The 71,510-nt window shown below is 29.6% G+C and overlaps 1 protein-coding gene and 2 pseudogenes across 14 annotated transcripts; 1 reads left to right on the top strand and 2 right to left on the bottom strand.

Moving 5' to 3' along the window:
- The window catches only part of LOC124898893, an 8,117-nt pseudogene extending 5,340 nt beyond the window's left edge, over positions 1 to 2,777 (bottom strand).
- Positions 2,778 to 11,163: 8,386 nt separating this feature from the next.
- Positions 11,164 to 40,896, bottom strand: LOC107840829. 14 transcript variants are annotated; one of them, XR_007053731.1, is made up of 10 exons: positions 40,758 to 40,896; positions 39,935 to 40,067; positions 37,598 to 37,696; positions 37,133 to 37,495; positions 36,907 to 37,006; positions 36,683 to 36,776; positions 36,125 to 36,194; positions 35,974 to 36,020; positions 35,401 to 35,726; positions 11,164 to 14,118 (listed from the first exon to the last, which is right to left on the bottom strand). XR_007053731.1 is itself a non-coding variant. In XM_016684764.2 (7 exons), exons 2-6 carry the CDS (start codon positions 39,998 to 40,000, stop codon positions 35,983 to 35,985), a joined length of 327 nt encoding a protein of 108 aa, XP_016540250.1. In that variant the 5' UTR covers positions 40,001 to 40,067; positions 40,758 to 40,896; the 3' UTR covers positions 35,197 to 35,726; positions 35,974 to 35,982. The 14 variants fall into 14 exon arrangements, 3 of the variants coding, with proteins under 3 accessions (XP_016540250.1, XP_016540251.1, XP_047265526.1); XR_007053727.1 differs by having other exon boundaries at positions 36,732 to 36,776; XR_007053728.1 differs by having other exon boundaries at positions 36,687 to 36,776; positions 39,972 to 40,067.
- Positions 40,897 to 54,605: 13,709 nt separating this feature from the next.
- Positions 54,606 to 61,331, top strand: LOC124898892 (annotated as a pseudogene).
- The last annotated feature ends 10,179 nt before the right edge of the window (positions 61,332 to 71,510 follow it).

Genomic DNA, 71,510 nt, shown 5'->3' with positions numbered 1-71,510 from the left:
AAAAATAACTTACATGAGAATTCAAAAAAAAAAAAAGTAAAAGACATATATATAAAACAGAATATGATTAAGTAGAGGAAAGGATTGACCAATTAATTATCAATGATTAAGTATCATAGAAAAATTGATTGTACGTGAGGCAAAGAATGATTAATTAAAAAAATTATTGCAACATTATGTACTTAGCCGTTTCACAGTCTCTTTAAAGAAATAAATAAATGTAATAAAGACGAATAATAAAGAAAGAGATTTTTAAAAAGATTTTAAAATAGTAAATGAGGAAAAAGTTTAAAATTATGAGAAAATGGATGAAAATGTGTTATGACTTTGAATACAATGGAAAATAAATTGTCTTTTGAAGTCCACAATGCAAATAATATATGAGTGCTTGGTATCGTAACTATTTCATTAGCTAAGATTTAATGAAACTATTTAGGGCAATTTTAATTGATACATTGTTGCAATTTTTAGTTATTCACATACAAGCGAATCCAAACGATTTTTCTCTACATAATGAAAACAAACAATAACCTCTTATTAACACTTTTATATATATATATATATATATATATATATATATATATATATATATACACACACACATATATCATCGTTTAAAAAAAAATTAATTAAACTTGAGTATCATCATCATCTTTTGTTAAAAGATAAACAAATTTCCACCATATATATATCATCTTTTAAAAAAAAAAATCAAAATAAGAAAATTAGCTAAATTTGAGTATCATCATCATCTTTTGTTAAAAGATAAAAAAATTTCCACCATTTATTTAGTAACCTTCTAAGAACTGAACTAAAGGAAAATAAATTCATTAGATTTGTACACAAATACGAAGTCTAAAACTTAACTTACTAGTACATCTTCAAAAATATATCTTAATTGAAATTAATTATAATATTTTTCAAACGTCAAAATCACATCAAGAACATATTCTATGTGAAGGGAATATATTTTCAAACTCTTAAATGTTACGGGGATAAAGTGGAATTGACTCTTCACTTACACATACTCTTTTTCTTTTATCTCTTTTTTTAATATATATCAATAAAAAATAATGTTCATTTAATATCAATATCTAATGATTTAATAAACTATATACAAAAAATAGTTAACATATGAATGTACCACTAAAATTTTATTTATTTTATTTCTGAATAATTTAAAATTATTAATATGATAAAAATCACGCGAAACACGGTCTATTTCTCTAATATTAAAAAATAACATACATACATACATAAACTATGCCTAGCAGATAATAACAAAATCATTACATAGCATTTAGTTAAACTTAGCTGTATTTACTCTTAATAATAAAGGAGGATAAGCAGGCAACTGTTTGACATGCCTACTTGTGCTGCCTGCCTGATTCAGCTGTTTCAATCGTAATTTTATTATTTCATTTCTAATTAATTATTATAAGTCATTTAAGTATTAAAAAGTTAATAATATTTAATGAATTACTCTTAATAATAAAGAGATATAATCGGCCAGCTGTTCAACATGCCTGCCTGCTTCAACGTAATTTGACTATTTCATCCCTAATTAATTATTATAAGTCATTTAAGTATTAAAAAATTAATAATATTTAATAAAAAAATAAAAATAAAAATAATAAATTAAAAAAAGATAAAATAAAAATAAAATAATAAATTAACTCTTTATGTTTTATGCTACCTTTTTCAGCTACTCCAATCGTAATTTTACTATATCACCCATAATTAATTATTATAAGTCAGTTAAGTATTAATAAAATAATAAATTAGACATAAAATGATAAATTAACTCTTGATTTTTTAGATTAATTTGATGTCTTATATGAAACTCATTTAAAGTTTATTCACACTTTGACATAAAATGATAAATTAACTCTTGATATTTTAAATTAATTTGATGTCTTATATGAGGCTCATTTAAATTTTATTCACATTTTGACATAAAATGATAAATTAACTCTTGATGTTTTGAATTAATTTTGTGTCTTATATGAGACTCATTTAAATTTTATTCATAAGTAGTTTTATAATAATTTTATCTTATCACTTTTAATTAATTGTTATAAGTTATTTAAGATATGTTTGCTTTGTTGTTTCAATCGTAATTTTATTATATCGCCCTAATTAATTTTTATCGTCTTCGAAGCATTAAAAAAACTAATAACATTTCATAAAAAAAAAAAAAATACACACAAAATGATATGTCAACATAAAATATTTATTTGATTATCAAAATTATATTAGTGCCACAGAAATTAAGATGGAACAGAAGAATACATAAAGTAACATATATTATTTAAAAATGAGAACACACGCAAATTAGGATTGAGAGAGTATTAATATTGTATTGAAAAATTATGCTAAAAGCATTATCAATCACATATTTAACAACTTAAAAATGTCAAAGATATAAAATATTCAATTAACACTCAAGCTTATATTAGTGTCACTTGAATTGAAATAGAAGAAAAAGAATTGTAAATCATAATAATTAAAATTTTAAATTATTTTAATGATTGATTATCTAAATTATATTTGTGTCACATAAATTAAGATAAATAATTAATATATATTGGGCACGGGCCTTCAATATCTAGTATGTAGATAAAATACAAAAATAATAAGTAAATGTGACAAGAACTAAAAATTGAATTAGAAGACTACCTGGATTAAACTTGGGATCGTTACTAATATCCCAGTGAAAGGAAGTTGGTTTCTATTTTTGCACTGGATCCAAATGAGTATTCTTCCTCACGAGACATTGGCTAACACGTTGGCACCATCCATCCAACGTTTACAAATAAATTTAATTAATAAGTTGCTATCTAAGATAGAGGAAACTCACAAGAATAAATGTTACAATCTAAAGTGAAATTTTATTAACAAATTTCAAGGATGGACATTTGGTTTTGAAAATTAAACTTCAACGTTCTTTTATTATTAATGAAATAAATCCCATATATATAAACAAAATTTTATAACAAATCTAACCTCAAATGATATCAACCAATTGTTCACTCCTGTATCTGATCTTCTATCTAGATGGTATGCTGGTGGAGTTTCATCCAAGCAAACTAAAAACAACATAAACAATAGATAAATATATAAATAAACATATACATATATACAAATGAGGTTCAATAAATAATTAATAATTGGAACAGATCGATCTATAAATATAACAAATTACTATTTGTGTTTGTGTATATACTATATACACATGTACACATATGCATACACAAATCAAGAAACATTCTGAAGTGTTAGAAAAGCATTAAAAAGGGAAAAAAAGAATAAGAAAAATTAAAAGAGAAAAGAAGAAGAAAATAACCAGCTCCTTTTGCTACGGTACTTTGAAGTATAATGATACTATTAACAAATTGACTTTCTGTTGTAATAAAATTCAGCAAAGAATACTTGCTATTTAATTTTTCCTATAATAATACTTGCTAATGGTGGGGAGAAGAAATACATATATATTGATTTTTTTCAACAAAGAAACAGGTTCTATATCATGAAGTGTGAGCTAAAGCCATAAATGGAGTATTTGTTAATAGCGGTGAAATAAGTGGAACTTAATTGAATACCCCTAAATACAGATTTAGGTAATCGTGTATTGAATATGAATACTCCTCAAGAGTCAATTTAAATAATTTCTAAAAATAAATCATATTAGATTTTCAAATATTGATCAAACTTCATATTGCTTTGACTTTCAAATAGGAACCCTCCAGCTTTCTCATAGTTTTCTCTATCCAGTAGGCAATAAATTCACCCAGATTCTCTTCTCCAACAATCCGTGCAGCAGACAAATTAAAATCCACCACATATATTGTAGCTTGATTTTTCTTCTTGTGATTCTTATTCCAACGACTAATTAAGTGTTTTCTTTATAAGAGTCATTTGAATGCTCAATTTGACAATAGTAACTTCTTTCGATTTGTTAATATCAACAAGTAGAAGATAAATTACTTTTAGTATAAGAGACACATAAAGGTGCATACACAAACACTTCAGGTAATTAGTTAATGATATGGATATGTAATAGGGTATGTTATATAAATTTCTATATGTTTATCTCTAATTAAATTGTATTCCAATATTTAACAAAATTTCATAAAATTCTGGATTTCTGTTTCTTCGATACATCCATTAACAAGATATACATCTCATCTGAGACATCAGTTAAAACTACAATGACGCACTAAAAAAGGAAAATAACGAAAATTTACTTAATTAATAAGAAAATTATGCTTCATAACTTAAAAATTACTATCAAAATCTCCAAAATATCGTAATTAATTACAATGTTAATATTCAAAAAAAGGGCTCTCATTCATCTTGCTGAAACATTTTTCTCCTCTCTTTGAAATTCAGAAAAGTATCACCCCTCGTCTAACAGAACAACTCTCCACCCCTTCATATTTCAAAATTTCTTTAAAATCTTCTAGAATTTTAGCGTTGCAAGAATTGTCAAACCTTAACAAATGTGGTGGAACTTCTTTGATAATGTAATGCGTATCCTACATTGAGATACATAAAATATTAAGCAGTTAGTAATCAGCTTAATTAGTAGTCATATTGACTGAGACACATCCATTTTTTGAAGTTACTAGGTAGAGATACATAATTTTGTTCAGTATTAAAGAGAGATACATAATTAATATTATGTCTCATGCATGAAATTAATGTTAATTATGTATCTCACCTGAACAACATATACGAATCTCCTCTGCCACTTTTTTCATTGCTAATAGAATATCCTTCACTATTTTACTGCAAATGGTACATTAAAATTTATTACTAAGATACATTCATTTTTAATTTATTTGATCAACATACATAATACAGTAATTAGACTGAAGAACGATACATAGTTAAAATTATATCTCATGCATGAAAACAATGTCATTTATATCTCAACAACAAAAATTATGTATTTGACAAATTTTTAATCCGATTCATACGTATAATACCTTTTGGATTGTGTCTCTTTGAATTTTTCAACAACTTTGTGTTTTGAAGGACCAACTATTCCTTTCAATGAAGCAGAATCCTCTTCCATGGCGAATAATCATTTTTGTTGTTGTTTCTCTCTGGTTCAATTTCTTTGTGAGATAATAATAAATACATGATGGAATTAATAGGAACAACAATTGAAGATTTCTTAATTGAATTCATGATTTCTAAAGAAAGAAATGTGAGCTATGGAGGAGGGGGGGGGGGGATTTGCGTGAGAATTGGAGTAGTAATTGCAAAGTTTATTTTCTGAAAAATAGTTAAAAGGAGGAGAAGGTTAGATGTAAATAGTAATAAATTTGGCTGAGAGAAGATCTTCAGGCAAACTTTTAGGAAAAAATTAATATATCTGAATTTTTAAGGTGGAAGTGATGTATCTGCAAATTTAAAGAGAGAGAGAATGTAAATTAAAAAATTTAGTGATTAATCAAAAGGGTAAGAATTTTAAATAATTTAGGTAAGTTAAGTTGTGGTATTCGATAATTTATCCTATATAATATCGGTAATTATATCTCCCTAGCTAAGATCATCCCTTGCAAAGCTAAAATTAAATCAGTTGTTTGTTTATACTGATATTTATTACTACTAGCTATCAGCATTACTATTGAGCCTAGTGACGTGGTAGTTAGTTAGGAGGTTACAAATAACTTAATGTACGATTAGTTAGACAACTTTATTACTAGTTAGTTAGTCGTAAGATGAATTAGGGTAGTGGATTACATCTAGGATATTTTTCGACAAGACAACTGTATGAGAAGTTAATTAGTTCATTTTTATGTATTCAATCAGATTTTTTTTTCATGTGAATGGAAGAACTTTCATTTCTTCTTTGTTTGAACTCCAAGCTTATTCAGCTCTAAATTCATGACTTTTCTCATGGTTGCTCAACTTTACATGATATCAAAGTCAGTGATCTAGTGTTCTTCTTCTTCATCATTTTTTATTTTTATTTTACAAATCTGAATTCAATGTTTTTTTTAAAAGCTGCAGTGGGATATATGACGGCTAACCGCAATGCTCTAGAAATAGATCATAATTATCCCCTGTATTTACAACCTATAGATACATTAGGCATAACACTGATTGCAATTCAGTTGATCGAAGCAGAAAATTATGTGTTGTGGAGCAGGTTTATGAAAATTACATTGTGAGAGAAGAACAAGATTGATTTAATAGATGGCAGTTGCATAAAATCTACATACATTGGAGCATTATTGAAGCGATAGGAAAAATGCAATGCAACTATTATGTCCTGAATTATGAACGTTGTGTCAAAAGAGTTAATGATTAAGATTCCATATACAATAGATTCACGGAGAGTTAGGGAGAATTTAAGGGAGAAATTTGACAAAGAGAACAGTATGAGAACATTTCATTTCACAAGCAGATTGCCTTTGTTACTTAAGGTACCAACACAGTTTTAATTTATTTCTCTAAACTCGGTGACCTTAGGATGAATTTGGTGCATTGATTCCCCCTCCAACTTGTGATTGTGGGACATCTCAAGCCTTTACTGAGCATATTAAGAGGCATATAATCTTTGAGTTTCTTACAAGATTGAATGACTCATATGCTAGGTCTATGAATCAGATCCTCGTGATATAGCCATTACTTGGTTTAAATCAAATCTATGCCCTAATCATCCAAGAGGAGAGTCAAAGGTCATTATCTAAGACTATGCAAGAAGTCGATATTAATGAATCTACTGTGTTAGTGTTAAATAGAGCAGGTCAAGGTTTTAAACCTAATAAAACTAATTAGTACCATGATTACTGTGAAAATCCTGATCAAACTAAAGTGTATGTGTTCAGTTGCATGGTTATTCAAATGAGAGAGAAGATCAAACTAGTAAACCTTAAATTGAGAGAGGTTATCAGAATACATAGAGCTATCACAATACTAGATGATTTTAGAATGATAGATATTCTAATGACATGAGGTATAATAATGAGAAGAGAAGTCATAAAAAATATCATCAGCACGATAAGAATTCCTTTGATCAGAGACGAAAGGTATGTGAATGAGGAAACACTGAGTGGGAATTCAACTCAATCTACTCATGATCAATTGGCACCAATTTTTTCACCTGAGAAATGCCAACAGATTTAGCATATGATCAATAGTAGAAATAAAAGTGATGCTAAGTTAATATAGCTAGCACTTCAGGTTCAAACACAGATTCTATGTCTCTGTTGTCTAGATTGATGGAAACACAATGGGTAGTAGACACTGAAGCATCTAATCATGTGTTCTCAAGATTAAATCTATTGCAAGACTCTAATTTATTAGCTAAATTTGGCTCAGTATATTTTTCAAATGATGAAAAATCTAACATTACTCACATAGGTTCTGTAAACATATTAAAGGATCATCAAATCAACAATGTTCTTTATGTACCTAACTTCAAGTTTAACTTGCTTTCAGTATTTAAGTTTACTAAAGAATTGAGATGTATAGTGGAATTTTAACCTGAAATATGTATTTTTCAGGATCTCTACAATGGCAGGGTATTGAAAATTAGTAGAGAATCGAATGAATTGTACTTGTTTGGAGATATATCTTAGAAGAACATGACCACAACTTTTACTTCTAATAAAATGATTTTGTCATCAGAACTAGCTGCTAAGAATTCTATTCCACTGAATATTGGGCACAAAAGGCTTGATCACACATCCTTGTCAGCTCTGCAGAAAATTAAGAGATTCAAGCATAGTAAAATCAATAATTTATGTGATTTCTGTCGTGTATGTCGCTTAGCCAGATATAATAAACTTTCTTTTCCAAAATGTGCTAGTAATCTAGTGCAGTATTTGATTTATTATATGCAAATGTTTGGGTACCACATTAAGTTACCATTAATGGTGGCAAGAGATTATTACTTATTGTAGTAGATGATTTTTCTAAACTTACTTAGTTCTTCTTAATGAATTTCAAGGAAGAACTTGTTGGATATTGCAAATTCTTTTTTCTATGATTCAGACTCAATATAATTCTGTTATTAAAATACTTAGAACTAACAATAGCACAGATTTTACAAATCATTCAGTGATGAATTTTCTGACTTTTCAAGGCACCATCCATCAGACTACATATGTGTACACACCTCAACAAAATAATATTATGAGAAGAAGACATAAATACATCGTAGAAGTAGCTAGAGAATTGAGGTTTAAAGTTGTTATACCTCTGTATTTATGGGTTGAATATGTACTTACTGCAGTTCACATCATAAATAGATTATTTTTTACTTTGTTATGGGATAAATCTTCTTTTGAGATATTCTTCAAGACTGCTCCTTCTCTTGATCATTTAAGAGTATTTGGCTGCTTAGTTTATGCAGTAAATGTCAAGAGACAGATAAGTTTGCATTTAGAGCTTTACGCACTGTTTTCATGAGATATTCAGCCATCAAGAAAGGTTACAAATTATTCAATCCTCATTCCAGAAAGTTCTTATTCAGTAGAGATGTAGTCTTTTATGAATCAATTATCCTTTTTAAACATCTAAAGATTAACCATGGATATTTATTCCCTAATTTGGATATTGTTGATGATGCTCCACTTGATTTATCCTTTTTTTCTCTTTCTTCATTTTCAGTTGTTCATAATGATGATCTTTTATCGATACATGTAATTGATATTCTTGCAGAGTAACCTGCTACATATATTGATGATTTACCACTTATTGTTGTTGAACCTGATCCTCGTCTTCCTTTTTTGAGGCATTTTCATAGAGTCAGAACTATTCTTTCTTGGTTCAAGGACTATGTAGTGATTGTTTGTGCCTGTACCATGACTCATTATTTGAGCTATAGCTTTGTGAATCCCACTTATACTAAGTGTCTAGATGCTCAAAAAATGAATTAGAGCCTCAACATTACTTTGTTGCAGCCAGAGATTCCAGATGAGTTCATGCCATAAAGATAGAATAACTGTTCTAGAAGAAAGTGGTATTTAGAACATTGTTGATTTACCTCTTGGTAAAACTACTATTGGATGCAAATGGGTGTTTAAATTAAGTATAAAGCTAAAGAGGATGTAGAGAGGTTTAATGCTATGCTTGTTGCAAAAGGTTTTAGCCAAAAAGATGGTTTTAACTACACAGACACATTCTCACATGTGTCTAAGATAATGACAGTCAGATCTATTATTTTTGTTGCATATTCTCAGCTTTGTCATATCTATTAGGTAGAGGTGAATAATTCTTTCCTTCAAGGTGATCTCCTTGAAGAAGTGTATATGCAATTACCTTCTAGTCTTGCTTCCTCATCCTCATCTTCATCTTTTCATAGAGTCTGCAGGTTAAAGAAATCTTTGTATAGCCTAAAATGTGCTTCAAGACAACATAACTTGAAGCTCACTACTACCTTGATTGATTTGGGCTTTGTCCAAAGTCATTTTGACTACTCTATTTTTACTCAACCACATGGTTCTAATGTTGTTGTGGTTTTTTGTATATGTGGATGATCTTTTGATCACAGGGTCTAATCCTAACCTACTTAAATTTACTAGAATTAAATTGCTCCAAAAATTTAAGATGTGCAGGATTAAAGACCTTTGAATTTTTTTTTTGTGGAATTGAGTTTACTAGAAATGAGTCTGGTCTATTGATGAACCAGCGAAAGTATGCCCTTGAGCTGATTGCAGACTCAGGGCAATGAGGAGCTAATTCTGCATCCATCCTTCTGAATTTTAATCATCATATTACCTCTTATGAATTTGATATAGCCACAAAGATGATAAGTTGTTGATTGATATTGAGAGAAATCAGAGCCTGGTAGGAAGGTTGTTGTACCTCACCATGACCAGGCCAGATATAACATATACTGTCTAAGTTTTAAGTCAGTTCATGCATAAGCCTAAAAAGTCACATATGCTAGCTGCCCTTAGAGTGATAAGATACATTAAAAATGCACCCAGTCTTGGCTTGTTTATGTCAACAACCAAAGCTTAATGTTTGACAGCACACTGTGATTCAGATTGGGTTACATATCACAAACAAGGAAGTCAGTCATAGGATACATGGTGAAGTTTGGTAATTCTCTTATATCTAGAAAATAAAAAAATAGAATATCATTTCAAGGAGTTCAACAGAATCAGAATTTAGGAGCATGACATCTACTGTTGCAGAGCTGACTTGGTTGACAGGTCACTGTAAAAAACTAGGCATCACAATTATTCAATCCATTGATCTATATTATGACAGTAAGGTTGTTATTCAAATAGCTGCCAATCCTATATTTTGTGAACGAAAAAAGCATATTGACATTTATTTTCACTTCATAAGGGAAAAATTGCAGCAAGAATTGATCAAAACTCATCACATAAGCACACAGGAGCAACTTGTCCATCTGTTCACTAAAGGGCTAAAAAACATTTAGCACCATCATCTGATTGCCAAGCTGGGTGTTAAAAATATCTTCTTACCCTTCATTTTGAGGGGCGGGTATTGCACCTAGTAATGTGGCAGTTAGTTAGGAGGTTATAACTAACCCAATGTATGATTAATTGATAGCTTAATTACTAATTAGTTAGTCGTAATATAAAGTAGAGTGGTGGATTACAACAAGGATATTTTTTCTTTATATATTTATGAACTCCATCTTATTCATCTCTAACTCCACGCCTTCTCTCATGGCTGTTGAACTTTAAAATTACATAGAGCGGCCTTTTTGGGACATACAGTTCATAATATGATTTCTAAAAACATCAATGTCTAATATAGAGTAGTAGTACATAGGAAGTCCTTTTTAAAAGAATTTCGATGAGCCATTTACTTAAATGATTGATAAAAGACTAACCAATTTAATTATAAGTTGTTTAAAGGAGATGTCTTATTTCTACATTACTTGAAGAGTGTTTCAACATCAATTTTTTTAAGTCTAAAAAAAAGTAGCCCATGGTGCATTAAAATTTTCATTTTGCTCAAGGTTTGGGAAAGGATCAAACCACAAGGGCCAATTGTATGCTGTCACGATCCAAAATAAAGGGTCATGATGATACTTATCTCGGCGTACCTTGAAAAGTAAACCTATCACCCAAACTGATACAAAAAATGAAAAAGACAGAAATACCCTTAAGGTAAGGCTTTTAAAACGAAGTCGAACCATATAATATAATAAATGTGGACAAGTACAAAATCAACAGTACAACCACAATTCTCAAAACCTGATTTCAATATTATAAGAACGTATCTAGTACAACTTGAATACAAGAGAAATATATAAAATATCCAAATACAAGAGAAACTCTGACTCGAAAATGAAAGTAAAGACATAGTCTATAAGAAAGGTAGTAGAGTGCATCCGGACGCCTAAAAGTTAACCAATACCTTGAAAGCACCAAATATCACTCGAATCAACCAAGTTGGTGCGCACTCGAACTAGGAACTGCACCGAAAGGGCGCAGTAGGCGTGAGTATGGTCCACTTGTACTCAGTAAGAATTATAGGTCGACCGAGCAAAGTAGAAAATAAAGCATATACAATACTTACTAAGGGCACGTTACCTGCAATCAAAAAATGTCCCACAACAATAACCCACACTGATTATACTAACAGTTCTATAATATCCACATATAATCAACACACCAGATAGGGACACAACTATACACAATATCACATACAATTAGAACAAAGGGGAAACATGTATAATCAAGATCATCAAGTACAAATAAAGGAAGATAGAACAATTAGACATTAACAAGTCAAGATTTAAACAAATAGATAGATGACAAGTCAATATGGCAATACAAGCATAACATAAACACAATAAAGAAAGTGTAATGTATATGATGATGATAATGCACGAGATCGTCGCACAATCCCCGTATACATCCACGGAGGTAAGCCTCCCAACGTGGGATCCATGAGGGGTTCGTCAACCCATATACAATTCATAATCCATATCCATATCTCCTTTCCAACACATCCCTCGGGAAGGGTTTTATAAGGTGTTGCAATATCTTCTCCTCGGCATATCCCTCGGGGAGGGTTTTATAAAAGGTGTTGCTATTATTTCTCAGGTGTTGCCAGGGTGGTACGATTTGTTTCATGAATGAATATGATATGAGGATGTAATGCTCACAACCAATCACAATGAGTATTTTCATAACTAACAACAATGATATATTTCCACAACCACGTGAGCCAATATCCACTCATATTTTTGTTCATCCATGAATTTTCACATGTTTCATATGCCAACAAGTATGAATATATCACAATACGCTAACGGTACCACAAAAGGCATTTTCAACAACATAATAAAATTATTCAAATGTATTTTAAGCTATCAAAATCATATAGGACCTCACACAATCACACATATCATACAATATTTCAATTTCAATAATTATATCACACATAGACCCCTACATGGGCACAACACATAAATAGATAATTTGTAATAATTAGTTCCCACCCTTAATATGTATGTTGTACCAATATTTACTACCCAACCCAGTCTGAAAGAATTAAAGTCCTAACCTACCTTGAAGGCCGAAACTAGTCCGTAATACTTCAACCATAAACCCCTACTTCTTACGAATGATTCCGAAATGAACTAAAATCAAGAAATATAAAATCTATGCATCAAAATAAGGCTAACGATACCCATATTGCCCACTTTTGGTTCAAGATCAAAATGAACCCCTGAAATAGGTTTTCAAAAAAGAAGGGGAAAATTATAACTTTACTTTAAAAACGTGTTCTTCATACCTTAGGAATCTACAGATGAAAATCCAAATGGAGTAAAAAATGAGATTCAAATTGAAAAAAACTCATTTTTGAGCTTTATCGAATAAAATCTTTGAAATTCATTTTGAAATCAAGAATTAAAGTTGTTTTGAAGATAAGAGCAATTATAGGATTAAGAACACTATTCAAGTGAAAAAGTTTGGAATTTGAGGCTAAATCAAGTACTAAGATTTTGAAAGTTCTGAATAATTAATCAAGAAATTTGATAAAAATAAAGGGTGAATCCGTAAGAAAATCAAGAAATAGATATATAGCTTTCCGAACACCCACAAGCTTCACTTTTAAGCTCTCACACTATTTTATGGTCTATCTCTCAAGAGGCAAGATGAAAAATGAGCAAAAATGGTTAAAAAGGGCTATTTGTACTCATACCAGATTACCAGGTGCATAAGGCAAAAAACGCATGCCTCAAATACGTTTTACCCTTTATGATCCAGGTTGCACTAGCAACCTGGTGCACCGAATTTTCTAAGTCTAAAATGGACTTTGACGGGGTGTCCGAGATTTGTTCGAAATCCAATATACGTAAATAAACTATATAACCACATTAAATTTGATGCTCTGGACTAAATAGTGATATTAGAATTTCAAAAAACATCATTTTCACCAGCTATATAAAGCATAACTCTGTCTCAACAATATCAACAGTAACAGTCTCCAAATGATCAGAAGAACACAACGCTATTATACTAAAGAAAGTCAGATAAAACCAACTTAACAATAACGTTAATGCTCTAGCCGTAAATGAATATGTCAATAGTAAATCCAGATAAAAAACAGAAGTAAGACAACATAAAAAGAAACACAAAGAGAAGGCATGATGAAAAATATGTCAAAATCCTTAGTTTTTTGTTCTAACACAAATGACATGGCAGAGACAAGCATGCAATCACCTGGACTAGCGCAACCGCCTCCATACGAATTGTATGATGGAAGAGCTTGTTAGATATACCTGAGACATAAACTTCCATACCTTTTTTTTCATTTGAGGGTGGATTGGGGGTAGAAATAAAGGGAATAAAATAACTAACTATGAATAAAAGAAATCATAAACCTCCTTTCAATTTTCTTTTCTTTTTTTCTCCTAAAAACTTGACTATATATAGTTCTGAAATTAGCCCCATACTACGAGAACAATCAATTCCTAACACTATCAAATTTTCGTCATAATGTAGTCTTAACATGCAAAAGAAAATTTTGCATTTAGAAGAAATCTTATGCATTTGGTTGCCCAGACAGGTGCCGGGGGAGGGTGGAAAGGAGAGGAACTTGAATAACCATCATGTGTAATCACCTCCAGGGTCATGTGCATTTGAATCAGCTACAATCCTGCAGACATATCAAATAAGAAGAATCTAATGTAACGTTGTTTTGTCATACAAATAGTGGGATCCTGCATAAATATAGTTGTGACAACCTAAATAAGCAAATAAATAAAAAAGGAGTCATCAAATCACGATTATATCTGAGGAGCTAAAAGATTAACAAATTATGAAATCTTAAAAACTCGCAAACATTGAAATAAAAATTAATACAAATCAGAAAAAGACATAAAGCTGCAGAGTTGAGGAAGTCATCAAAGTTAACTTGATTTATAGTACTTATTTTTGAAAGAACATCACTGAAGTGCCCCAAACTGAAGTGCCCCAAAGTATTTTCCTCTTTGTTCATCTTCATAAATAGACAAAAACAAAGGAATCTTTCACTCAGTTTAAGCATATACGACTTAAACGGTCAATTCATCTTCTTCCACCCTAAAAATTAAAATCAATCTGAAAAAATAACTTTTAAAATTTAGATGAAAGATAATAATACATATTAAGGGAAAAGGGATATAAAATAACAAAATGAAAAATAAAAATAACAGATACAGAGAAGAGAAAAAAAAATTGGGCACAATTGAGAAGAGCAAACCTTGAAATTACAACAACCAAGCTGAGAAAGTAGAAGAAACTCAGAAGAGGAAAAGAATTGAAACTGGAAAAAAAACATTTAGCTGAAGTGAAAGGAAATACTCAAAACCCATTTGTTGGATATTTTGGATAAAAACACGTGGAGAAGAACACAATTCTAGATCCTGAAAGAACGAAGGTAAGATGTCAAAAATGCCATCATTTTGCATTCTAATTACAAATAAGCACACATATTGAAATCAAATTTTAACTCACGCTTCTATAATTGTAGAAATACCAAGTGCAAGAATACAGAAACCCAAAGATAGTGCATGATTCATTACACTTGAAAATTAACGTGTCTTGAAAGATCAAAAAGTAACTCGTTGTGCCTCGCTCTTTAGCGGAGGCGGAATATCAGTAATGGCTAGTTTGAGTGAGGATCATGAGTGTCCAGTTTAGATGTATTATGACAGTCAAACGACACACTATATTGCTTGAAATTCGGCCTTCCAAGATAAAACCAAACACATTAAAATCATTATGTTTGAAATGAGCTGCAATCCATGCCAATAGTATCCCTCCGAGCTTGTTTTAGCATATGAGCAGTTAGCTGGTCTTTTTACAAAGGTATTGGGCAATTCAGTATATAAACACTTACGAGTTGTCTGGTTGCGAAACAAGTTATGCTGGGATTAGTTATATTATGATTAGTTGTCCTGAAATTAGTTATTCTGATATTATTTTTTTAATAATTGTTTGATTTGTGGTACTAAAAATAATATGCATTGCATTCTTTTTAAGAATTGATTGTTTACAAAAATACTCTTCACCTTATTTAGCTTAATTATTTCCTTTCGTATTAAACCATACAAAAGAAATTGAAAAGTTACTAATTTTATTTTTAAACTTTAGTAGTTTCTTTTTCCTAAAATACATGTTAAGAAATTTATGTGAATATTTCTTAAACTTGTATGAAGCTTTAATATTTCATGTTAAATTACTTATTTTGTCCTAAATTCTATAAAATGTTGATAATCCTATATTTTTTCAAAAAAAATCATCATCAAAAAATGTGTAAAAAAATGGCTCTTATTTTTCATTATTTTGTATCGTTGATATTTGAGAGTTAATTGTATTTTTAAAAAAAAAATTCAAATATTTTTAGCTATATATAAAAAATACCTTTTTAATTTAATATTAAGCATGTACTAAGTTAGAAAGAGAATGTCAAGATATTAATTATTTGTCCATGATAAATTTGTTAAGAAACATGAAAATTTGAAGAGGACGAAGCACTACAATTAGCCAAGTGACAGCATAAAATCTTGCCAGATGTACAAATTTAGGACAAGACTAATAATATAGTAATAGAAATTTTAAATTAAATGATTAGAAATATTTGAATTTGAAAGTATTAATTTTTTTTTAAAAAATAAAATTATCATTAGCTTGAAATTAGGAACCAAGAGTTATAAATGACTCTTGTTTAGTATTTGCGGTAGCGGCAATAACAACAACAACAATAATAATTACAATTATGTATATTTTAATAAATATTGATTTATAGTGTAGACCCAAACCCCCTACTTTCAATTATTTTAAAATTGTTAATACAATTCAGATTTTCAAATCGTTATTACCTTTAATAAAGAAAATATATATGATTTTTTAACAAACAAATAAAGGAAAAGAAGATAAAAAGAAATAGAAATGTCGTGCACGTCTCTTACCCCTTATGTGATAAAGATTACTATTAAATTTGAATTGAAAATCAACATTGTGACTTCTCCTTTTTAATAGCATATTTTTGTGTCTGAAAAATTGTAATCCTCTTTAGCTCCTTCTTATTAGTAATTATAAGTTTTTCCTCCTTTATTTTCTAAATTTATATTTATCCAAATCAATATTCTAATTAATTAATTTTTTTGAATTCAAATTTAAATAAAATTTGAGTTTGAAAAAAGTTTCTAACTTCTTAACTTTTTCTATATATACTTCTATACTGATATTGCCAAATTTTTTTCTCCTCCTTCTTTTCAAGTTATTTTATATTTTATATTGATCATCAAAATTAATTTACTCCATTCTTCATATTCTTCACTTTCTTATAAACTTTTTAAATTTTAACATTTTCACTTTTTATTTGCGGATGAGTGATGATGAAATTGCATGCTAATCTATTTTTCTATTATATTTAGGCCTAAATTCAAGTAAGTAATATTTTTCAATATGATTTTGTTAGTTTGATCTTGGATAACAACAAATACATTCAATAGCTTTTGTTTTGATGAATTTTTTTTATATACAAAATTTTTGTATTGAAATATATATATATATATATATATATATATATATATATTGTCTGGGAGAACATTTATTTATTTATTCATGAATCTACTGATGTCTTTGCTCCAATTTCTATTTTGTTCTCTTATTTGTTCAAAGAATTAATCTGCCCATCAATCTACTTTCCTACGATCATAAATTATACATTCAGATATAAATTTTAATAAAGTTATTTTTGCCGTTCAATAGTTTAAAGCAAATTCAAAATCTTGCATGATATTTCTGGAATTTATTGTGCAACTGTTAAATAATATAGCATTGGTACCATGATAACTAAAATTATACTTTTTTAATAAAAAAAAAATTACTCATGGCAATGTGCAAAATGGTAAATTACTTTTAATAACTCTTCTGTCTATTAATCGTTAACATTTCAAGTCTTCCTAATCATATATCTATATATAATATAAAACAATCTTCTATATCTATATATATTATAAAGAAGAGGACGAAGCACCAGAAGAAGTCAAGTAACAGCATAAGAATAAGCCACTTGACAGATTTTAGGACAAAACTTATAATATTGTAATAAAAGATTTGAAATTATTTGAATTAGAAATATTAGGCTTTTAGAAGAAAAAGAATTTTTCATTAATTTAAAATTAGAACTTCATAGTTGAAGAGTCTAAATAATAAACTCTAAATATTTTATAATGATAATAATCTATAAATAAATAATATTAGTAGTAATAATAGTAGTACATACATGTGATAGTGGTAGTATACTAATAATAAGAAAATATAATAATTTAGAAATATTAGGCTTTTACAAAAAAAAGAAATTTTTATTAGTTTAAAATTAGAAATTCATAGTTGAAGAGTTTAAATAAACTCTAAATATTTTATAATGATACTAATCTATAAATAAATAATATTAGTAGTAATAATAGTAGTACATACGTGTGATAGTGGTAGTATACTAATAGTAATAAAATATAATAATATTAGTAGTAATAATAGTAGTACATACGTATGATAGTGGTAGTATACTAATAATAATAAAATATAACAATAGTAATAATATAAATAAATAGCTAAACAGTATATTTAGGTTTAAAAATTTAAACTTACGTTAGACATTATAAAATAAGTATGTACTATATTAAAAAAATTATGAATAAACAAGAATAATAATTCATCTTTTTTTAATAAATAGATATTATATTTGAATTTGAATATAAATTTGAATTTGAATTTAAACGAAATTTAAATTGAAGTGGAGTTCTATTTTCTTAATATCTCTTTTATATTTATATAATTAGTAGTAGTGGTAGAACAATAATCATGACATTTAAAATTGATGTCGTTCGAGGGGAACTAACTTTCAGTGCTTTGCTACTATTGGTGATGGATCATATAGTTGTTAGTTCACTTGATGGCAAGATTAGGTTGTACTCAAGCAGATGAGATAGGCTAAAATGTTTTTCTAGGGTTTGGTTTTCCTATCACTCATGTCGATGGTACCTATGATGGGAAGTGGATATTAGGGACAACTGATACTTATTTGATATTGATATGCACCGTATTTGTTGACAAGAATGGAAGTACTAAAACTGATTTTGCTGATCGCATGGGGAATAAGATTTTGGCTCTAAGATTGTTAAATCTAAACTCTCTTGATTCACATATGGCTAGAGCTAACAAGTTTCGCAGTGCTTAATTTTCATGGGTATGATTCTTCTTTTCTTTTGCCCTTCTCATTTTTACTTTCCAACATTATCTTTGACTATCATGCCTATTTATTTTCCTTTGTACATAATAATTTTGCTTAGTCGATTCCTTATGATGTGTGTTAAAAGTAAAGGACTTGACATTGAGGTGTTTGTGACACATATATATTAAGTGTCTATGTCTTCATTTTCGTTTAAATAGGAATATGACAACCATAAATTTCTAGATGTCAATAGCTATTGAATGTGGTACAGTTTGTAGCTCTAGAATGACTTCTACTCTTTCACAAACTTATCTCTTTTAAAATTTAAGTTATCTAATATATTTAAATATAATTTATTTAAATATTAAATTAAAGATGAAATAATAATAATAATAATAATAATAAAAAAAAAATTATAGTTTTAAGGAAACATGCAAAAAAATAGGGCATTATAGCTTTGTGTTAATAATAACATTACCATTGAATCTTTAAAAAAAAAATACGTGCAAAAAAAGGTTAAACTATCAAAAGATAATTAGACCAATAAATTGTTAATTTTAAATTTAAAAATTATAAAATAAAATTGCATATTATAAATAGTTAGCTATCTCATTTGAGAGTTCTAATTGGACTCAAGTTTTGAATAAAAAAATTAAGTATTTGAATTTAAAATAAATTATCCTTTTAATAAAAAGATTTTCATTATCTTAAAAATAGAAACCCATAATTGAAAGGAAAGAAAAGAAAACAAAATAAAAAACGTGTCGAAAAGGAAGAAGATAAACTATCAAAAGATAATTAAGACTAATAAATTATTAATTTTAAATTAAAAATAATTATAAAATAAAATTACTTATTAGAAATGGTTAGTTATCACATTAGAGTTCTAATTATCAAGTTTTGAATTGAAAAATTAAGTATTTGAATTTGATGTCATTATCCTTTAAATAAAAAGATTTTCATTATCTTAAAAATAGAAACTCATAATTGGAGAGTTCTAATAGATACTTGTTATTTCAAACCTATCTATTTAAAATTTAAATGCAATAAAATATTGTTAAATATAATCTTATATTTCATAACTTATGTATATCAAATGTAATAATAAATATATTATTATTAATACTATAATTTATAAATATAAATAACATATATTTGTGTGTGTATCTAAAATTTATCCTTACTCGCGATTATTTTAACATTGTAAATATAAATTAAAAATTTAATAATTAAATTCAACGTATATATCTACTTGAAATACCTTTATATATCTAGGTTGTCAATTTTTTTAAAAAAATTAACAAACAAACAAAAGAAAAAAGAAAGGAAAGAATAGAAAACAAAAGAAAGTAAAATAAAAAAACGTGCCAGAAAAAAGAAGATAAACTATCAAAAGATAATTAAAACTAATAAATTATTAATTTTAAATTACAATAATTATAAAATAAAACTACTTATTAAAATGGTTAGTTATCACATTAGAGAGTTCTAATTGGACTCTTATCAAGTTTTGATTGAAAAATTAAGTATTTGAATTTGAAGTCATTATCCTTTAAATCAAAAAAATTTCATTACCTTAAAAATAGAAACTCATAATTTATCTATTTAAAATTTAAATGCTATAAAATATAGTGAAATATAATTTTATATTTAATAAGTTTATCTATATTAAATATAATGATAAATATATTATTATTATTAACTAAAATTTTGATAAATGGTAACTAAAATTTTGATAATAATAAATTAAATAAATATCAAAATATAAAAATTTAAGTAACTTAAATTTAAAATCAGCATTGTATGTTTTGAAATAAGCAAGAATATAAATATCAAAATATACAAGAGAAAATAATTAAATACAGTAGGAAAAAATATGAAGATGGGGGAGTGGGGGTAGGGTGGAGGTAATATTTTGAACTAATTTTGAGAATATAATTTAGTAACTAGATTATACATATATTACTATCTATAAATTTTAAATTGAAAAGATGTGAATAATAGAATAAAAATTTAAAAATGGAAAAAGTCACAAGTAAACAAAATCAATATATTTATTTCATAATTAATCTAAAGGACACTTAATAACTACATTATGCCAAGGGATAAGCTATTGAAATTTAATATTAACAAGTTAATAATAAATTTAAAAATTGAGTAACGTAATAAATAATATATGAAATATAAAAGTTTTTAACATTTTGTGATTTATTATCACTATGTGTATAGCTTTAGCTATGGAATGGTGGGATGGGGACGGGGGAATAATTTGGGGTTGGGATTTAATTCATTAAGGAATAATATGATAATTAAATTCTATTTAAGGTAATATGATTTAACATGCTCGAACATCACAATCCAAAATAATTAGAAATAATATTTTTATCTTCACATCGCGTGGGTATATATACTAGTATATTGTAACGACCTAAAAATTTGATGAAATATTTGAAATTTATGATTTTGTGTTATTTGACTATTCTACCCCTCACCGTAATTACATTATGTTATTTCTAGGTTGTGGGAGTGATTGACATGATTTTTTATGCATTTTGGTAACATTTATGCAATATTGTGGTTTTTGCTGGCTTTAATAGTCTTATTTTGGACTTATGTAGATATCTTTTGATACGTGCAACGGATGGCCGAACGGACTGCTCCAGCAGCTCCAGAATATCGATTTTAGGCACGGTAGACCTTGGGTTTGGGTCCTGGTGCACCTGAGCTCATTTCGATCTATTGATCGGAAAATTAAAAAATTAGAAAGTTGGGTGTGGGATCCACTTTGGGTCGAAACGACCTCGTATGAAAAATTCGACTTCACCAGCAGATCCGTAATGTCGATTTTAGTGTGTTAGCATGTTTGGTATGATTTTACGGCTTTTAAATCTCATTTCGACCCTCGATTTGAAAAATTGTGATTTCGAATTTCAGGGGTCAATTTTGTGAAAATGAATTTTTCTGGAAAATCTGGTAGCTCCATCGCGTCCGAAACGTCGAATTTAGTGACGCTGCATAGTTCGTTTACATAAATCGGACTCCGAACGAATCCCTGGCACCTCGTCAAAGTCCGAAGTGGACTTTAAAAAAAACACATCAGCTATTGCAGAAGCAGATTTTTCTCTTTTTGGGTCCATTTTGTTCATTTTTCATCTTGCCTTTTGAGAGTTAAGCCCTAAATATTTTGGGAGCTTAAAAGTGAAGTTTGTGGGAGTTTGGGAAGCTAGATTAACACCTATTTCTTGATTATATTACGGATTTATGGTAAGAATTCACTCTTTTCTTAGTAATTTCTTCATTAATTTCTCAAAACCTAAAAAATCTTAGGGCACGATTTTAAACTCAAATTTCACTTGAATAATACTTTTATCTTATAATTACTAGTTTTTCATCAATTTAACCTTTAAAACAACTCCAATTCTCAATTTTAACCCGAATTTTAAATATTTTATCCGGTAAAACTAAAAAAATGGTTTTTCTTCGATTTGAACCTCGTTTTTTACTTGATTTAACTTGGGTTTTCAGCTGTTGGTTCCTAAAAATATGGAGAACATGTTTTTGAAGTAAAGTTCCGATTTTTCCCTTCTTTTTTGAAAACTCATTTTGGGGGTCCGTTTTGACCCCGAATCAAAAGTAGTCAATATGGGTGTCGTTGGTTTTGTTTTGATGCGTAAATTTTATATTTGATATTTCTAGTAAAGTTCGGGATTGTTCGTAAAAGGTAAGATTGCGGGTTCAAGTGCAGCGGACCGATTTCGGCTTTCGAGGTAAGTTATGATTTAACTCTTCAGACTGGACTGGGTAGTAAATGATGGTGTAAAATGCATGTTAAGGGTTGGAAATAATCATGAAAAATAGCTATCTACGCATTATGCCCGCGTGGGGGCCTATATGTGATGTAATTGTCAAAATTAAAATATTATGTGATATGTTTGACCGTGTGGGTCCTATATGACATTGATAGTCTTGAATACATGTGAGTAATTGTGTTGTATTGTTTAATGTGGTACCATTGGTGTATTATGATTATATTCATACTTTATTGGCATATGAGACATTTGAAAATTTATGGATGAAATGAAAATAACGAGTGGATATTGACTCATATGGTTGTGAAAATGTACCATTGTAGTTGGTTGTGGAAATATATCATGTGGTTGATTGTGGAAATACTTATTGTGATTGGTTATGAGAATTACATCTTCATATCATAGTCATTCATGAAACATTGGTACCACCATGACAACATCTGAGAAATACTGGCAACACCTTTTTAAAAATATTGTAACACCTTATAAAATCCTTTCCGAGAGATATGTCGGAAAGGAGATATGAGATATGTGGATTGTATATGGGTTGACAAACCCCCCATGGGTCCTATGTCGGGAAGCTTTAGCTCCGTAGGTGTATACGGGGATTGTGCGACGATCCCGGAGGAAGTGCGACAACCTCGTGCATCATCATCATCATCATATATTGCACTTACTTTATTGTGTTTATGTTGTATTGTATTGCCTTATTGACTTGTCATCTACGTGTTTGTCTTACTTTACTTGTATTTGATGATCATGTATCTACATGTTCTCTCTTGTTCTATTATATGTGACATAATGTATACTTGTGTTTCGTATCTAGGTGTGTTTTTGTAATATATGTGAGATATACTAGAACTGTTAGTGCAAGCGGTGTGGGCTACCGTTGTAGGACATTTTCTGATTGCAGGTGACGTGCCCTTAGTGTATATTTTGTATGTTTTATTTACCACTTTGCTTGGTTGTCCTATGATACCTACTGAGTATAAGTGGACCGTACTCATGCCTACTGCGCCCTTTCAGTGCAGGTGCTAGCTCGAGTGCGCCTCAGCTTACTTGATTCGGGCGATTGTTGGAGCTTCCAAGGTAGCGGTTGGACATTCATGCGTCCGAAGTTCACCTCTATCTTTCTATACTAGTTATGTCTTTATTAGTATTCGGAGACAGTTATTATTCCTTTGTGGTCATTTTCTCAATGTATTTGACTCTTGGATTATATTAGTAGTTTTTACACTATTGACACCTGGCTTTGGCCATAATTGGTAGTTTAGATAAGTTCTTTCCGCATTGTTATGATTATTTATATGGTTCAGCTTCATTCTAGAAGCCTTACCTTGGGGTGTTTCTGTCTTTTTCTCTATTCGTATCAGTTTGGGTGATTGGTTTACTTGTCAAAGTACGCCGCGACAAGTGCCATCATGACCCTCGTTTTTAGGTCGTCACATATATATTATAAAGCAAAGGACGAAGACCAGAAGAAATCACGTAACAAACTATTGTTAAGCCACATGACAGTTTTTAAGACAAGGTTTAATAGTATTGTAATAAAAAATTTAAATTGAAAAAAGTTAAATACTTGAATTTGACATACATTATCCTTTTTGGGAAAAAATCATTATCTTAAAAAAAATCCATAATTAAAGAGTTCTAATAGATTTTTACTACTTCAAACTTATTTTTGTTAAAATTTAAATACTACAAAACATATCTGAATTTTAATTTATTTAAATACTAAATGAAATATATTAATAACAACAATAATAATAATAGTAGTAGTACTAATACGCAGTAATAATAATTAGTTACTCTAATATTATGAATTTAAATTAAAAATAATTGTCCATTTGAATAAAAGTGGTTGAGTTAAGTTTATTCATTAAATTAAAAATAGTTGTCTATTTAAATTAATGTTAGACTCAGTCTAATCTATATCTATATCTATAATATATTAAAAGTGTGAAGCTCCTTAAAAAAGTGACTTGAATTTTTTGGCTTCATTAAAAGACTCCACACTGTTATTTACCATGTTACTAAATTATTATTTAATTATTTTGTAATATTTTAGGTGTCCCATTAAAATTTGGTTATTAATCTTTCCTTATTTAAACATAGTTAAAAATACTATTGATTTTTAAGATTATTAATCTTTCCATGTTTAAACATAATTAAAAATATTATTAATTTACATTCGAGGAACTAATAATAAATTAATCTTTTATGTAAAAAGACGTAATGAAATACTAACCAAAAAAAAAAAAAAACCTAAATTCCTTATTTGTAGTAACAACTACACGTTTTTATTCCTTTTTTTTTTTTTACTTTATTTGAATATTAGTTGTTTAGTTAAGAGTGCTTCTAAATAATTACTTCTTTTTATCTCCTTTAATAATTATCCTTTTCTTTTTTACTTCATTTGAATGTGTATTATCAATTTACATAATAATAATAATAATAATAATAATAATAATAATAATAATAATAATAGTAGTAGTAGTAGTAGTAGTAGTGAATAATAGTATATATATATATATATATATATATATAGTAATAGTGAGGTGAATACTGGTGATAATAATTTATAAAAAACTAAAACAATGATATAATAGTGGTACGTGGCAATAGTAGTAACAACGGTAATAAATAGAAAATATAAAAAATAGTAGTAATAGTAATGATAATAAATTAAAAAAAATAATAATGTGACGTAGTAATTATAATATAATAACAGTAATAGAAATAGTAGAGTTCATTTAGAACTCTCTCATATCTTTCTAAGCTTATCTTTTTGTAATCTCTCCTAATCTCTTATTTTTAAAATTTTAAAATTTAATTTCTTTTTATCCAAATCTATATGTATAAATGGGATGTATTTTATTCTTTCACTATTTTTTTGCTATTAACAAGTAACTTCTTCTTTTTAACTTTTATTTTATAGGTCAATTTATTTACTTTCTTCATGTGTAGTTTTGTATTTGTCTTCTTAATTGTTATTGTATTGATTAATTTGCTTGCAGATGACAAAAATAAATTGACAGGAAGTACTAAAAAAATTATATTTATATGCAACAACAATAAATGAATAACCTTTTCATGTGCTTTACTTTGTTATTATCGATAAGAAACTAAATGAATTTGATTATTTTGTTCAGGGAAGCAACGTATTAAATTGATCAAAATATAAATTTTGGAGATCTTAAATGAAGGTATCACATTAATTCTAAAAGTTTCATGAAAGTAAAATGTTCAATGAAATATGCAATCGAAATTGCCTAAAATAAGATTTTTATGTGAAATCTATTGAAATTTAGTGAATCAAAAAAGTGATAAACAAACAAGGTACTTAGAACATATCATAAAAATATATGTTAAATGTTTAAAATTTTTGTCGTTGCTATTATGTTGTTATGGTTGTTTACAATTTGCATAACATTTATTTTTGTATAGATGTAATTAAGATATTTTAAGTTTCTATATATGGGGTATACAAATATCTCATGAATATGAAATGAATATTCAAACCTTTTCTTTTCTTATAAGATAATATAATTTAACATGCTCGAAGTACCATTAAGAAACAATAAAATGTATAGGATCGAGAGTAGAGTTATGGATGTTATGAAGGGTGGGGGTGAGATGGGTGGGTAGGTGAGGTGGTGGACGTTGGCGGTGTTTGGGGGTGCGGGTAAGAAATTAAATTTTTTTTTTTAAAAAAAGTTAAAGATTTAAATTATATTTTTTTTGTATGAGGAGGGGGGGTGTAGGGGGTAGGTAGGTGGAGTGGGAGGTACAAGAAATTGATTTTAAAAAATAATAAAAATAATTTTTGCATGGATGTCGAGGGTGGGGGAGGAGGTTTTGGATGGGGGGTTGGGATGGATGGGGGGATTAGGAGTAAAGTAAAAAAGTGAGGTTAAAAAATATTATTATTTTTTTTTCACTAAGGGTGAACTTTTTTTTAATAAAAAATTAAAAAGGTAAAAAAATAAAATTGGGGTTGGAATGGGGTGGGCAAAGGTGAGAGATGGGGTGAGATTTGATGGGGCGGGTAATTTTGAAAGTAGTATGATAGTAATTTTTAATTGACTTAATTTAAAAGATATAATAATAAGTATAAATAAAATACTTAAAGATATTAATGATGAAATTAAACAATGAAAAAATTATAAATAATAAGTATAAAAAATTAAAGACAAATAATAAATTGTAAGAAATTTAAATTTGGAATAAGAAATTTTGTAATTCACACAATTAAGTACTTTTAGTATTTGAAATGAAATTGAAAGATATTTTTTTAAAAAAAAATTAGTTAGTAGTTAATTCTGAATTGATAGACTAAAAAATCGAAAATTAGAAATGAAAGGTAAGGAATATTATTATATGCCTTAATTTATTAAAATATAAAGGTAAAAATTCAACAATAAAATTAATAATTATTTAATATCTAATATTTTATTATTTTGAAAAATCAATTAATGGAATATGATTGAAACAAATACTAATATTATTCTTTTCATATCAAAATATCTAAAATAATTAAAATTGGTATTAGTTATCGTGTTTTAGTGGTAATTTCATATTCACAATTATTTTTAATAGTTCATTGTCTTTTAAAATATGTTAATGTGATATAATAAAAAATAATTAGTTTCATAATTTCAAATTGAATAAGTTAATATTTTTAATAAATATTTTTAAAAGAATATTTCGTGCATCGCGCGGGTATCTATACTAGTTATGAATATAAAAGTGGAGAAAATTCTCCAAAAACATTCTTGTCTCTGTACTGCTTCTGTCCCTTTCAAATTTAGCAAAGATATTTAACCTTTCAAATTGAATTCCACAAAATAATATTTTTTGTATTATTATGAGTAAGTTCCTTGGTTATAAATATTTTTAATAATCGATGGTAAATATGGTTACTTATGTCATTTACATTTATTATTTTCCCTTCTAATAATCAATGTCATTTACACTCATTATTAATTGTTAACATCAATTGTTTATTCTCTAAACTAATTCAAAGACATAATAGTAACAATCAATTAATAGAGGTACAACGATAAATTATTTTCTTAATAGTTATGTCAAATTAAAATGTGATGAATAAAAGTGAATGAATGAACTATTTTTATTTTTTAAAAAGGTGGAATGCTGAATTGTCAAAATATTTTTTTTTAAAATAAATTAATGAAACTTCATTAATATCTCATTTATAACGAATGCGTGAAGAGAGATCAATTCATCTGAACATATGAACCTTTTCAGTTCTTAAATAGCACACATTTTTTTATTATTATTTTTCTTTCTCTGTTTATGGGAAAGACTAACCTTAGGGTTTGTATCTTTTTTCATAAATACACATACACAATATATGGTAAAGTAGATATTCACTACATATGGTAAAGTAGACATTCAATATATATGTTACATTTATAACATTACAAGTGTTTTAGAAGATGTTGCATTTTCATGTATTATATGAAATAGAAAAATTGTTGAGAAAAGGGTCAAATGTATTTCTTTGTTTTGACAAAATTAGTTAAATATATTCTTTATCATATTTTGGGATTAAATTTATCTTCAGTGTCATACTTTGGGTCCAAATTTATTCTTCTTTTGAAAAATTGGTTAAATATATCCTTTGTCGTTCATTGAGGTTAAATTTATCCTCGATTTCATACTCTGGGACAATAGTTACCCTTATTATTAAGAAACTTTTCATATGTATCATTCTGTTTACAGAAAATTCCAAACGATAAATTACTCAATTTTTTAGAAAAAATAAATCACACCCTAATCTAATTGTCGATTTGACCCACAAAAATATTTAAAAAAATATACAATCCCTCAGTTCTGTTGATCGAATTTTTTCAACGAACAAAAATACTTCTCTTTCAACATATAATGCTGGTAGGTTATTCACAAATGAACAAAACGTAAAACGAAATGTAATAACACAGAAGCATGAAACTAGAGAAAATATCTATTACAAACTCGGCTCTTATTTGATTATGTTCAAATTTTAAAATTTGGTATGAAATTCTATGTGCATCTAGATTCTAGAATCAATGAATAAATTTTCTAAACAAATGACATGATGAAAAATTTGTATAATACTAAATTGCATATAAAGATATATGATTGAAAAGATGTCATGATTGACACATAGAGAGTCCTTTTGATTCAATCATCCAGGAAAAATATTCAATAGGCCTAATCTAGTGCATTTGACCGTCAAGTATCATTTTCATGAGCTATGCACCGATGCGAATCCATGAATTGAGAGAAGAATACATTTCTTTTATGTTTGCATTGATGTAGCTCAATTTTACTTTTGCACTGATGCAAATCAATTTTACATGGGTTATGCACTGATAAATACTCAGTGTTAATCTCGTTGAAAAATTTTGACCAACACAACTGAATGGGCATATTTATTTATGTCTTTTTTATGGCTCGAGTTGGATCAGTCAGGTTATATTAAGGTATATTTTATTTTTTAAAAAAAATGAGACATTTAACTTTGAGTTGAGTTTTCTATTAAGAAAGGGTACATATGAAAAGTTTCTTAACAACGAGAATAAATTTGACCCCACCCAAAGTATGACATCAAGAGTAAATTTGACCTTTAAATATAACAAATGATATATTTAGCCAATTTTTTAAAGTAAAGGGATAAATTTGATCTCAAAATATGACAATAAGGATAAATTTAATCTCAAAATATGATAAAAAATATATTTAGCCAATTTTTTAAAGTAAAAAGATAAATTTGATCCTTTACCCAAAATTATTATATCAAATATTAGTCTAAATTCTATTTAAGATTATGAAAGACAAGAAAATGAAGAATGTGAGCGCAATAATGACATCGGGGCACAAGCACAAATAAAAATTGAAATGCCACGTAAAAAATCGATGTGAGTTTTCTTCTATATAATATCTTTGAGAGGATTTTTTGAATGCTTAATACTTTATTATAAGTTAGGTTTAAAATCAATCCTTATTGTTCAATAATTAATTAATCAATTGAATATTTGTACATACGAGTGAGTATACGAGTGAGTAACGTAAAGTTGTTGTCATGTAATAAGATCACGATTTCGATTCGTAAAAATAGTCTCTTGCAAAAATTTAGAATAAAATTACATATAATAGACTTTTAGAGTCCGACCTTTCTCTAAACACTACACATAATGAAAACTTTGATTTGTTTATTTTTTTATTTATTCGCATAAATGCACTTTCCATTATTGATATATAGTATGTCTACGGAGCTTATCTTTATAGGAAATTTACTATTATATATTAATATTATTTAATAAAAAAGTAAATAACTATATATGACATCTCTGTTTCAACTGCTTCAATAAGTAATTTTACTATATCATCCTCAATTAATTAGTATAAATCATTTATACATTTAAAAATTAATAATATTTAATTAAAAATAAATATTACTATTATATATAAGTGTCATCAAGCAAGCACCTCTCCGTTGTCTTAGCATAAATCATTTACACATTTAAAAATTAATAATATTTAATAAAAAATAAATATTACTATTATATATGTGTCATCAAGCAAGCACCTCTCCGTTGTCTTCCCTGCTTCAATCCATAGTTTTAATATATCACCCCTAATTAATTATTATAAATTATTTATATATTAAAAAATTAATATTATTTAATAAAATAAAGTAAATAACTATTTATGACATCTCTGTTTCAGTTGCTTTAATTCGTAAATTTACTATATCATCCTTAATTAATTATTATAAATCATTACACATTTAAAAATTAAATTTAATAAAATAACTAAATAACCATTTATGACATCTCTGCTTCAACCGCTTCATCCCGCGATTTTGTTTTATAACCTCTAATTAATTATTATAAGTCATTATCATGACATGTTGTTTCAGCTGTTTCTACTATTTAGTATATTATCCCTAATTAATTATTATAGGTCATTTAATCATTAGAAAATTAATAATATTTAGTAAGAAAAATAAAAATAGACATTTATGACATGTCTGTTTTAGCTGCTTAAAACATTATTTTACTATATCACCCTAATTAATTATTATGGGTCATTTGAATATTAAACATTAATAATATTTAATAAGAAAAATAAAACAGACATAAAATGATAAATTAACTCTTGATATTTTATATTAACTTGACATATTATATGAGACCCACTTAAATTTTCTTCACAAGTATTTTTTATAGAAACTTTGTTATATCACCTTTAATTAGTTATTACGAGTCATTTAAGACATGTCTGCTTCGCTACTTCAATCGTAATATTTGGTTGACTCTCAAAATTATATTTGTGTCACTTAAATATGAATAGAAGAAAAAGTATTATAAATCATAATATTTAACACTTAATTATTTTTTAAAAATAATTGACTATCAACACCACAAAAGTTTGGACAAGGAGAGAGTATTATAAATTACAATCGCTAATAACTTAAAATAGTAGATTACAATGTCAAAAAAATATTATAAATTACAATAGCTAATAGCTTAAAATATAAAACAAAAAAAGTGATTGATTATCTAAATTTTATTTATGTCACATAAATTGAGTCCAAATGAATACGTAAGAAATACTATAAATCACAAAAATTAACATCTTAAACAATTTAAAAAATATAAAATATTTGACAGACTCTGGAGATTAACCAGTGTCACTTAAATTGGAGTGGAAGAAAAAATATTATAAATCACAATAATTAAAAATATAAATTATTTTAAATATATAATAGACTATGAATAACATAAAAGTTTGGATAAGGAGAGTAACATATATTAATTGTAAATTACATGAAAAGTATTATAAATTATAATAGTTAATAGTTTAAAATGTCAAAAAAATTAATCTATTATATATTTTTAAAAAATACATAAAAATATTATAAATCACAATAATTAACAATTTAAAAAATTTAGAAGATGTGATATAAATGTTAGACTATCGAAATTATATCAGTGTCAGTTAAGTTGGAATTAAAGAAAAAATATTATAAATCTCAATAATTAAAAACTTAAATTATTTTAAAAATATAATTAACTATCAATATTACAAAAGTTTGTACAAGGAGAGTAACATATATTATTTGAAACTTACATAAATATTATTATGAATTATAATAATTAACAACTTAAATGTCAAAAAATATATTAAAAATATGATTAATTATCTAAATTTTATCTTTGTCACATAAATTAAATAAAAAAATATACATTGGCCCCGTGCTAGCACGGGCCATCGTCATCTAGTACAAATAAAATGATGGCTTGTAACTGGATGGTATTGGAGCAAATTTGCTTTCTCTTTATATTGTCTTGTCTGTAGCATTAGTAAATTGTAAAACTTACCCTCTTATATATATATATATATACTAGTCCCGGGGCGCGCTAAGCCTGGACCCAACCTCAAGATATAAATATACTCTGTAATTTATCAAATAAGTATAATTTATTTCATATTTTCAACAATATTATTTAGATTAATCATATCTAGACAATAAAATTTCAGAACTATTAAAATTTTACATTTGCTCGATACTTATAAGCCTAGATTCGAACTAATATAAAAGAATAAATTTGTAATTACTTTTTTATCTTTTTGTGACATTAAGTTATTGAAAGAGTAGTTCAAAATTTCCTGCAAACTCTTAAAAATTAAATCATTGTATAAACGTATTTGCAAGTTAAAAGAAAGAAATATTTGTATTGTTAAATCAATATGTAATATATAAGTTGTTTTCATGGAATGTTTTGAGAATATAACATCTAATAATTCAAATTAAACTTAATCATATGTTAGATTAATTTCTTGAATAGTTGCACTCCTATGTAAATCAATATATATTTTGAGATTTAATTTTTTGTTGACGTTAGAGATTGAATTTAAGTCTTGCAAAACAACTTTTTAATTTTTTTTTTATTAAATTATATAAAGATAATTGAAACTAAAGTAGTAATTTTCCTACTCCCTTTAAAAGAAATATATAATTAAGCAATTGAAACATAATGAAAAACTCAATAGTAATTTTTCATATTAACACCATCAAGTGCAAAGATTCATGTCGCAAGGAGGAAATACTTCGTCTTTATCAATCACATGCCATTGTTTTAGAGATTAATTAATTTCTTAAAATAAATTAAAAAATAATTGAATTTCAATATAAGAAATATGTAAAAAAAAAGAACAAGTAATCTAATACTCCCTCCGTCTCAAATTATGTGTCATCATTTTTTTTTTAATCCGTTCCAAAATAAGTGTCGCATTTCCTTATTTGACAACTTTTTATAAGCACAATTATCCTTTTATCCTTATTGGTCCCACTTAATTAAAAAAAAGATATTGATACATTTTTTGATAAAGGATAATTTGGTAAACTTTACCAAGTCTTCCCTTATTTCTTAAACTCCGTGCCCGATCAAATGGCGACACATAAAATGAGACAGAGGAAGTAGTAAACAAGAAGAGATTTACAAAAAAAATACTATATATAATTCAATTATAGAGGTCCAAATGAAAATAATCATTAAATAATGAATGCGAACAAAAATAATAATGTATTGAAAGACCCATGTAGCAATTTCATTGTATAAATATTTTTGTGAGGACTATCAAATCTTATCTTATTCTCTCTTATATAGAAGTATATAATATAAAAATAGTAATTATTAAAATTTCAATTAGAGATAGAATAAACAAAAAATTTCTTGTGAGGACTAAACAAATTAGGTCACTCTTATTAGTATTGTTATTGTTATTTTCACATAAAAAAAGATCACAAATTTTGAATTAATTTTTAATTGGTTAGGTAAAGATCTATTGTGGTGTCACTAACACTTATTTTATGACTCAACTTTTTCAACGGCATTTAATAAGTCCATATAGTTGCTTAAATTTACTAAAATGGGTGAAAGCTTGCAAAGTCATTAAAATTTAATTAGGGTTAAAATGGATAAAAGAAATATATGTGAGAATTATCAAATTCAAAGATCCTCCCTTATATATAGTTATAAAATGAAGTTTCATGAAGCCAGTGCTAAGTCCGGACCCAAACTCAAAGTATAAAAATAAAATTTTAATTTAAAAATATAATTTATATTATCTATTTTTACTTTATAAGCAGTATATCTAATGATCCATTAAACAATTTTTGTAGATAAATTTTCATAATTATTAGAGTTGTTAATCACATAATTGGATAATTTTAAATAAAAAATATTATTTATGAGGAAGAAGATATTAACAGAGAATTGAAATATATCAAAAAGCTACAAGTAATATATTGTATAATAACATAATTTAAAATATTTAATAATTATGCTTTGATGAAGATCATAAATAAATAAAAATATTGCTATTTTTATAAAATCTGCGACTATTTATTTCTTAGCTATAGATAAAAATAAATTTATTTTGTTATTTATTGTATTTTAGTATTCCTCATGATTTTAGTGGCAAAAATTTCATCAAATTACAATTTTTTTAATCTTATAGAATCATCTGGAAAAAAGTCAATGTTTTCAAATTTATATTATAATAATTATAACCTTAATTAAGAGCCTTTCTATAAATTAACTTAATAAGGATATTAAATGCTAATTGTATTACATTAATATATTACTCCATTCGATCTATTTACTTATTATGTTTATTTTTTACACACCCCTCACAAGAGTAACCTAATCGTCCCATTTTAATTATTGGTCTATACCTTTTACATGCCCACTACGAAAAATAATAAATACAAGATATTATTTATTATACTATAATATAAAAAAAGAACTATAAGGTCATGGTTGAAATTATTGAAAATTTTATTTTTCTAATTAAAAGTTAGCTTGAATTTTTATTTTGTTTGAGTTAAAGTGATTGTTGATTTAAAATGAAAGGGGTTTTAATTAAATAGTAATCGAACATGTGGCAAGAAGAAATCAATTATAAAAACCCAAGTGGAATGGTCTTAATTAATAAAAAGAATAACGGTGAAAATGAAAATATGTAATACAAAAACACTTTTAGTTATGTGTAGTAATTTCATTTCACCAAAAAGTTAAACTACCAAAAAAGTCCTTGTGAGGACTACCAAATCTTAAGATCCTCTCATATATATATAAGTAATAATAATATAATCTTAGATATAAGTATATATATAATATGGGTTAATATATCCCCGCAAAATGTAAATATTTCTTATCATGTTTATTTTTTTTACGCCCCAGGAGTATTCTATTTATCCCATTTTAATTATATATTTTGAGAATCGAATAATATCAAAAAGAACTATGTATGAGTTTGTTGTTGAAAATCATTGCAAATTTTAATTTTGGATTAAAAGTTAGCTTGACTATTTTTTGAGTTAAAGTGATTATTGATTTAAAATAAAGAGAGGTTTAACTAATTATCTAACAAGGGATGAACCTGTTAGGAACTCTTAACACAAACAGCTGCAAGGAAAATTTGAGTCACCTATCCGCTAAAAGGAGAAATTGAATTATCCTAATTCTTCCAGTTGATTTGATCACTTAACTGTTTACAATAGATGAACAGTCACTTTTCCTTTGTATCGGAAAAGTCACTTATCCTTAGCCTATTTCAGTCAAAAGTTTACTCATGCAGGAACGCAATGTATACCATCACTTCTAATCCTTTAAACAAACAAATAGAAAACATGAAACGTAACACATTTTAACCAAAAATCTCCGATCTGAACACAGTATTTGCTTGTTATCACATAGATTGTATAGAAAAAATTGAAACAAACAGCATAAACATACAGATAATGACTTCGAGTGGTTAATAAAAAGTTGAGCGTGAATACAACTAACTCTAAAAATGATTATTATAGACACAAGGGTCATGAAATTACCTGTTGATACTCCACAGCTGAAAAGGCATGCCTTATGAGGTGGGATTTCAGGATCAATCTTTCTGACATTAACAACATCAACGACTGTGTAGTCGAAAAAACTCGATACATACAGGAAATGGTGTAAAGTTTCTCCTTCAACAGTAGTGAATCTGCTTGTGTCATCTCTATGCATCAATGGAGTGATTTGAAATGGAAATTTGGAACAAAGGTTGCTTTTCTTGGATTTACAGTCTACACTGTCCATACAGTCAGGCAAAAATATTGGTACGACTTAATCTCCTTCCTTCAACTCCTCAACACCTTCTCCAACACTCTCCACAATCCTTGAATTCAGTAAAAGTTAGTATAGTCAATCAGAATGTCATATTCCTCTTTAGTGTGCTCCAAAAGAACGATAACTTTCTATATTTCGAAAATTTCAATCTTTAATGTCATACCTTTATAACCATATTTCTGATCACAAATTCTAAGGATACTGTTAGTACGTGCAGAAGTCTTTCCGTAGTTCTTAAATTTCGTGTTAAGTCAAACATTAATATTATAAAATGAAATGTAAGGAGTAAAATTTACCCGAAAGCTTCATGGCCCAAAATTCTTGGAAAGCAGCCAGGAAATTCCTTACCAGAACCAAAAAATCAGTTTATACAAAAATTAATATACAAGAAATTAAGATACTTTGAGTAGCTAATTGCTTCAGATCATCTAATTTAGAAAGAAATACCTTCAAATGGATCCACCAAGTCAACTATATGATGTATTACTTCTTGCAAACCATATAGAAAAACAAGTGCCTGTCATGGCAGCACTTTAACACATGGTTCTATCAAAATTCAAAAAGTATTTTCCATTCTTCAGATGGAAGAACAGGTAGTAATGAAGCTCCAGAAGTCAAGTCACTCAGTACACATTCACACATGAAACCAAATCGGATGTGACTACAACCAACAAAATTCAAATCTAGTGACTATAGTTGAAGCATCAAATAAAGCAGCAAAATCGAAACAAGAATAAAATCAATCATACGGAAAATCAGCGAATTGAAAATTCTGAGACTCTTACCCCTTTGACAAATTAATTTGAGAATTCACTTGACTCAGAAATTGTAAAAGGAAGTGATGGAGTAAGAAAGTGGAAGATAATAATCAGTCAATCACCAATACAATTAGACAACCTACAACTAAGACCAAAGAACCACTTCAAAATCAAGAATCTAAAATTCAAAAAGATTTAAGCGAAAGAAAGAGAATAAGAATATTTCAGAAGAATCAACAATCATTACCTACCACAAAATTGAAGCTTCGATATAGGATGAGCATTTTATTACTCACAAAATCAAGCTTGTTATGGATGCCACAAGCATGAGTTATCCATTCCTACAAATCAAATTAAGTGGAAGATAAAGTTACTTTTACTTCTATTGAAATTATGAATTGTAGCCATACTTTGGTAGCTGAAGAGAAGAGAGGCATAAAAGGTTGTCCAAACAGTGTGAAAAAATCTTACCTCCTGAGGATCCTGGTCGCGAAGAGCATCATCTATTACAGGTCTAAAATATGATATATCATAACCCAGTTTGGGGGTCGTAGACCTGCTTGCATCCCATCTAAAAACGCAAAAACAAAAGAGGAGAAAGATCAAAGAATTAAAAAATAAAATTAGAAATAATAGCACAAACCAAATTATCTGAACATCAACCAAAGAGAACTAAAGATACCAAACCAAATCATACCATTTATCATCCTGAGGTACTGTATATACTTAATCCTCATGTCAAGCATCTAGCTATTTTTCAAAAACACTATGGAAGATGGAATGATTCAAGCAGATACCAATCATGATAGATGCAAAGAATTGGCATTTATCGCCTTGAATAGAATCAAAGTTTTGTCAGTTCAAAGATTAAGCTTCACAACCATGGCCATGTTACATGAACTGTTCCCATATTTGGTCATAATTCCTAGAGATCTCCTCATACCAAAGCGACAAATTGTATTTTGACCAAACGTCAGACAACAAATTGGGAGAAACAAAGCCATGACATATGCTTCCGGTAAATGCTGAACTAACTCCTCTAAGATGAGATACAAAGTCACTGCAACATGCAAGAGAAGGATCAGGCACAAAAATGAATCTAGGCTTTAGTCAGATAAAGTTTGGTAGCAACAACAGGAGATATATTACTGCCTCTACATACCTATAACAAAAGGTTGCTTAACACTTCCATCTATAGAAGTTGGTTGATCAATCTCTGAAGTATGTGACTCTTCTAAATGGAATCCAGAATAATGTACTCCTGATGACAAATGAATCTTCATCTGCTTTTGAACCCATTTATAAATTGTAGACTCTTCATTTTACATAACAATCAGCTGTTGGAATAAAACCGTACAGAAGATTGTACCAACAACATAAAGTCATCCACATAATAGCTGACATAATTTCGAAAAGTTTAACCTTTCCTTTCAAGTGATGTTTTGTCCAACATAACCCAAAATAGTAAAGTCCATAATTCATGATTCCTCGACTTAGATAAAGCTGTTTATATTTTTTGGCACTTTGCTTTAAGCAAGCATGCATGATGCATGACCACTTTACTGGTGCATTGCCTAGTTTTTCTTCTTTGTTTGAGTCGGGAGTTTATTTATCGAAAACACTTTTTCTACCTTCATAAGGCAAGGGTAAGCCTACGTACACACTATTTCCTCTCGGACTTCACTTATAGGATTTCACTAAGCATGTTGTTGAATTTGAATAAAAAATTGATGATGTTAGTAGCTATGGAATAAGTGAAATCTTGCATGCCTTCCATATGACGGATTATCTAAAACTTTAATAAACTTATATTTATAACAAAAGAAGATGAAGATCGGAGAATACAAAAAATAGGAAAGTAAACATGTTCATTCTTCATATTACATTGCAAATATCACAAGACAATTTGGGCTACAAAAGTAAAAAGTTCACTGGGCTCCTTATAAAAGGTTCCCCTCCTAATAAACCCTTGTTACAATCAGAGTAATAATGCTACTCAAAGGACAATTAAGAAGAAACTATCAAATTGGACAGAGCAGATAGCTATCTCTGTCGCCACTTTCTCAAGTATAAGACAGTTTTGTGAAAGAGGAAGGGAATGCGGAAAATTATAAAAGTGAAAAAAGCAACCTTTGCACGGTATTAAGCTTTTTTGGTTGTTGAAATCTCTTATAAGCCTATGCATTTCTACCATCTACACCAGTCACAGAAATTTTACAACTGTACACCGCGGGTTGATCAGAATAGAAGTAGACATAGGATAATGCAACAGATAAGAAAGATGGATAATCTGTTAAGAGATTTTTCTACCTGCCTAATTCTAGAACCGCCACTTCCTGGAATGGAGGAGGTGCTTGGGTGAGGATAAGCTAATAAACTTGTGTTTGAGTTCCCAAACAAACAACAATAACAATACCTCAGTCTCAAATAATCACCCAGATTCTTGAAAATGTAATTCAGTGGATCTCAACAGCAAAAACATATGAAAAGAATTACTCCTTTGCTGCAACAAAATCAAGGTTTCACAAATTCGTACATGTCATAGTAAATTAATAAAAGAATCTCTCTAAATCTTAGTTATTGTGTATTCATGACTTGGTTGTATCAAAGTTCAATCTTAAGTTGCGCAGACTCTGTTGAAATTGCCGTATCTGTGTCGGAACCTTCAAAAATGCACTATTTTTTAAGGGATCCAACAGGCACCAGATGACACTTTTGAAGAGTCCGAGCAACATGGGTTCAAACATCCTCAACTTAAATACAAATGTTCACCACAGTGCTAAAAAATTAATTCAGTATCTCAGCAGCTAAAAAGTACGAAAAGATTGCTCCTTTGCAGCAACCAAATTAAGGTTTCACAAATTCTCTTATGTCCTAGTAAATTGATAAAAGAAACCTATCCAAATCCTAACCACTGAATATTCACGACTTTGCTGTATCCTAGTTCAAACATCCTCAAATTGAGTACAAAGGGTCACCACAATGCTGAAAAACTAATTCAGCATCTTAGCAGCTAAAAGAGTACTAAAGGGATTGCTCCTTTCCTGCAACCGATCAAGGTTAAAGAGCATGAATGTGGTCTATCCTTTCATAAACTGTACAACTTATGGGGAGTTTTAATGACCACAACAACTTGAGATCAGATATATGATTAAGGTAATGTACATTTAAGTTAATTTTTTAGGAGAACAATGCAAATGAACAAAGCAGCACAAGGAAGGTATATGACAGTCAGCTGTGTGTTTTCCCTGCCATTGTGTTTGCATCCAATATTTTAGGAGAACAATGCCAGTGAAAAAAGAAACATAAGAAAGGTATCTGACAGTCAGTTGGGTATTTACCCTGCAATTGTGTTTGCATCTTCTACAAAAGATCTATCACCTCTTCCTTTTCTATTTGTAATATCTTTAATCGCCTTAGACTAACATCAAACATCTCTAAATGATAATGCTTCAAAATAATTTACTTCCAATATAATGAATAAAATAACATCACTTACTTTGAAATACTACTTGATGTGTGGGAAACATCCTAACCTGAAGATCGAATTTCCATATCTTTCCATTTCCAGTCATCAAGCTCCATGCTCCTACCTGGAATTTGAGCTTTTTGTTTCTTTGACAACCTGGCCACTGTAACCCATTCATCAATGAGAGCATCTCTAATTTCTGCTTTAGAAGAAGGCACACTTTGCAATTCTACAACAACAACAACAACATACCCAGTATATTCCCACCAATTGGGGTCTGGGGAGTGTAAGTGTACGCAGTCCATACCACTACCTCAAATGCGAGATAGAGAGGTTGTTTCCGATAGACCCCGGCTCAATATAAAACATTCTAAGATAAGACAAACAACTCAAGCACAAATGGTATCCGAACAGCAAGTAATCAACCAGCTCAAAAATATGGCAAACCAAAAATAAATCATTTGAGTGTCTTATAGGAGATGAGGAAGGGCTTTCCTTGGGGCTCATTTGGGTGACCGTATGCCTCAACAAAATCATAAGAATAAGCTATACACTCAATCAAACTATACACTCAATCAAACTATACACTCAACGTATACGACTGTATGCGTTAACCAACAAGAACGGATGCAAAGAACTGAAAAGAACAACAATTAAAACCCAAAAATCTATACATGCAACAGGATTGAATTAAAATTCAAAAATAAATAGACGCAATAGGAGTAAACCCTCATAGCAAGAAAAACAACAAGAATTAATAGAAACAACAAATCCAATCAAACAAAAAGTAACCCACAAAGACAGCCCAAAATAGCATAATCAAAAGAAATACTAAAATGAAAATTAAACTGACCTCACCGGAAAACCAAGAGATTATCGAGCTCAATTTTCGATCTGATAGGAAAACAGTAAACAAACTTGAATTGGTATGAAGGCCATAGAGAAAAATAGAAGTGAAGGCTGTGTTTTGGTGCGAAGGCTGTGTCTTTATCAAAGCAAAAGACACGTGGAAGTCTGATGACCACAAATCTTCTATTCTAAAAAAGAATCCCCTGATCTCATTTTTAGTCCGTCTTTTTAATCCATTTTAAAAAGAATGGCCTCTCGTGGCATACTTAAAACCATACAAGATTTAAAAGTCTTTTTTATTTTCTTAAATTTTGTACCAAGTCAAAACAAGTCATTCTTTTTTAAACGAAGAAAATATTATTAATGAAAGGCTAAGTTATGAAAATACCCTTATTATTGATATTATTTACCAGAATGCCCTTCGTCGTCCAAAAACTTTCACATATATATATGTTAAAAATATTTACCAGAATGCCCTTCTTTGTCCAAAAACTTTCACTTATATATATACAAGATGATAGATTTGATCCTTAAATACATAAGAAGGGACCATAATTCAAAAGTGCAAAATGAATAAACGATGACAACAATAATTCGATATTCACTTAAACACTATGTTGCTCCGACTCTTCAAAGATACTGTCCGGTCAGGTGTGTGTTGAATCCTTCAAAAGCTATGCATTTTTCGAGAAACTGACACAAGCGTGGTAGCATTTTTAGAAGGTTCGAGCAACGTATGATAAAATTACGCAATTCATTCAATAATAAGTTTAGGTGAGAAAAGGATACCTAGACCTCTGAAATTCAATGCAAGATAATATTTAGCCTTGGCAATCGCATCAGCAGGGAATAAGAGTCCAATATTAGGATCATCCAGTAAAAATGGAGCTTGGCACAGAGCAATGACCTGAAAATAAAGAGTGTTGATGCCTTACGTACACCAAAATTATAACCATCTCATAGAACGGATGTTCGGCTAAATGATAAATAGCAAAGGCAACACTAACATTTGAAAGCACAATTTGATTACCAGAAGTTTCTTTTGTCTACATTCATTGAAAGGAAACTATAGACACTCAAATAGTAGCTAACAGTCAACGACACTTTTTCTCGAAGCTAAATTTCAGGTTTAATTCATCCTTTCTATACTATACCTAGGGCTTATGACCCAAGTGTCAATATTCTCAAACATCAAATCTCATATTCATTCTATTCTTATATCTAATATTTGAAATAAACCTTTACTATCATATAAGATGCGCACACTGAATATTCTAGTGCATTACCTAAATATATGAAGACTTTTATTTATTTATTCTTTTCTAAAGAGGAACTATGGGAGAAACGGAGAACAGATCGAAACAAATAAATATTAACCTCTGAGCATAAAGGGTAACTTTTTCCTTTTGTAAATGATATAGGCAGTTCTGCCGTAATATGTATCATATTTCTAGAATTAAAACTCTACTGTACTTTCATTCTTTCTTTGATCTTAAAATTAGCTTATGAATTGAATTAATAAAATTTAGAAGCGGCTTTTCAAGGAAGCAAGAAACCGGACATAGTAGGAGACCGAGAGTAAATGAGTGTGACTTTCTCAGTAGCCTTACCTGGATGTATAACACTCAGAATCAGCCGTCTTCTGCCAAATAAAAGTCTCATCTTGCTGTGCCAAAAGAGACCAACAGAGCTTCTTAATTAATTCTTACTATGCTGCTGTTGGGTTGTTGCTGAGGTCACCACCACTTTCTCTACCGCCGTCGTGGTGCTGATTAAAGCTACAGGATCAACCAGTTCTTCTATACTGTGACAACGACTCGCGCGTATCAGTCGTTGATTGATTATGGGAACCCTTAAAAACCCATTTTGCTCTATAATATTTTCTAATCAATATCCTACAGATCCACCAAATCAATTGACAAAATCAAAACTTTCATCAAAAAGAAAAAATATCCACAACACAAAAATCAAACAAACCCGCTTCAATCAACAAACCCCCCGCTTCCTTAACCACCATATTCACCACTACCACCTGCGGATGAGCAGCTGCATTTATTGCCGCCGAAACCATCGTCAGCAGGTGGTGGAGTGAATTGCCCATCATTGTAGCCATGTGTATTTTTTTTCTTAGAGATATATATGTGAATAATGTATAATATACAAAAGGACATGTGAGAATAGACGTACTATATATTCTCTTGTTGATTGAAAGTATTATTTACCAAAGTAACCATCATGTAAGACAAAATAGTAGTAGCCATCATGTAAGACAAAATAGTAATAACCAAGTATTCATTTATATATATAGGAGTAATAATATATAATACAATCAAGTTTTTGTGATTATTAATATCATAATAATATATATAGTTAGTAAGAAATATTATTATACTCATAATATCCCTGATGTAATTTAGTAGTATAATTGTTATATTCATAATATTATTGGTATAAGTTACTGGACTCTATGTCACTTTCTCTTACAAAATATAATATTATTTTTTTAAAAAATACTGTATAATATTTATTTAAATCTAAGTCTTCAAACTGAGATTGTAATCTATAAAACATGTTATCACAAGTACAAGAGTTACCAGGACAATCAAGGCAAGCATTTTCATTTTCATTTTCATGGTTACTATTAGAAGATTCAAGCAATTCAATATAATTTTCTGATTCAGATTTATAGTGGTAATCTGACTCAGAACCAGAAGTATATAACAAACCATAGATTTGATCATGGAGTTCATCAGAATGTCCTAGAGACTTGATTTTTTGGAGCTTACAATTTGGAGCAATATGCCAAAACTGTTTACAGTTATAACACTTGATGTTTGCTAAATCTCTCTTAGACCTATTTTTGGTGAATCTAGTGGACTTGCGATGGATTTTTCTAGTTTTCCTTTCTTCTTTAGACCTATGACGGTAATTCTTTTTCCTATATGGTTTAGAAGACTTAGAATGCCTATGAGTTTTTGGTTGAGAGGTGGAATCCTGTTGGTTCATACCAAATTGATCACAAAAGTCTCCTAATTGAGATTTTTCTCTAAACTTATCCATCTTAATTTGTCTAATCAACTTCAATTCATTATATAGAGCTAAACTTTCATCAGTGGTAACTATTATAAGCTGACCATAAGTATAATCTTTCCAGGGTATATCAATAGATAATCCCTTAAGTTTTTTTCTAACCCTTTTACCAAATAAAGGAGGGAGTCCATCTATGAATTTGGCCTTCCAGAATTGTAGGTTATTTTCAGGTAGGTTCATAACTCGACTTAGAAAGGTATCTTTATACCACCTAAATTCTCCTAGATGTCTACATCTACGACCATTAAGAAGAGTACGAGTATTTTCATAATGGTTGGTAAACCTACCTCCAAAATATTCCATAATAGTTAACATAAGAGTGTAGACAACATCTTTCCTTCCTGCTGGTAGATCCCTTCCTAGGTTATCTTTTCCAGAAGTGGCAGCTTTGGAGTTGAAGAGTTTTAATCCATCTTCTTCCTTTAAATAATTGTCCCACCAGCCTCGAAGTTCACCAGTAAAATCAGCAACAATCATTTTACAAACTTCAAAATCAGTTCGTTTGTCTTTATTTTCAGCAGATGTTGTGGCTTTTGCTATAGTAGAATACATAAGCATACGATGAACTTGGATTGAGAATTGTTTCTCACTCAATCCATCAATTTTTCATTCATAAATTGATTCTCCACAATGTGACGTATTAGTCATATTCCATTCTCTTTCCTCTATTAAAATATTTGGAGGAGTGGAACGTGGATAATACGTAGAAGACATACGGGGAAGATCAGCATATCGTTTGGGTTATTTTTTAATTGTGCCTCTGAGCTTATTAAGCTCTGAGTAATTGGTATCTATAACAGGAGAAGAGTTATTCTGAAAAGTATTTTTAATTTGCTGTAGATCAGAAAATTCGTTAGAAAAATCCATTGGATTGATGTTTAATTTTGAAAACTTTTCGTCAAGTAATTTTTCTAGTTTTTCCATATGAGAGAATTTTGCAAAACCTTCAATATCAAGGGGTCGTTGAACACAAGGTTTAATAGTCAATTCTTCAGACTTATTTTCTGAAGTAGAAGCAACATTAGAAGCTTTTGGACCATCATTAAGATTTTTCACTATTTTAATCAATTCATCAAGTTTTTTGTCAAGAGAGAAAATGTGTTCCCCAAGAACTTTCACATAGAGATTTAAATAATTATTTTGAGCAATCAACTTATGAATTTCTGCAATAGTGATTCGACCAACATCATTGTCAATGAATTTTTGGAAAGCAGAATAAATAATACTCATATTATTAGGAAGAATAAAAGGTGACTGGAGTGAATAAAAACATTCAATAATATTACCACTAGTATCTCGATAAGATTTTTCTATCACATTGATATATTTAGGCAAATATGCAGATATAAACTATGGTGGAAAACAAATAATCTGATTATGCAATGCACACATTTCATAGAATTCTTCAGAAATATTTTTTTATATCGTTAGGACTATATGTTTCGAAAAACCATGTTCTAAAGTTTTTTCAGTTTTCACCAAAGAATTCTTTTCTAACATAATTTCATGCCTGTGAACCAGGACTAAAATCTATTTGATGTGGAATTATTTAAATACTGTTGACATCAAATTCCATCTCCGGAGGAGTTGGATTGTCTTTTTAGAAATATTATCATTATCTTGAACTATATGAATCCTAGGATTGATTTTAACCTTTTCAACATTTCTAAATGAATTTTTCAAATCTGCAGAGTTTAAAGTATGTAATGATTCAACACGATTCCTAATTGGGCTATAAACAGGTGGTTCAATAGGAGAAATATATTGTCTAGTAGGCATACTATGAGACATAGCAAAGGAATTTCGATAAGAGATGGTAGAATTATCATCAAATTGAAGACAAATTTTTCCATCTGAGTTTTGAGTTACATGAGTTAACTCTGAATTCATCACTTCGTCGGCAAGCTGTTTTGGAGAAACGGCCAAATTTAAAACCTAGGTGTTAGGGAAGTTAATTTCTTCCCATCTTATAGGCATTCTGGTGCTTACCTTGGATTTTAGAAAATTGGTTTCTATAAGAATGGTATAATCGGAAGGATCTTTAATTAATTTACATTTAGGAGTCATAGTAGTCATAAGACGATAATAAATGCGATAAGATACTCCTATGAGCTCAAATCCAGGGGTATAATTATAACCATGGGTTTTTACATTTAAAGTCAGAACATCAAGAATATTTCTATCAGTCAAAGATAATTGTAAATTTGGTTGCACATTAAAATATACAAGGCTATAAGGAAGAGTAGATTCAATAGTTCCCATTAAATATTATTTAAAATTTAGATTTCTAGCATCACGAAGTGCAGTTAAAAATGTTTCTGGCAGACCTCTCAGAGTAAAAGGTTTAAAAGCAATTTGTACGAAGCCTACATGCATGAAATTATAACGATTTTTGAAAGTATCAACATCATTTTTATTAAGCAAATGAATAGCTTGTTCATCAGCATTTAAGGCAATAGATTGCTCGGTAGTTTTAACTATTTGTTTATGCAAAATTTTATCAAAATATCCATACTCATAGATAGTCTTTACATCGATTTTTGAAAGAGTCCATTTATTTAATAAATCGAGATTTTGAGGTAAATCTACCTCTTCAAGTTTAGTACTTTTTGTACTTACTTCTCCCAGATCCATAATTATGAGAATTCATGCCTATGCCTAAAATCAATCACACCTTCTACCAGATAACTATGAAATAACCAGGCTCTGATATCATTTAAGCAGGATCTGTAAGCAGGGATAAGCCACGCTGCATTCAGACTTACTTTTGAATATCGACTTAAGCTTTAGTCAAAATATCGAACCAAAAGCACCAATTTAAATATAAGAGAATTTTAAATAGCTAAATAATTGTATGAAAATCTTTTACCCAAACAAGGGGCCTGTCAAAGATTTAATAAGCTTTAGGTTGAAGCCATGTGTCTAGAAGTTCTAATTGTGTAAGAAGATGCCCTTTTCTTCATCAAATTAGCGGGATAAAAAGGCACAACTTACTAGACGGAGTCACTGAGACAAAGCCAGCCTAACACTTATTAATCTCGACTGTACCACCATTTTGGAACCAAGTTAGAAGCTATTGAAATATTTTCTCATATTTAGATAAAGTCTAGATTCTTCATAATTATCTAATAATCAGAGTTAGATTTTTAACATAGACATGAGAATTTTCTTAGCAGGACATGATCACGGCTGACAGAAAGAAGGAGTATAAAAAATAGTTCAAAATAAGAAGAACTATGTACCTTAAAGCTGGCCGGATGCGAGTCCTGAACAGTATTAAACGATAGCTATCTGACTTTAATTTAGCTTCACAATATATTACAAAGTAGAGAGGAGAGAGGAGAGAGAGTTGAGCTTAGAGAGAGAAGGTGAAGGAAACTCCTGCCTCTTATACAGAATGAGGCGTTCTTATATAGAAAAGAAAATGAATCTGCACACAGTACTATGGGCCCTACCGTGGGTCCTTGCGCATAGTGCTTTTACTATTACAAATAGGCCCTATACATAAAAGCATATAAAATAGGCATAATTTAGCTACTGGGGCCTGCTTGTCCCGTTTTGTCTTTTTCTTTTTCTTTAGATGATAGAGGAATGCTTCAGTTCTTTCAATTTCTTTATTTGTGAGGATATGATCAGGAGGTAAAGGCCGTGAATCAAGAATATCTTCTGTGTTTTCTGTTTCTTCACTTGTAATGCTTTTCATAGAGGTGTCTGAATTTTGTCCCACCATTTTTAGAAATTTACTCCGAACTTCTGCTAAGTATTTTTCAATCATTTTTATTTTATCGCCTTCCTGGACGGAGATTCTTCTGGAGATATAATTTAGTCCTTTATCGTTGACAATTTTGTTTTGTGGAGCATGAGCATATTCAACGTTTTTTAATAATAATGGCTTCTCGCAGGTCTTTTCCATAAGGGATTTTTGTAATCGGATCTATGCGGGTTAATTTGTCCCAAAAGTTAGTATAAAAAAACCTATAGAGACCAGGTATTTGTTCTTTAGTGTATCCGAATTCAACACCCCATTTATGAATCCATGGAATGGAAAACTCTATAAAGAAGTATATTTGGTCAATGGTGTCTAATTTGCAGACGTGTTCAGAAAGGTATAATTCTGTCAAAAATGGTGAAGTCTTTTTCCATTCTTGGTAGAGATGAAGATATTCGGGTGGCAAGATTTTAACTGTGGGTCCATGAAACGACCACCATTGGATAAACCAGTTAGGAATGCGATTTTCAAAGGCTTTAGCACAAACTTTCAAAAACCATGTATGCTTGTGTTTTATATTATTGTAATATAAGGTTTGGGTGAACGCTTTAACATAATCCCAGTAAGTAAATTTTTTTTTTTAAATCTTTCATGGTCATGGTCTTGGTCTTTTCAGACATAGAGGTTATACCCCAATCATCAATAAAAATGAGCTTTTTGATCACCATTTTAGAGTATCCGTGAACATGTTCAGTCGTTTCTCCTGATTGATGATGTTTTATTTCTGCGCTTCCAGTAGCAATTAGAATGGATTCATAATAGGCTCTTGTTTTAAATGTTTCTCCTGCAAAATATAGGTGAGTTAACAATTATTTTGGAGCAATCTCCATGGATCATCTTGTTTCCATATTTGAGAATTTTCAACAAGAAGTATTAGTTCTCTTTCTTCCAGCTTTTCATAATTGGGCCTATCGGCAGTGTTTTAAGAAGCAATTGCAACAAATGAATCAACCTTCTTGGCGGATATATAAGATTGTATTTACTCATATAGAGGATGATCTTCTGGAATATTGTCCATACAGATTGAAGGGCTTATATGCGGAGTTTTCGAAGATGATGATTCTGCAATATGCTGAATTATCGTATTAATCAAGCTCATATTTCCTCTTTATAATACTGAAAAATTAGATGAGCTTGAAGTATATGATGAAGATGAGGATCCTCTTCCTCTAGTATTTCGAATTTGGCTTCTGCCGATATTTCCTCTGCCTCTTACCACTTGCTATGGAGGGTCTGTACCCACACTGCATGTGTAAATAAAATAAAAATCTATCAAATGATGAAACAATATCATACCAATCAATTTCATCACGTATATCTTCAAAATTTGAAAGATATAAGTCTTCCTTTATCATATCATGGATAAGTTTTTCTAGTTTAATAAAATGAATGTCTTTATACAGAGGAATGCATTTTATGACAACAATAATCATTTTTTTCAGAGAGATAGAGAGTATAGAAATTCTTTCTTCTTTATTTTTGTTCTTTATTCCAAGAATGACCTGCAAAAATTTTGTTAGAAATTATTGATATATTCTCGAGACAGGAGATCAGGTAAAGAATTTTCACTACCTTTTTTGTATTGAATTTCAAAATCAAAAGGGGCTAATTGAGCCTGCCATCTTGCAAAGATTAATTTAAAAGTATCATATTTAAAGTCTTTATCAAACATGTATTTAACTAATTGCGCATCAGTCTAACAATAAACTTTCGATTATAGAAATCGTCTTGAAATTTCAGAACACATTTAACAATCGTTAACATTTCATGAGCCACCGTGACGTATTTTTTTTGGCTTTTAGATCATTTTCCTGAATAAAATCTAGTAAGACTTTCAGTATTAGTATGAGGATTCACTTGTTTTAGAATTCCACCATAACCTATACTAGAAGCATCAGTTTCCATGATTTTTAACCATGCAGAATTTGCAAGGATTACACAAGGTAAAGACTCAACATGTTTTTTAATCATTTGAACTAGCTTAGTATGAGTAATAGTTCAGGGTTCTTTGTGATTCTTTTTTTAATCTATTATACAAAGGTGTCAAATTACAGGATACGTTTTGATAGAAAGGAAAAATATAATTAAGACTTCCTAAAAATCTTTGTAATTGAGTTTTATCAGTAATAATATCCGAATTTTTTTTGAAGAATCCAAAGATCTTTGTATTGGTTCAATTTGACCTTGAGAAATATTATGTCCAAGGAATCGAATATTAGTTTGGAATAAAGACATTTTTGGTTTGGAAATAACTAAACCATTTTGCATCACGATATGTTTAAAAATATTCAGGTGTTTAAAATATAATTCTATTGTTTAAGAAAAAACAAGAATATCATCTATATAAGCAATTATAAAATCCATGTAAGGATTGAATATGTCATTCATGATTTTTTGAAATTCAGAAGGCGCATTTTTCAAACCAAAAGGCATAACATTCCATTCATATTGACCAAAGGGCACATTGAAAGCAGTCCTATAAGTATGTTCATTTTCAATACGAATTTGCCAATAACCAGATTTTAAATCAAATTTTAAAAATATATTTGCATCATATAGTCTAGATAACAAGTCTTTTTTTATTAGGAATTGGACATCTAATCCATTTTAAAACTTTATTTAAAGGTTTATAATTAATAACAAGTCTAGGCATACCGCATTTTTTTCGGCAGCATTATTAACATAAAATGCAGTGCATGACCACGGGTATTTAGAAGGTTTACTAAGACCCTTTTCTTGAACATTATCAATCTCCTTTTTACAGAATTCTACTAATTTTGCATTCATTTGACTTGGTCGAGATTTTGTTGAAATATTGGCTTCACTGAAATCATTTTCATAAGGAAGAGAGACAACATGTTCTTTTCTTTTCCAAAAGGCATTTGGATGGTCTGCACAAATATCAGTAATCAACTGGCTCAAAATCATTTTTATTTTTTCTTGTATTTTCATAGAACTCAAAGTATTTTGAACATTCATACTCATAATTTCAAATTGTAAGAAGTTTAACTGTATTTGTTTCATGTCAATCAAAACATTTATATCTCGAGTTACTGAATCAGTAATAAAGGAATATGAGATTTTTTTATTTTTATAAGTAGCTTGAAAACCATTTGCATCAAGATGCGTAAAAGTGTAAATAACATTTATAAAAGGTGTTCCTAAAATAATAGGGGGATATAATTGATTTTTTACTAGAAAGAAGAAATGTAGAATGCAAGTCTTATTTCTACAGACATGTGCATTAGGCAATTTATAATTAATATCAAGAGTATGTCCAGATGCCGATCTAATGATATGAGTAGTTTTTTGAAAAAATCTAGTAGGGATTAATCCTTTTTGAATGCAACTAACATCTGCCCCACTATCAATCATAATAATATTATTTATAGAAATATCATTATTAATTAATATAGAGTAGTTAATATACCATTTATGAGCGGTAACAATTTGCATCATTTCTAAAAATAAATTATTTTTTTATATCAAGAGCTTGAATATTATTATCAATATTAGGTTCAACAATTTCTTTACCTTTAGAAGTAGAAGTAGAAGGAATATCATGAGGAAAAATATGATAAAGAGTATTTTCTTCAATTTTTGAAATCCTGTGATCACAAATCATTTGATTTTGTTTTAATGAAATAATTTTTTTTTTTAAGATTTTCAACCTCGATTTTTAAATCATCAAGTTTGTTTTAGGATAATCTACCTCTTCAAGTTTAGTACTTTTTGTACTTACTTCTCCCAGATCCATAATTATGAGAATTCATGCCTATGCCTAAAATCAGTCATACCTTCTACCAGATATTATACAGTATTTTTTTTAAATAGTAATATAAAATACTTGATATAAATATGTTCTAGTAATTTTTAAATATTGAGAGAAGTTTGCACTCGTTGTGTTTTAAAAATACTTTAAATATGAGAGAGAAAGAGCTGAGATTTTGATCATGTATTTCGTTTTAGAATGGGAAAAAATTCCTTAATTTTAGTTAAGGTAAGAATTTGTTATAGCATTACTTTAGGAATTATAATTATCGATTTTTATTTTTTTTAAAACTACAATTTAAGGGAAAATAAAGTTTTTCGTGTTTGTAATATTGATAAAGTATTGTTATTTATGTAGTTAAGTCTTAAGAATGATCATATCACATAGTTTTTCGTAAAAGTTAATTGGGTCATCTTATCCTTACTAAATTTGGATCAAGTATTAAACCCAAAGTACATTTCATTTCAAAGCCCAGAATCATGTCACGTATTCAATGACATTGTATTGCTGATTTTAATGAAGGGGGAATGACATAGACAACATTTTGATGAAACTATCGACACAAAAATGACCATTGAATTTTAATTTCATTTTATAGCCATTTGCTGACAGTTTTGTACAATATTGATATGTATTCTATACAATAAATATACAATTTATATATACATTACAATACTATATACATCTTATATATATATATATATATATATAACAATGATAAAAATTCTATACACATCATATTAAAAAATGCATATTATATATAACAATGATATGATTTTTACCCATAAATTTGATGTTCTATTTTTTTTACGAATTGTATCAGTATGATATATGACTTGTAGAATATGGTATATGGACTGTATCTGAACTACTTGAGCCAAAATAACCAACATTATGAAATGTCTATAATATGAAATTTGGTTGGGGCGACTGACTATGAATATTCAATGGCCCAAATCTGGTTAATTGTTTTGAAAAGGGCCAACTCATGTACTTTTTCCTTTAATAAAAGCAGGTTATCTGGCCTTTTAATTTTAAAAAATAAAGAATTCTTAAATGACATGTCATCTTAGTCAAATCCAACACCAACAAAATGATTTCATGTGTTCAAATGACATAGTAACTCATAGTCAAAACAATAACCAATCAAAAACCACCAAGTATTCAAAATAATATGTCTTGACCAATCATAAGCAGTCTTGTGATCAAATAACATTTGTGATACACTTGATGACTCATATGAACCAATCAGAAAGCGTCATTTACACTTTTACTATCTATTTGCTACAACTATAAAGAGGGTGAGGTAGGGTGGGGGCTTATATAACTTTCTAAGGACATTGGAGAAAGCATTTTCTGTTGATAAAGGCATCCACAAGTAGAAGTTTTTCTCTGATATCAACCCGTGCTGCTTGAAGTTCTTGACAATCAAATCCATCGAAAAGAGGTCCAAATCATCTTACATTACAAACTTATTATTCTCCCTATCTCCATTTTATCAATCATCAAATAAGTTATTCAACACTTTATTTCTTTAACCCCTAAATGTTAATACTCATGTCTGTGACGTCATTTATTATTTTTTAATGTAATTCTATAAATAGAGATATTTAGAATCATGGTGGATATATTTTTCAATATATTCTCTAGTTTTTTTTTTTATGATCTTTTATGTTCAAACAACAACTCATTTTATAAAACCTCTCCTTTTATTTTCTTTACTGAAACACCAAACATCACTCCTAAGAAATCTGAAATGAAGTGACTAAAAGTAGAGGAAACTTCCGATCTCTCTCAGCGAACTTTGGTACAGGTAATCCTCTCTGGACTCAACTCTATTTTTATATATGTAAAAGTGAATCCTAATAGGGGAACAAATTTAGAAACTCAGTAGATAACATATTTGGTCGTATATTCTTCTCAGCTTAAATACTAGGCTTTCATTTGTAGCAAACCTATGATGTATGCCTAACCCATTCACCACCCGTGTCGCAATTACCACTAGACCAAATCCCCAGGAAAAGAAATTTATTAATTTTTGGAGCCTATTTCAATTTATTTACGATGTTCTCATAGTGCATATGGAAATAGGGGTTGATTTTGGTAAAGAAATTGCTGGAATATATGTCTCATATGTTAAGGCATGATTTCTACAAAATCTTTTTATAGAAATGAAAATAGTTGCCTGACATTCCAAAGATAGAGCATGAGCTAATTGCTTAAATGAAAGTTTTGTAATCTTTTTGTTATTTCACCTCAAGACTCTTTTTTGGTACTTCTATTTAATAAAATTTATCTCATTTGATGCTCCATCTTTTATCTCTAATATGTTATAGCTCATTTTCTTTTAAGTCTCTTTCATCTACTAAAACTTCTTTGATGAGATATGATTTACCTTCTCAGATCTTTACATTTCAGCAACTAAGATATTTGGAACTTGAAACGTGCTTGTTCCACCCTCTCTCAATTTCAAAGGGTTTGTGAAGTTTACAATAACAAGATACCCAGTGTTATCCCACAAATGGAGTCTAAAGAGGGTAAAAATGTACACAAACCTTAACCCTACCTTAGCAGGTAGAGAGGTTGTTTTTGATAGACTATCGATTGTTTACATTATCAATAAATACAAGTAAAATCCTTCCCAAATTAGAGGCTTATACATAATTGAAGCAATAATGAATACAACTTTACATATATATGTCTTCATTATTTCTTCAATTATATGTCTTCATTATTTCTTCAATTATGTATATAACTTCTAATTTAGGAATGATTTAACTTGTTTACATAATGTAAGCAACTGAGGGTCTTTTGAAAACAACTTTTTTGCCTTTACAAGGTGGGCGTTAGGTTTGCGTACACAACACCCTCACCAGACCCCACTTATGGGATTTCACTGTGTATGTTGTTCGTGTACATGACAAGTCTTTAGGAGTACTGTAACTTTAGTTCTTGTGGATATATGATGAGTTCTATGAAGGTCAGTATTACATTTGCTATATTTACTTTAAACCAGTCAAGTGGGTCGGGTTAGGCTTAGATCGACCCAAATAAAGGTCCAAATCGGTTTGACCCGACACCGACTAAGGGGTAATGGTTTTGAGCCAAGTACATGGGCTGAGCCATCTGGTCCAAGGAGCGTGGTGGATCAACCCAATTGAAAAACCAGACCAGGTCCTTCGTGCACCAGACCAGACCGACTCGGTTAATTTTTTTTAATAATGGCCCACGCCCAACAGCCTAATGTTGAATCTGATTTTGGACTGTTGGTAACAACTATATAACCATTGGCCCAACGGCCAAAATCAGCTTTTGGCTGATTTTTTTTTAAATTTAATTTTTTTCTTATAAATACATGATATTTTTGAACCAATCTTTCCCACAACTTACAATCTCATTCTCTCAAACTCTCTCAATTATTCTATCTCTTAAAGTGCTTAATTTTATTTTATTATTTTGCAATTACAAATATCAAGTGAAAATTTTTAAAAGTCTCTCAACTTTTGAATACTTCAAAAATTTGGTATTGTCGTTTCATCTCTTACTTTTAATTTTTAATTAGTGTATTATTTGTTGATTATTCATTTTTATTATTTTATATTTTTTTTTTTGAAAATTTGGTAGTTTAATTTGTAATATGAATAAATTAAGAAATGTTTGTACAAATGTTAGAAGTTTCTGTCCAGAAAGTAGTAGTGGTAATAAAAACTAATTGGTTTCAATTTCGGTAGAGGTTGTTCAAGTACTAGATATACTCGTGTACCTCCGGTACCCATTAGCGAACCCTTTAAGAATGAAACAGGTGTAGGTGCTCAGAATATAAATTTTGTAGAAGCTCAAAAACATTATGGTATAGAAGAAAAGAATGAAGTAGACACAGTTGACTTAAATGTAAATAATGATGCTATTAGTGATACGCCCAAAATCGGTAATTTAATGTTAGATTTGAATCGGTTAATCTTTCTCCCCGCCCTCTGTAAGATTTCATAAAAAAGTAGTAATGTGTGAAAATTTATACAGATGTAAAAGGAACTACTACGGTCCAATGAAATCTCTGTCAAGAATTATATGAGCATAAGATCGGAGGTAATAAGGGTACAGGTTCGTTGACAATATATTTGAAAAAAAAAACAAAAGAGCTAGCCATGACAAAAGGTGATGGGGCTGTAATAGGGCTAACTCAAACTAGATTGAACCCAAGAATCGATTAATTAGTTCAGAATTACAATTAAATGAAAGATCAGGAAGAATTTGTAAAAATGATAGTTATAGGTTATTTGCCTTTCTCTTTTGCTTCTTCTGAAACTTTTATTCATTATATTCAAATAATTTATAATTCTATCTTTACAGGTATTCCGAGAAGTACTTGTCAGTCCTATATTTTTAGACTCCATGCACAATATGTTTATCATTTATCTGCATTATTAAAAATCTTTCATGCAGAGTTGCTTTAACTTTTGATCTTGATTGTGCTGTTAATAAAAATAATTATTCAACAATTACTTGTCATTGGATAGGTAATAATTTTATTATTCAAAAACACAATTTAGCATTTTTGTATGATGAAGACCGTAGACACACTAGAAAATTTATTTTTGAATCTATTACAACAGTTGTAAAATATTATGCTATTGAAAAAAAGTATTATGTATATCTTTTGATAGTGCATCTAACAACAAGGTTTTTGTTGACTTGTTAAAAGTTGAACTTTCTCCACCATTATCCAAAATATTTCATGTAAGTGTGCTTGCCATATTATAATTTAATTGTAAAAGATGACCTTGAATTTTTTGAGTTTATATTGAAAGGTTAGGCTTGCGGTTGACTTTATTTGAGAAAATCATAGAAAAGTTAGATATGTAGAGTTTAAAAGTAAATGTCATCAAAGTGGACTTAGACCTATATTAATGCACGGAGAAGTATATTGTAGATGAAATGCTACTTATAGTTTTTTTAAAAACATGCATTATTTATAAAGTTTCTATTACTATGACTTTTAATCAATTTGCTGGTTCTTCTTCTGAGTGTATGTTACATAATTCTGATTAAGCTATGATTAATGATGTTGTTAAATTTTTGAATTTTTTTTATATTGCTTCGATTGAATTGACGCTTATTATCATATTGTTTGTAATATTTTAGTTTATTTAGTTGACATTTCTTGTTTGCTTAACAAATATAAGGATAAACAAGGTTACAAAGATGCTATTGCTGTAATGGCTGATAAATTTAAAAAATATTTTTATCTGTTTTTTTCTATTTACTTGATTAATGCTATAATAAATTCATGTATGAAATATAATACTCTATCCAAATTTAATTATATTATTTATAATGCTTTAGCTATAGAACCTAAAGAAGAATCTTCATTGTTTATGGCTATAAGTGATGCAAACAATCACATGGAAGCATTATACAATCATTATGCTGATTTACTTGATGATGCTTGACCGGTATATATCACTCCAACTCCCGCTCTCCATTCTCCCGAGGAGACATAATCTTTTAAAAATAGGCGTATAGTAGTTATCCTAATTACTTTTTTGATTTAAATATTTGAAATAGGGTGCCGCCTTAGCACACAAAGCTGTTTGTTAGGAAGAGCTTGAGTATTATATTAGACAACCTATAAAAGATCGTAGAGCAAGAATCAACATGCTGGATTGGTGAAAGAATAATGAAAGACAGTATCCTGTACATTCCAGATTAGTTGGAGATATATTGAATGTTTCAATGTCAATCGTTGGATCAGAGAACATTTTTAGTCAAGGAAGACAACAGCTTGGAGATAAACAATACTCATTGGGAGGCAATACCATGTTCTAGTTCGTCTTAGAGACTAAATTAGACCGGTACTAAGATATTAAGAAATGGAGGTAGAGCCGGCAGACGAACAAGATCTTGAAGAAATTATGACTTCAAGAAAGAACTCAACACAATCAAGTCCAATGCATGGCTTTGACCCTATTGATTATGACACCCCCCAGGCAATTTCCATTAATATTAATATGAATGAGTTGGAAAAAATGATGTAATTTTTTTGTAGAATTTTCAATTAATCATTTAATCTATTGAATTTTTTATATTTCATGTTAAGTGAGATGTAACTACAGTCTTGCAACTTATAAGTTTTGATCATTTTGGAATCAATCAATATAAGATTTATTCACTCTTTACATATTTTTTTTCATTCAAATTGAATATCTAATATATTACTATCAAACTTTACACAAACATAACAAAAATATATACATACAATGAAAAATAATACTAGCAAATATTACTTAAACTACTAGTATTGATATATAAAAATTCTATATAAGTTTATCTTTTAAAATGGTGTATGTTAATATTCCAATATATATTCAAGTATTATTGTATTAAGTAGTATATATTGTATGTATATATATGAGTGCATGTTTTCTAAAGTAGTATAATATGTAGTGTATATATGTTTTGTATGTATATTGTTTAAAGTAGTATTTTAATTTTTAAATAGTATATATTGTATGTATATATATGTGTATATATTTTCTAAAGTAGTATATATTGAATGTATATATGTGTGATAAGCGTGATATTGATATTTTTAAACGTAATTATAATTATATGCATATTGGCTTAGTTCAAATTGCCTTTCGGCCTCTAACTCTAAAGGGTCTTCCCGAAACGTTTTTAGCTGCTTTGCGTGATGCTAGAAATTTGAATTTTCGAAAGTCTTTAATGGGATCTATTGAATCTACTCTTGCTTATGGTCCTGTATATTTTAATACTCAACCAAATTTACAATTATCTTTGACTGATGTAAACATTCTTCATGCTTAACATTAAATGTTAAAACCCATGGATATGATTATGCCCCTGGATCTGAACTTATAGGATTATCTTACCGCATATATTATCGATTATTATCAACTCTAAATCCTCGATGTAAGTTGATTGATGATAATTCTGACTGCACTATGCTTATTGAAACAAATTTTATAAAATCTAGGGTTACTACCCGAAGGCCTATTAGATGGGATGAAATTGATTTTCCCCAAACTTGGATATTAAATTCAGTCACTTCCCCCAAACAATTGGCGGAGGACGTGACTAATTCAGAGTTAACCCAAGTAACTCAAAACTCTGATGGGCGAGTTTGTCTACAATTCGATAGCAATCCTCCTGTCTATAGAAATTCTTTTTCTTTACCACGAAGGCTCCCTTCAATACATCATATTTCTCCGATTGAACCTGCTGAACCCACTTATGGACCGGCTAGGAATCGAGCGGCATCTTTGCATACTATTAATTCTGCAGATTCGCATATTACACCTAAAGGTGTAGAAAAGATAAAAATCAATTCAAAAACTAACATAGTTCAAGATTTTGATAATGAAAATCCTACTCCATCTGAAATGGATTTTGATATAAATTCTGTTTAACCATGATAACACAACTTATTGATTTTAGTCCTGGTTCTCAGGCAAGAAAATATATTCAAAAGGAATTTTTTTCTGAGAAATGGAAAACCTTTAGGACATGATTTTTTGAAACCTATACTTCTGATGAATTAAAAAATATTTCAGAAGAATTCTATGAAATTTGTGCTTTACATAATAAAATTATTTTCTTTGTCCCATGGTTCATGTCTGCATATTTACCATCCTATGTCAAAATAATTGAAAGATCTTATCAAAATTCTGATGGATCGATTACTCAAGCACTCTACCCTCCTCAGTCTTCCTTTATCTTACCCAATAATACTGGCATGACTTTTTCTGCTTTTCAAAAGTTTGTTAGTGAGGATGTGGGAAAGATTACTGTTTCTGAAATAAATAACCTTATTGCCCAAAACAATTATTTAAGTCTTTATGTTAAGGTTTTAGGCGAACACATTTCCTCTCTTGATAAAAAACTTGACGAATTAATTGAGCTAGTAAACAAACTTAGCTCTCAGATGAATTCCTCTAGCATTCCTTCTACTTCCAAAATCACTGATAAAGACGAATATATTCTATCTAAACCTTGTATTCAAAGACCTCCTGAAATAGACGGATTTGAAAAGGTTTCTCAATTAGACCAATTAGAGAAACTCTTAGATAAAAAATTTTCTCGTTTAAATATTACACCCTTCAATATTTCTGATGATTTTGTACAAAATCTTGAGTCTAATTTTGCTGAGAATATTGATTCTGCTGAAAATCCTGGCATTATAATCTCTTCTGAGCTTAATAAGCTCAAAGGTTTGATTAAAAAACAACCTGGAAAGAAGTACGCTGATATTCCCCGTATGTATACTGCATATTATCCACGCCCAACTCCTCAAGATGTTTTGATAGAGGAAAGGGAATGGAATCAGACAAATACTTCTTATAGTGGAGAAGCCATTTATGAATGGAACATTGACGGATTATCTGACCGACAAATCTCCATTCTTATTCATCGAATGTCTATGTGTGCTACTATTGCCACAGCCACTACTTCGCCAGAAAATAGGGCCACTCGTACTGACCAAACAATTTGTAAAATAATTGTTGCGGGATTTACTGGCCAACTTCGCGGCTGGTGGGATAATTTCCTTGATGATACTAAATGCGAGGCTATTTTTAACGCCACCAATGATCAATCCGGAAAAGACAATCTAGGGCGACCTCTTCGGGCAGGACGTTCGGATGCTGTCTACACCCTTATGCTGACGATTATTGAACATTTTGGAGGACGATTTACCAATCAATATGAAAACATTAGAACTCTGCTTAATGGTTTAAAATGTCGTCACTTAGGTGAATTTAGATGGTATAAAGACACCTTTCTTAGTAGGGTTATGGATTTACCCAAAAGTAAATATGACCATTGGAAAGCTAAATTCATTGATGGTCTTCCCCCTTTATTTGCTGAAAGAGTTAGAAAAACCCTTCGAGGATCTTATGGAGAAGTCCAGTATTCAGAAAAAACTTATGGTCAGCTTATTGTAGCTTGTACTCAAGAAGGCTTAGCCCTCTGTAACGAGTTGAAATTAGCTAGACAAATTAAGCTTGACAAACTCAGAGAAAAATCTCAATTAGGAGACTTTTATGAGTAATTTGGTATGGATAAACCCTTTGTACGAAAACCCCAAAAGTATTCTAAGTCCTCAAAACCCTATAGAAATAAACGTTCCAGGCATAGAAGCAAGGAAGAACGTGAGGCTAGAAAATCCTTCCGTAAGTCTACTAGATTCACCAAAAACCGATCAAAAAGAGATTTAGCCAAAATTAAATGCTATAAGTGTAACCAGTATGGTCATATTGCTCCAAATTGCAAATTACAAAAACTCAAGTCCTTAGGACTTTCTGAAGAAGTTCATGACCAAGTCTATAATTTGTTATACTCCTCTGCTTCCGAATCTGATTCTACTTCTGCAAATGATTTTGAATTACCTAATTCGGATAGTGAGCTTGATCAGGATTATAAATGTAATGATTGTGATAATGATGTTTGCAATTGTGATGAAATGATGTATAAACTGCAAGCGCAATTCGATCTTGATTTGAATGTTCAAACTCTTACTGCTGAAAATGTCCTTGAATTACTAAAAGAAGTTACTGATGAAAAACTACGTGAAAAAATCCTCAAGTTTGCTACTCAAAAGACTTCTGCTAATACTAGTACTTCTAAAGATAACTCTTTTGATAATCATCCCATGTCTTATTCCCTAGCTGAAGTTAATAGACGTCTTGCTTTAAATAAAACCCCCGGTAGAGATACCACCTTTAATGATTTAAAAATCGAAGTTGAGCAATTGAAAAAGGAGATTATTTACTTAAAGCAAAACCAGATGATTTCAGATCATAGAATTTTAAAAATTGAAGAAAAAATTATTGATGTTCCCGAAGTATCTTTTGCTTCAAAAGGAAAAGAAAAAGATTTTGAACACTCTGAAAATTCTGAAATTGATAAATTCAGTCCAGCAGAAGATTTGAAAAAAGATTATTTCTTGGGAATGATGCAAATTGTTACTGCTCATAAGTGGTATATAAACTGCACTATTTTGATAAATAAGGAATTTTCTGTTACCAATATTGCTATGATTGATAGTGGTGCTGATGTTAGTTGTATTCAAGAAGGATTAATCCCAACTAGATATTTTGAAATAACCACTCATGTAATAAAATCTGCATCTGGTCATGCTCTTGATATCAATTATAAATTACCAAATACTCATATCTGCCGAGACAGAGTCTGCATTCCACATTTTTTCTTTTTAGTAAAAAATCAGCTTTATCCTCCTATTATTTTAGGAACACCTTTTATAAATGCTATTTATCCTTATACTCATATTGATGCAAATAGTTTTAAGGCTACGTACAAGGATAAACAAATTTCTTATCCTTTTGTTACTCAGCCAGTAACCAGAGATATAAATGCCCTTATCAATATGAAACAAAATCAGCTTAATTTCTTACAATTAGAATTAATGAGTATTAACATCTTTGATACTTTAAAGTCAGTAAAGGTCCAAGAAAAAATAAAAATAATTTCTAATCAATTGATTCTGGATATTTGCGCGGATCATCCAAATGCTTTCTGGAATCGAAAAAAGCATATTGTTTCTCTCCCTTATGAAGATGACTTCAGTGAAGAAAAGATTCCTACAAAATCTCGACCTTGTCAAATGAATACAGAATTAGTAGAATTCTGTAAGACAGAAATTGATAATCTTCTGCAGAAAGGTCTTATAAAACCCTCAAAATCTCCTTGGTCTTGTACCGCTTTTTATGTCAATAATGCTGCTGAAAAGGAACGAGGCATACCTCGACTAGTTATCAACTATAAATCTCTGAATAAAGTTTTAAAATGGATTCGATACCCTATACCAAATAAAAGGGACTTACTTTCCAGATTATATGATGCTAATATATTTTCTAAATTTGATTTAAAATCTGGATATTGGCAAATTCAAATTGATAAAAATCATACTTATAGAACTGCTTTTAATGTTCCTTTCGGACAGTATGAATGGAATGTCATGCCATTCGGTTTGAAGAATGCTCCTTCCGAATTTCAAAAAATTATGAATGATATTTTTAATCCCTATATGGACTTTATCATTGTCTATATTGATGACATTTTAGTATTTTCAAAAACCCTCGAATCTCATTTTAAACACTTACATACGTTTAAACAAATAATTATTCAAAACGGTTTAGTGATCTCTAAACCTAAGATAAGTTTATTTCAGACAAGCATTAGATTTTTAGGACATAATATTTCTCAAGGTTCTATTGAACCTATACAACGAGTTCTAGAATTTGCTAAAAAATTCCCTGATGTTATTACTGATAAAAAACAGCTTCAAAGATTCCTCGGTAGTCTTAACTATATTTCCCCTTTTTACAAGAATTTGTCTAGAGACTTAGCTCCTTTATATGATAGACTAAAAAAGGATCATAAAACTCCTTGGACTCAAGCACACACTGATTTAGTAAAATTAATAAAAAATAGAGTTCAAACCCTTCCTTGTACTTCTCTTGCAAACCCTAACTGGTTAAAAATTATTGAAACTGACGCTTCAAATATCGGCTATGGAGGAATACTTAAACAAGTTAATCCCCATACAAAGACCGAATGTTTGATTCGATTTTATTCTGGTAAATGGACAGAAAGTCAGAAAAAATACGCAACGGTAGCCCATGAAATGCTAACTATTGTAAAATGTGTTTTAAAATTCCAAGATGATTTGTATAACCAAAAATTTATAATTCGTATTGATGCTCAATCAGTTAAATTTATGTTTAATAAAGACTTCAAACATGATGCTTTTAAATTAATATTTGCGCGGTGGCAAGCTCAATTAGCCCCGTTTGATTATGAAATACAATATAAAAGGGGTAGTGAAAATTCTTTGCCAGATTTTTTATCTCAAGAATATTTGATATGAGTTTTTACACATATTTCCTCTCTGAAAAAATTATTATAACTATCATCAAATGCATTCCTTTGAATGAAGATATTCATTTTCTTATCTTAGAAACTCTAATTCATCGCTTAATAGAAGAAGAATTTTTTGCAAATCACAATGAATTCATTGATAACGAAATCTATTGGTTTGACATTGACTTAAGTGACTAATGTTTACAGATATCATGAAACTCTTTCTACACTTCTTCTCTGCAAAGTTCTTACTCACCTTTATAAAGGCAGTTCCTCTGAATAGGGATTTACACATGCTCATCTGACGAAAAGTTATTGACGATCTTATTACAACAGATACACTTTATGAAGATCTCATCGAATATATGTCATGGTATGCTGATCCAATTCCTGATCCAATTTCTTAATTAATGCAGTATGGATCCTCCTTGGCAAATCGCCAAAGGTAGAGGACGAGGTGGCAGAAATCAAAATTCTTCATATCGAGGTGGAAGAACAAACCCTTCATATTTTGATCGACAAAATTCTGCATATAGCTCTGCCAGTTCTAATTTTCCTGTTTTACAACAAGGAAATAGAACTTTGATCAATTCAAAAATTCATGGTGATGTATCATCCTCATCAAAAGCTCCGAATATTGGTTCCTCTATACATCTAGAAGATATCCCTGAAACTCATCCATTATTCAAACAATTACAATCTTATTTATCTGATCAACAAAAAACTGCAGATTCCTTTGCATCCATGGTTCAAGAAAACACTGACGATAAGCCTTCATATGAAAAACTAGAGGCTAGAGAACTTATTTTACATATTGAAAATCAGCATATTCCTACGCAAGAAAATTCAGAAGAAGCCTGGCGAATACTTAAGAACTATCTTACTGCTAATGTCTATTTTACTGGAGAATCTTACAAAACTCGCACTTATTATGAGCACATTCTCGTACAAACATTCAGTGCCACTTTTGACCACAGCCCCCTCGGCGAAAGTACCCTGGGTGTACATGGATATTCCAAGATGGTCATCAAAAAACTTATTCCTATTGAAAAATGGGGCATTTCGTCCATGACACAACGATCTATACCAATGGGGCCGATGGGACAAACTCTTGCAAATTTCACTTATTGGGATTACATCAAAGCCTTTACTCAAGTCTTATGTTATAACAACTATAAACACAAACACACCTGGTTCATCAAGATTTGTTCTAAAGTATTTGAAAAACCTATTCCAAACTGGTTTGTTCAGTGGTGGACTCATCACGGGCCTACGGTAAAAATATTACCACTATAGTATTCCTCTTTATATTATTCATGGAAAAAAGCCTCCCCTTTCCTAACAGAACTATATCTTTCTGATCACATTTGTAAAATTGACACTGATCAAATGTATTTTTATATTGAATTTTCTATTCCATGGATTCATCGATGGTCCGTAGAAATCGGTTATGACACCCACCAAATTCCTGCTCTATACCGAACATTTTACTGCAATTTTTGGGATAAGCTACTTCGCAGAGATTCGGAAACAAAGCTCGCCTATGGCCATGATCAACGGGAGGAAATAATACAGAAGATTGCCGAATATGAAAAAACTCCCAAAAAATCAATTTTAGTTGAAGACAAAAATCTTAATTATGTTTCCAGAAGAATTTCAGCTCATGAGGGTAATAAAATGCAATTAATAGAAGAATATCTATCAGAAGTTCGAGATAAATTGCTTCAAACTGTTGAGCAAAATTTGGATGCTTCAATGAATAGCACAGACGCAAATACCGAAGATATTACCGATTCACAACCACCCGAAGCTCTGATAGAAGAAGAAGAGATTGAAAAGGCCGAAGCATTCATCAAAAAATAGAAAGGAAAAGACAAGACATGACAAGACAAGATATGACTAGTTGATAAAACTCTCTGTTGTAACAGTAAGTTGTAACAGTAAAAAACACTATGCACAGGACACCACATATTACTGTGCAAGATTCTCTTTTCTATTATTTATAGAAGCCTCATTCTCAGAAGAGAGGCATCAAGTTTTTTAAAATTCTCTCCTTTATTTTTCTCTCTCTCTTTGTAATCCATTCCCGTAATAAATAAAGAAGAAGCTACTTGTTTACTATTATTTCCGTTGGATTCCCGGCGACTCAGGTACATATCTTTTTACTTAATTGAAGTCATTCATTACACACTTCTACCATAATCTGGCCGTGACTATGTCCGGCTAAACAAGTATCTTATATCTATGCTGAAGATCTAACTTCGCTGACATGTTAACTATGAAAGCTCCAGACTCTATCAAAATATGAAAGAACTTTTTAATTTCTTGACTTGGTTCAAAATGGAGGTACAGTCGAGTTCAATAGACTTATGTTAACCTTGTCTCTGTGACGCCGTCTAGTAAGTTGTGCCTTTCTAAGCCCGTATTGATGATGAGGAAAGGGCGAATTTCCGCACAATTAGAACTTCTAGACACGCAGGTTCAACATAAGGTTAATTAAATCTCTGATAGGCCCCATGTTTGGGTAAAAAAATCGTCCATACAGTCATAAAATTACTTAAGATTCTTTTCTATTTCGGTTGGTGCTTTGGTTCGGTCTTCCGACTTTGGCTTAATCCGATATTATTATATGGTCTGGTAGGCTGAGTGGCATACCCCAGCCTAAGAGATCCTGTAAATGGTATAATATGTAATGTATATATGTTACATGTATATTGTTTAAAGTAGTATTTATTATACGTATATATGTGTGTGTATTTTGTAAAGTAGTATAATATGCAATGTATATACGTTGTGTGTATATTTTCAAAAGTAATATTATATATAATGTACATATGTTGTATTTATATTGTTTAAAGTAATAAATATGTAATATATATATGTGTATATTTTTAAATTAGTATAATATGTAACGTATATATGTTGTATGTATATTAATTACAATAGTATTTTAAGTAGTTTGTATGTATATATGTGTATATATTTGGAAAGTAGTATAATATGGAATGTATTTTCAAATTAAAAGATACAAACTTAGATAATTTGATAACATTACATGCTTAGATATTCATAAACATACAAACTTAACTTAAAATTTATATTTTTCGGTGTGTGTTAAAAATATGAAATTATTTTTTTTCGGTTAGTGTTTCGTATTAGTTTTCGATTAATATTTCAATTAGAATTTTAAGGAGACCCACTTGCTCAAATACATTTCTTAGTATAATTAACGGAGTAAGAAATTGCAATTTAAGTTAGGGACGTACTACAAAAATCAAAACCGATAAAAATGTTATTGATTTATCATTATAGGTTTAATGATTGTTTAATGATTTTATTAAAAAAAATATTGGGTTATTGATTCGATTATAATTTTTTTTACTACTTTATTAGGTAAACCGATATATTTCAACAAAATTCAAAATTGGTTAAAATTGAATTTTGAATTATTCCATAGTCCATGAAATAATTGACTGTACATATATTTCAAAAAATTGAACTGAATTCAATTATTTTTAATTGAACTTAAAATTGAATAATTGAACTTAAAATTGAACTGTACAGTCAATTATTTTAATTGAACTTAAAATTGAATTCAATTACTCTTGACTCTTGAGTAATTGAATATTATTCACAATTTCGAACTTACATTCCTCGGTTGTATGCATTATGGTGTATGTAGTTATATTGGTTAACGATTTTTAGTCCCTAACGATTCGATTTTCGATTTAACCGATAGAAAAATACTCATAAAATAGAAAAGTAGTAATTAACATGAAAAAAATCAAATCGTTAGTTACAATAACTCATATGATATATATAATTAAGATTACAAAATTGAAGGAGTTTCATAAAAATGAAAACTGAAATTTTAGATTGAATTAATAAACGGATGATTTTTTTTTTAGATTAATAAACAAAAAATTTACAAAATTAATAAATGAATGAAAGTTTTATTTCATACACTAATTAAGAGATAAACATGAGTTTTACAAAATTAAAAAATAGATGAATTTTTTTTTAGATCGAAAGTAATGGATAAAGAGAGATAATTGAATTTTGTTGAAAAAATTAAAGAAAATTGTTTTTTTTAACCATTAAAAAAGATGATTTGGCTTAAAAATACTCTATCACACGCGTGATGGAGTGTGAAACACACACATTTCTCCACATCAGCAAAAAAGGCCTCGCAACGTACTGAAAAAACAAGTTCAGGGGCGTACTTAGGACTAATGAAAGTTCAGGTGTACAATGAATAAAAATCTACAAGTTCAGGGGGTAATTAATATTTCTCTAAAAAAAAAGGAAAATTCAAATTTAGCCTTTTTTTGAGTAACTTACATAAATCCCAGATAGTTTCAGCAATATTACATAAAATCCCGGATAGTTTGCTAATTACATCTTATCCTGAAATTTTGAATTGTGATACATATGTTAAGTAGTGATACATATGGACTAGTGATACATATGTATATGTATCACTAGTTTATACATATGTATACAGTAGTGATACATATAACATATGTATCACTAGTAAATATAAATCCGGGATTTTATGTAATTTTTTTAAAACATTAAGGGATATTGTGTAATATGATGTCTTAAATATGAGATTTGTGTAATTTTTCCTTCTTTTTTTTTTTTACGTTACGACCAATAGACGACCCATTAATCGAATTGGACCAGATTGATCCCATTTAGGACCGATTAGACCAACCACTTAGTTAGCTGGGCTCGTGATGGACCTTAAACATTTTTTTTTATTGTTGGGCTCAATAAGGACCAGCCTATTAAATTAGGCAACTAGACCGGACCAACCCCGACCCCGTTAAAATAGGTGAGCTAGTGCTGGGTTGGGTCGGACCGACTTGGTTGAGAAGTTTAGTTTACTTAGCTAATTGTGTTGCATTGATGTTTCAGTCCATTATAATTGATCCTCAGGTAATGTTGCGCTTCAGTATTGTTGAATTACAGGTATGAGTCACCCATGTGGACTGACCCGACCCGACCCGATTCGTTTCTTAGTTAGGAAAATAAGATTAACATATAATCTTAATTCAAAAGAAAAGGGGGAACCGTTATAACTGTTCCCCCCCAAAAGATTCCATATATGATCATGATCTTTTTTTCCTTTTCTGACAAGAGGCGAGAGAAAATAATACAGAGAAAATTGGGTCGTAACAAAAGAAATCAAAATTCGCCAAAATGAGAGCATTTAGTTGGTGATTCAAGTTTTGTTTCCAAGAGATTCAAAACAGACTTTGGGCAAATACTTTTCAATAGCAAATTCAATGATTTTCGCTGCGAATTAAAGGTACACAATTTATTGTTTTGCTACGAATTTGCTAACAAGTATTACTAATCATTCCTAATTAATGTTTTTTAAAGGATGCCTAAAAAAGAACCGTAAAAAATAATTTGACATGGAGGAAATACTCAAGAAATTAATATTTGAATGACAATATGAGGGGTTGATCAATGTCATACTCTGACATGGAGGAAATACTCAAGAAATGAATTTTTGAATGACTGTATGAAGGGGCTGATCAATGTCATAGTCTATAAGTTTCTTTAAAGAATTATTTTTCTTTGATAGAAACCAATATTATAATTTAGGTATAGTGGTTCTTCTAGGAAAAATATTTTCCATAAATACAACATTGCATTGGTTGAGCCTTCTATATCATTTTGATGGGACATGTACGTAAAACTCTTTCACTAGTTCTATTCAAATAGTAAAAAGGCAAGATATGCCATTTCCTTAATATTTTGCTTATAAATAGAAGTGAAACCATACCATCTCATTCACATCTATTTCTGCAGTATGTTCATAAGCATTTCTCTGCTTTCATTCATCTCAGCCCTTTGGGAAGAAGAATTTTTATGCTGATAAAATATAGTAATATTTATTCCACAAGTCTTTGTTCCTATGTGTCGCTTTGTTTTCATTAAGAATAATCACATTAAGTATACTCCTCTATGAAGTAGTACAAGGAGTATTTGTTTGTTTCATTAACTTTTTATTTTTTGAGTTATCAGTATGCTTGGATGAGATTCCACCTGCATATTATCTTGACATGGGATTTGATATCGGACCTTCCAAATGAATTATCTTCCTTGAAGTATGTACTAAAAAAGATGAGAAACTCACAAAAGGAATGAGGGAACATCGACTCTTCATAACAATTCGCATAAACCATTCTTTCTCATCCATCATCCTTTTAGCTAATTGTTTAGTGAGTTCGGTCCAAATCAACCTTTGGGTTCAAGCTTTACCTTTCTTTTTGAATAAAAGAAAACCTTTGAGAAGGATTTCCGATTTTATTTATTCTTCTTGGCTAATATGTAAGGACATGAGAATATCCGCTGGGCATCACGGAGCTTAAGACTATGAATAGTTCCAAGCTAACCCGTGATACCTACTCATTATTGAACTCTCATAAATGTAAACTCAAAACATGAGTATACTGAAGAAAAACTTTAAGTGGAAACCAAATAAATAAATAATCTCAACTAAAACTTTGTAACTCAGAAATATTCAAACCTATGGAAGCTGAAAGAAACACAATCCAACTAATCTTGACAAGCCTCTAATCTGAATACTGAAGAGCCACTGGGATAGACTCCAGTTGATCCAAATTGAAAATTAAATAACTGAAATAACTGCACTGAACATCGAAAATCATCATAAACTTATCCTCGAACAATGAGGACTCACCAACTGTCGAAATGTCAGAAATGATGCTCCCGGTCAATCGTGCTGATGAGGACGAATACCAAAACCTACATTATGAAAAATGTAGCGTAGAAACATATATGTTGTCAGTACTTCTGAAATGTACTAAGTATATGAGGGTGAATGCATAAGTAAAAACTGGTTTAATGCAAAATCTCAAAACATGCATACCAAGTGTAGATGGACTCACCTTGATTAAGAATCAAACTTGAAACTGTAATAATATAAGCAAAATCATAAACAACACATGAATAAGATCTATGAGTCACTACGCTTAGATTCTAATATCTTTAATTCTATTCTTCTTTGTTGCGGCGAAAAGATGAATTTTTTGCTATTTTACGAATTCAAATACTTTTGAAAAAAGTTTTCAAACTCAATTTATAGTCGTCAATTAATTTATTTAGAAAAATTAAGAAGACCTTGAGAATTTAGCTAAAAGATTCAAAACATGAAAAATCTTTTAAGTTTGAAAATTTAGAGTAAGTAGTCCCTATTATTATTCTTGGAAGGTTGTTCAGGCACCAAGAGTATCCACTAACTTGTGGTTATTCGAACTATTTGAAAATAACTTTTTGATTAACTTTAAAAAAGAGTTTGATTTTTTGAAAAGAAATCGATTAAGGAAAAAAGTTTGTTTTCAATATTTGTGCAAAACAAGTTTGTCGACTTAACGGGAATTTTAACTAAGCCTACGAAAACCAACTTGCATATAAAGGGGAAAGGGGAAACCTATAGACCTTAGACCACTATGCCTAAATTCATAATCTCTGTCCTAATCTAATTGGACTTTCGGCCCACAACCTATCTTAATCTAATCATTTGGGCTTTTGGCCCATTTGCAACTGTCCTAATCTAATTATTTGGTCTTTTAACCCACAACTTGTTCTAAAATAACTCATTTGGGCTTTGACCCGTCTTCATCTGTCCTAAACTAGTTTTTGGATCTTGAAGGCCCAAAAATCCACTTCACCTGTATTAATTTATGACTTTAGCTTTGAGGCCCCAAAATGAATGAATAAATAGATAACTAAATAAATAAAATATAAAAGCAAAAATATCAAAACCTTTTCAAGTCTCCTAGCAGCTTCATAAATGAGTTTTGACCCACTTTTCTTCCACCATTTTCTTGCACCCATACGCCCTATGGTCGACTTTTGGACTTTCTTTCAGAAGAGATGGGCCTCATCGACCCATTATGTAATGCAAAGGGGAAGAGTCCATTGGGACTCTAAGGTGGGTTCATGAAAAGAAAAAAAGATGAGTGAATTAATATATGTTATTGACCCGACCCGACCCAGAGCCTTGTCGTAATGGGCATCCTAAGTCCTACCAGGATTGGAGATCACCCCCGTTACCCAACCCAACCTCCAGTCGCCTGCCCTGAGTTGGCTGAATTCCGAACATTTAACAAGATAGCGTAACTATCCAATTCCAGACTCTGGAATAAGTTTATAACCGAGACCAACCCAATCGGGTCCAACCGTCCAAA

The sequence above is a fragment of the Capsicum annuum genome, chromosome 1, assembly GCF_002878395.1.
Source record: "Capsicum annuum cultivar UCD-10X-F1 chromosome 1, UCD10Xv1.1, whole genome shotgun sequence".
Classification (NCBI taxonomy): Eukaryota; Viridiplantae; Streptophyta; class Magnoliopsida; order Solanales; family Solanaceae; genus Capsicum; species Capsicum annuum.
Note: the sequence above shows the minus strand (reverse complement) of the source record. Positions and strands in the feature narration are given on the sequence as shown.

Excerpts from the sequence above, each read along its gene's own strand:
- LOC107840829 (XM_016684764.2), bottom strand. The coding sequence starts at position 40,000 with ATGGAAAGATATGGAAATTCGATCTTCAG. Across the intron at positions 37,007-39,971 it reads TATGGAAATTCGATCTTCAG|ATGGGATGCAAGCAGGTCTA; the intron begins GTTAGGATGTTT and ends TTGCGTTTTTAG. Across the intron at positions 36,777-36,906 it reads GCGACCAGGATCCTCAGGAG|GAATGGATAACTCATGCTTG; the intron begins GTAAGATTTTTT and ends TTTGATTTGTAG.